Source organism: Coptis chinensis, chromosome 6 (assembly GCF_015680905.1).
Source record: "Coptis chinensis isolate HL-2020 chromosome 6, ASM1568090v1, whole genome shotgun sequence".
NCBI lineage: Eukaryota > Viridiplantae > Streptophyta > Magnoliopsida > Ranunculales > Ranunculaceae > Coptis > Coptis chinensis.
This window is the reverse complement of record NC_141461.1, coordinates 44460772-44532860: the sequence shown is the minus strand read 5'-3', so window position 1 is coordinate 44532860 and position 72089 is coordinate 44460772. Positions and strand designations below refer to the sequence as shown.

Sequence of the window (72089 nt, the reverse complement as noted above, 5' to 3'; positions counted from 1 at the left end):
AAAGATATTCAGGCGAAAGACTCTTATATCGATCAAGTTATAAAGTACCTGAGTAGGAAGACTTACTGGTTGGAGAATGGGTGTATTTTCTGGGAACAGGAATTCCCATTGGCTCACCATCAGCATCAGAGGGGCGAATGTCCCACGCATCATCCAACACACGAAGGTGGTGATCAGCCTAGCCTTCGTCACTCTGCTTCCCCTCAAAAAAGATGATTGGAGAATTCTCGTCTCTGGTCATGAGGTAATAGTACGACTGGTCTTGAATATACCGGACCTCATAAAAGTAACCGAACACCCAACAGTTTAAAGCAAACCCATATCTCTTAGCAAGAAGGGCAGAGTACATAATAGTTATGTAAAATAGGGGTGCTACTTGACCAAGAGTAAGATTGAAGTGAATCAGACACTCTCTTAGCAATGGGTGGAGGGAAAGAGTGAGTCTAGCCCTAAGCTGACCAATGGTGATGAGTGCCACCTCCTTGTAGGCTAACTTATCAGATAACCTCCCCCACTCTAGGCCGATATCTTCAGGGATGTGAAATTTCTCACGGATCAGTTCCAGCGAGGAAAGATCTCTAAAGTTTACAAGTGACCGGTTGGGATTCATGATCGAGAAAGAGAAAAAGTTTCAAGCTTTAGTTAAACCCTAACGGGAGATCAAAAGGTTCAGTATGCAGAAAAAGGTAGCGGAAGAGATAATGAAAGTTCTCTCACTATATCCTTTTTATACGAATAAGATGGACGGTTAGGATGAGCCCAAGCGGTGCGTCTTTTCGGGATGGAACTGCCATCATTACCTTTTTTCGGGAAACGGCGTGTCTGTTCGAGCCGTCTTTTCAGAGCCTTAATTAGTTGGATACGTCAGCTTCTAGCAAATAGTTTTGGAAAAGGATTCTCGCACCAAAAGCAGCGTCGCTTTAAGCGTCCACGTGCTAGCTGGTAGGAGCGGGGGCATCTGTAGGGGGATTTCCCATCACTGAACAGATGACACGTGTATGGGAAATAACCTAAGATAATAGATGTCCAGAATGAGACAAGGACCATCGGATCAGTTATGTGATTAAGTGATCTCGTGCTCAGCACGAGTATTTAGTAGATATGTACCAAGCACATGACTGACCGCCTTTAAGCATAACAGTTACCCAGTCGTTAAGAACTTATATAGACAGTTCCTGAACAGAAGGAAACTGAAGATGACGATCTTTGATGATAAGGAAGGAATCATGATGACATATCTTAGGACTTTCCTTCTAAGATATAATCTTCCCATACATGATGGGACATTATTATCAATAAGGAAACTTATCTCTCGTAAGATATGGTTTAGATTCAGACTTCCATAAGAAGAGGAATCCTAATAGGAAGGCAGAGTCCAAAGATGGAATGGAACTCACAAGCGGTGAAGACAGCCCTAACCCTAGGACTCTCGTAGCTCTTCCTATATAAACTAAGGGATTTGCTATTAGGAACTACACAAGATAGGGTTTGATTCTCCAATAGAACAAAGGAGATATGTAGGCAGCCGTTAGACGGTTCAACCCTGAACTCACCATCATCTCAGCCCTTCTCTATTTAGCAAAGGATTCCAGATCACAAGGCACAGAGGAAGATCAAGGGATACACGAAATATCCCATACATCTTTTGGCTCCAAGTTCGATCCCCACAGACGGCGCCATTAGATGTAGGGGATTTTCCGAGCATCCCACAAACTTTTGCTGATGTCTTCACACCATGTTCTAGTTCAAAGTGAATCTCCCAAAACCAATAGGAGTGTTTGATAATATGGATTGAACCAAGAAGTGGCTGCCTATGTATCCTCTTTCAGGAATCAAGTCTGTCGTAGTTCTTTATGGGGCTGAATAGCATATTGAGTGGGGAAGAAAAGATGACTAGAAGTCGGCCTCCAGAGAGCCACCTCTATATCTTGGCCATTAGGGATCCGTCCCCTATTCCCATACTGCTGCCTCCTATATATAGTGACTTATGGAAGGCCCTAGAATAAGGTTTCCTTGGCTACCAAGAAACCATCCTCCCGCTAGGGTTTCCTATTTTTTTTGTCAAGATAGGATCAACATCAGAATAGAAGTTATCACATAGAAGGAGACATAGTTGGACTAGGTTTCCATAATAAGCCTTTAGACCTAGAAGTCTGGTATAAATGGAACACCTATTCTAAACACGTCCAAGAGTCCTTATAATACTGAAATACAGCTGTACAAGGTCGTCATATAGTTCTGGACCAATTCCGCAACTGACCTGCCTAGTTCCCGAACTACTTGGCGAAACTGACTAGTCTAACTAAAGGAACTGTCCTGAACTCGTAGGAATTGACCAGAACTGTCCAAATCAGTTCTAGAGCCAATATCTTATGCTCTATTCTCTTTCTAATAATGATCATTCGGTGTAATCTCACTCCACCACGTGTCTTTAGACTACCGACGGAATATTACCCCTACACATATAATTTAAAGTATAATTGATGGGAAATCGATAACTGGATAATCTTCGATGATCCCACATAGTAAATCAAGCATAATTTAATTTTTATGTCATGTTTGCAAGGAGACTATAGATGGATCAGTAGAAGTTGGTATTACACACTACATTGGATAATTAAAAGAAAATCGGAAACTGGATTCAAATACATAACAGAGCTCAAAGAGTAATTAACGGGAAATTGGAAATTTTATGCAAATGCAATAAACTAAACTCAAAAAATAATTAACTAGAAATCGAAAACTTGATGCAATTGCATTAAACTAACGTCAGAGAATAACTAACGGAAAATTAGAAATTGGATGCAAATCCTTGAAAAATATTTAATGGGAAATTGGAAATAGTATGCAAATACATCAAACAAACCTCAAATAATAACTAATGGGAAACTGGAAACTGGATACAAATGCATTGAGCTAAACTCAAAAAATAATTAACAAAAAATCAAAAAACCGAATGCAACTGCATTGAACTAACCTCATAGAATAATTGGTGGAAAATCATAAACTAAATGCAAATGCATTGAAATAATCTCAAAGAATAGTTAATGGGAAATCAAGAACCGGATGTAATTCCAGCGAACTAACCTCAAAACATAAATGATCATAAACTAGATGCAGATGTATTGAACTAACCTTAAAGAGTTATTAATGGGAAATCGGAAATTGGATGCAAATACAATGAACTAATCTCAAAGACTAACTAACGAAACATTGAAAAAGGGATGAAACTGCATTGAACTAACCTAAATGAATAATTAACAGGAAATTATAAATTTGATGTAACTATATTGAAATAACATCAAAAAATAATTAACGGAAAATCGGAAACTTGATGCAAAAACATTAAACTAACCTCAAAGAACAATTAAGATAAAAACGGAAATTGGATGCAACTGCATTGAACTAACCTCAAAGAATAATTAACTGAAAACCAGAAACTAGATGCAACTAAAATTAAACTAAAATCAGAGATTAACTAATGCATTGAAATCAGAAATTGGATGCAAATGCATTGAAATAACCTCAAAGAATAGTTAACTGGAAATCAGAAGTCGGATGTAACTGTATCACACTGACCTCAAAGTATAAATAACTAGAAATTGTAAACTATCGAACTAACCTAGAAAAATAATTAACTGGAAATCAGAAACTGAATGCAAATGTATTGAACTAACCTCAAAGAGTAATTAACAGGAGATTGGAACCTGGATGCAAATGCAATTAACTAATCTCAAAGACTAATTAACGAAATATAAAAAACTCGATGCAACTATACTGAATTAACCTTAATGAATAACAAATGGGAAATCATAAAGTAAATGCAATTGCACTGAACTAACCTCAAATAATAATTAACGGGAAATCGAAAACTTGATGCAATTATTGCATTGAACTAACCTCAAAGAAAAATTAATGAGAAATTGGAAACTAGATGGAACGTACTACATTGAACTAACCGTAAAGAATAATTAATGGAAAATCAGAACCTTGATGGAAATGCATTGAACTAATAACCCTAAAATATGTTTGTATTATATGTAGGGGAATAAATGTCTCGACAAATATAGTTTTGTATTATAAGTGGTGTTAATCATAATTCTTTTATTATGATTGGGAATGTCTTGCTATTCAAGTAGCTTTAATATTATTTTCGCCACATTTAGCATTCTCACAAAACTTCAATCAAACTTCTATTATTAAACCTAACAACAAAAAGAAATCGATCGGTTTTATCGAAGTTTGGTGCTTTATTTTTATAGAGAGTGGTGTAAGAAATTTGAATGAGTGATTAATATAATTTTCATATCTCATAGCTATGCATAGCTAACTATGCATAGTTGCTAATATTTTTTTAGAATAATTTAATATATAGGATTGGGCTCGAAGGTAAAATTAATTGCTTTACTATGGTAACCCCCACCCCACCACCACCAAACACACGCACAGTCTAAACAATTTCACTAATTTAATTTTTGAGTCACCAATTTCCATTTGTGTAGTGTGCCCTATTATGCCACCTGTAAAATTTCTTCAATATTGCTTAGTTTAAAAAATATAAAAATTCCATTTGTGTACTAAATATTTCAATGACGAAGAACCTAAGAAAATCTTACTGATCGACTCATTATTCAATCTAATTTGATTGGTTCTGACAATTCTACAAGGCATTGGTATAGCAATGATGATGGAGTCCCCACCATTTGTTAGGTGTCGTCCTTTCATTCTTTTTCCTTGGAGGTGTATACATTGATGATGCATGTTATCGATAATTTTATTAGTATAAGTTAAATTAAGAACTTCGAATAATATCTTGAATGTAGTTTACCACTTCATATATGATTTCTTGAATATAGTTTACCACTTAATCTTGATGATTTCTTGAATGTAGTTTACCACTTAATCTTGATGATTTCTTTTTGTGTTTTCTATTAGCTTCCGTTTCTCAGGTGGAAAAATAATGCATTTTTGGCAGCTAGTTGTTCCCCATTCGTGAAGGCACTTGCTTTCCCAATTGGCATCTTCATGCATATCCAGGTACTCTCAATGTTTTAATTTACTTTGAACTTCCAGATTCGAAATAAAGCGTGAGCACAAAACATAAACAGAATACATTTTCCCAGTGTGCACTTGTCCTACTTTGAACATCTAAAAGTAAGAGCATATATATTCTGTTTGAAGGACAACTTTTAGTTCTTGTAATTATAAGGTATTTAAGCATGGCAATTTACCTACTACACTAATTTATTTTGAAGCGTATGCCTAATTCTAGTAGTTGATCGTGTTAACTATGACAAGGTCCTGGAAAGACTTTTGGTGTGATAGATAATCCAAATGCTAATTTTCTTCTCCTACTAAAAGTTAAGTTGTGTATCATTAACTTTACTTTAAAAACAAAAATAGCTAAATTTTGCTCTGTTAATTTAAGAAATATGTACTTAAGAAGCCTATAGCCTTCACAAGGTCTTTGGTTTTTGCCACGGCGTTCATGTCCTTGTTCACTGTGGTGCTCATGATACTTAAGGTACTACGCACTCTATGGAGAAGGTCATGTTAACTGCTATATTGTGTCGGATTTGAGCCCACATACTCATAAAATAAATATGTATTTAATTATGGGATATTTAGGTTTTGGTCTTATTTATAGTAGCGATAATAGGCTTTGATACATTTATAGTTGGAAATTAGACTTTAGTCTAACTTTTGATAGTCAAATGTGTTGACTGTCTTGTATTTTACTTAATATCTAGAATACCCTTACACGTGTAAGTCCAAGGAACCTGTGCTCAGTCTGCTTAAATTTTGAATACTATCTTCCCTGGATGGCTCAAAGGAATCATTTGACAGAGACGACAGTGAGGAATTTCCCTTTAACCAGTCCAATTGTTGGTAAGTGAGAATTTTAACATTAGGAGACTCCTTTCCCAGGCTTATTAATATGTGAGGCAAAGTTATCTCTTCAATTACCTCGTCTTCATACCCACCTCTGATGCTTGAGGAGCACAGTGTTTCTTGGCATTTCCAGATGACTTATCTTCAAGGTGCGGAAAAAATCGTTTCTTCTAATTAGTGAATGGCTTGAGTGCCAATCTGCAAACATGAAATATGAATGAACAGTAAGTAGTTCTCAATCTAGTTGAGTGTGATAGTAAAAGAAATGATAAGTCATATGAAGGAGAGTACTTTGTTCTATCAACGGCAGTTGCACCAGCCTAACCAGCAAGTTGACGTTTCCAGGCATATGCAACAATAGCACCATCTGGACAAACAAGGGGCATGTGCAAACCCCAAGAGTAACTTCGGGATCGTAGGGATCCATTGAGAACCCTAGATTCTTCCAACTGCCTTCTTGACAAGAAACTGCACATTAGAATAATAGAGCTCAAAATTGATGTTGTAGTAGGAGAAGTAAATTACCGAGGAAACGAAGATCTTGAAGGTGTCCACGCATGGAAGCTTCCTCGGTGAGGATGAGATTCATGGTTTTGGTGGTGGAGTGAGGACGGGTGGAGGCCACGAAGAGGGCTTCGAGAAGACGATGATCAGTGCCGATCCTGACGTCGACAATGAGACGACCAACATCGGAGAGTCTGTCCATGGCCATTGCCACCTGTTTCGGAGGCGCATCCAGTAGACCCATTCTTTATTTTTTCTCTCTCCAAACTATCAAATATATAAAAAACCTGAAATATCATTTAATCAAACGTGTGAGACGCACGTGTAAGGGTATTCTAGGTATTAAGCAAAATACAAGACATCCATTTGACTACCAAAAATTGGACTAAAGTTTAATTTCCAACTATAAATGTATGAAAGCCTAATATCGCTACTATAAATAGGACCAAAACCTAAATATCCCTTTAATTATTATACAATTTACCATTCTAACTTCTTAAATATTACTATTTCAATATTCATCTTAACTTTAGGATATACCTGATGTGGATGGAGATAAAGCTTTTGGAGTGAAAAGCTTAGCTGTTCTTATGGGCAAAGAAACTGTAAGTGACAATTATTTGTAGTTCATTAACGGTTGTGTTGAAACCATAGTTCAAGATTTTGGAATTGCCAGAATTCTGACAATTCTAAAAATCGGAATTTGAATATATTTCGCAATTCACAATTTTTTGACCTTTAAGATATAGTTCTGAATTTTACAAAAACTGAAATATAAAATGGAATTATGAGATTATGTTCGAAATCATGGACTATGGATGGAACAGAGAAACACTAGGCTTTGAGCCATTGACTATGTTTTAATTCATTTATGGAACATGCATTTCGGGTTAGCACTTATCTGATTATGTTGGCATACGGTGTTGCTGTTATGACAGGGGTCTCATCAACATTCATGTTCAACAAGCTTATAACGGTAAATAACCTTAATTTATGCTTAGTCATGTTTTGTTCAATTTTTTCCTTTGTATTCTACATGTTTCAAAGGTATTCATATTCCCAAACATATTCCTTTTCCTTCATGTGTTCATATCCGGCATCAACAAAAAAGATGAGAATGTAATTGGCTTAAGAAATAAAATTAAGGGACCAAAAAATAAATATTTAAGACTTGTTTGATTGAAAAAAAAAAAGCTTAGAAGTATGATCTGATACATATCCAAGAGTAATGGAGATCATTTCTCTTATCACAAAAATAAAATAACATACAGTTGGCATAATGTAGATAATAATGAAGACTTAAAGAGAAGACACACAAATGTATATTGGTTCGGAGCCATTACGGCTTCCTATGTCCACTGGAGAATAAATGTGTTTATTGCAATAATTTTTTGTCAATGTTGGAGGTTTCCAAATGAGCTGAAATTTTATGGAGATGATCTTTATGGTGAGGGTTTCTTAACCATAAAAAATTAGGTTTGAATTCATTTTATAGGTGAAGTTTTACCTACGTACTTATTTTAAGTTAACTTAAGTAGCTATATATATGCACAATCTTGCGATGTTGTTTCTAAAACGGTAGAGTCTTACTTATAGAAACAACTCTGTAAAGCGCAAACCAAACAGACTCGATTAGGGGGCGCACGCCCCTTGTTCATGCCCAAATGTGGGGAGCACTCCCTCACGCTCTTTCTTCTCCCACACTCTCCCTCAAGTTGGTGCGAAGATATCCAGCAAGCCTAACTTGGAGAGGATATCATGAAATTGCGATGCTGAAAGTCCCTTGGTAAAACTGTCAGCAAACTATTGGTCACTACGAACAAATAAGGTAGTAACTATGTTAGCTTGCACCTTTTTGCACACAAAGTGGCAATCAACCTCAATATGGTTAGTTCTCTCATGGAACACTGGATTAGCAACAATATGCATTGCAGCCTGATTATCACAGTAAAGTGTAGTTGGCAGATGCAGACCAAAACATAAATCCTTCAGAAGAGCTCGTAACCAAATAATTTCACTGGTGATTGAAGCCATAGCTCTATACTCAACTTCAGCACTAGAACGAGCTACCACATTCTGTTTCTTGCTCTTCCAAGTAACTATATAAGTTACCTCTGACATAGGTACAATAACCAGAGGTAGACTGTTTATCAACTGGACATCCTGCCCAATCAGCATTTGTATATGCGGTAATGGATGTATAGTATGCTTATTTTTCCGCATCCAAATACCTCTTCCTGGCGACCCTTTTAGATATTGAAGTATTTTAGAAACTGCATTCATGTGTTGAATTCTTGGAGCGTGCATAAAGCAACTAACCAAACTAACTACATAAGAAATATTTGGTTGAGTAATAGTTAAATAGATTAGTTTACCAACGTAACTAATCGCTGATATTGACCAATATCAGTGAAGGGATCACCGGTGTTGTCTAACTTAACTCCACTGTTAGTTAGAGAATTAGATGGTTTTATCCCCAATTTTTCTACTTCACGTAAAAGATCCAACACGTACTTTCTTTGATTAAGAAATATGCCCATTTTTTAATAGGCAATTTCGATCCCTAGAAAGTACTTCATAATACCCAGATCTTTGATGGAAAACTTCTTGGCAGTAGATCCTTGAGCTTAGAAATCTCGATATGGTCATTACCATTGATAACTATGTCATCAACATAAATAAGAACAACAACCAAGCCAGAACTTGCTAGATTTAACAAACAATGAAAGATCAACATCACTCCGCATAAGACCGGTCATCACTAGAACATAACTGAGCTTGGCATACAATGCTCGTGGAACCTGCTTGAGTCCATATATGGCCTTTTTTAGCTTATATACTAATCCAAGTTTAACCTCCTTCGGATGTTCAGGTGGAATGCTCATGTACACTTCTTCCTTAAGATTGCCGTGCAAAAATACATTTTAACATCCATCTGAAATAATTTCCAATCGTGATTTATGGCTAAAGATACAAGAACTCTAAATGGGTTCATCTTAGCCACTGGTGCAAACGTCTCCTTGTAGTCTTACCCATATGTTTGAGTGAATCCCCTTGTAACAAGTCAAGCTTTAGACCTCTCTAAAGAACCATCACTATTGAACTTGTTTCGGAACACCCAATGCCAATCAACTATTTTCTTTCCATAAGGTAGCATAACAATCTCCTAGGTTTCATTCTCGTCTAGAGCACGAAGTTCTTCTTGCATCGCCATTCTCCAGACTGGACTAGAATTGGCTTCTTTAAAGTTCTTGGGTTTTTGCACATCATCAACTACACTTAAGAAAGCATGATGAGACTAAGTAATATAGGCATATGTTATATACTCCTGTAGAGGATATGAAACATCATGCAAAGAATAAAAATTTCGATGGATCACTGGATAATGCCTTTCTCTATCAGATTTGTAGTAATCCTTGAGAGTTACTGGAGGTTGTCTCTCTCTTTCAGATTGTCGAGAAACCTGAGGAGCTTGAGGCTCATGCAGGGGGTGCATACCCCCGGGTTGCTCTATAGATAAGGGCCTGCGCCCCTTGTTCTGGGTAGAAACATGAAAGTTTTTTTCAGCAGTGACGTTCACTTCAGCAGGAACAATGATTTTTGCAGTAGCAGGTTCAGCCCAAATGACTTATGCAGCAAGTTCAATAGCTTCACCAATTACTGGGAAAGGTGCCAAATCTGATAAGCACTCCCCCTGGAACCGATTCCCAGGCTCAGCTGGAGCTTGAAAGAAACACTATACCAAAAAAGGATATTCCTAATGGTGCAGAACCGTTACTAAAAATATTTGTAATGGTTTATTTTTGTAACTGTTTGGGCGTTATTAATATGTTAAATTATTTACTTACAGTTTGTAACCGTTACAAATTCTTTTTAGTAACGGTTATTTAGCATTACTAAAATTAATTACTAACGGTTTTCTAAACTCAATCGCATTAAATATTTTCAACAATAGTAACGTTTTCTTTCAATTTCTAACGGTTTGTACACGTAGCTTAATGAAGATATTAGTAACGGTTATGAGAAATTAGTAACGCTTTTTCTTGTGGTATGTGTTGCTAATTGAATAATTTACAAATGGTTTTTGCACCCCATTTCTAACGTTTTTCTTACTTTATAAGTGTTACTTAATGAAGAGCTTAGTAACGCTTTTTTGCCATTACAAAACAATTTCATATTGAAAAAAAATTAATTTTCTCGTGCCACACGTTTACCACCTTCACCAATCACCTGCATAAAATGCCCCCATTTTTTTTGAAAATTCCACAAAAGTTACCAATAAACAAAAAATCTCACAAATATATCCAATCAAATACGTACTCCTTTATATTACTACAAATCACAACCAAAAAGTCATACACATAAAGAACATGCGAATTTGGAAATTTGATGCACAAGGAAATAAACATTTTAGATTTGTCAGGGAACTCATCCTCTTTTTCTTCAACTATCTAGGCCTCGACACTCCATAAATCTTGAGTCCTGAGAATAAAATAAATTAAAATATGTAAGACAGGCAAAATGAAAGAAACATCCATACCTTAATTCAGTGAATGCTAATTTCAAGTCTAATTCCAAATATTACCAAGTACCTCAAAAACTTTCCAGCCAAATGATTTTTTACAAGACAACCTATATGAGTGCATAATGCCATAATCATACTATTTAGTGTTGAAACAGTACCAAATATTCGCTAAAGTGAAAAGTCTATTACAACTAAGAACGTAAAAAAAACATCCTAGCCAGCAAGGTGTTTGACTACTGACTAGTAGTAGTCCCAGTTAACTAATGTAGTAACAACTAAACTTTTCTTATTTAAAGGACCCTAGTATAACAACAACCAATGCACCCTAAATAGCATCTTAATACCTTACTAGGCCACAACATACCAATGTGTGTAAGCCTGCATAGTACACAATGTTGGCACCTGAACAACATCATATCCCATACGATAACACTATAATAAACGACAAACAACTTCCACCCAAGTCTTGCATGTTATTTAACTTTGAAAGAAAATAGAAATAGAGGTGATCCACAAAATGCATAAACATTTGTTTATTGAAAGATAAAAAAAAGTGTTAATGTTACCCCATCAACAATTCTCTTCACTACATTAATTAGTGGTACCCAAAATTTTCTCTTAACTTTCAAGACCTAAATTAACATCAATAACCATCACTATCTCACCATAATCAACAAAACAAATAACAAAACTTTTACACACCTTTAGTAGCAGATTCCCAATGTTGAGTGAAAACTGTCCAAGGCACCGCCATCCTCCCTCCTCCTTCATCTGGGTATGGGACTAGCATTTCAAACCAATAATATTGATTATCAGCAACAAAGAAAAAGGCCCTAGTTTGAAGGATCTTTTTTATCTCAATAATATTGATATAAGCATGACATCCTCAATAAGCTAGATTACGTTTTCATGACACCCGTTTATCACAATTTTGAATTTTCCTTTTTGAAGGTAGAAATCCAATTTCCTACCAAGCAAAAGTAGCCTAAAAACCCAAAATTAGCATGCATACCTATGTTACATGGACAAGCCATTTTAAAAGACTCGAGACCAAACACAATTCAGGAATGGAGATCACACAAATTCAATACCAAATTTCATAATTTGAAGATAGAAATATAATTAAAAAATAAAAAATGAGCACAACTAGAAGCAGAAAATCTGCCCATTTTCAGAAAAGACCACCAAAGTACTGGAATTAATAGAAAAAAACATAAATATAAAAAGAAAAAATCGTACCTTTGCTGCGAACCACAATTATAATACTGAACAAAGAGAATAATATACATAACCTTCACAGTAATCGAGTAAACGAAAGAAAGAGAGAGGTTAGTTTACTGAAAAAATCGCCAAATTTAAACGGCAGTGAAGCCCTATGTAATAAAAGGAAAACAAAATGAGGATAACACAGTATTTACGCGACAATGAGAGCAGTGGAGAAACATAGTGTACTTGCGGTGGCAATAATTCAACGATATTCTAACAGATCGCAGTTCAAGCTTGCATTATTGCATGAACATATTGTTTCTAGACCACATCAAATAAAACGAAATCAACACTATTAATCAACTCCCTTATTAGAATTGTAAAAGGGAATAAATTTCAGCAGTTAAATTAAAAATAATAACCATCGAAAAAGCAATAAAGAAACCCAATAAAAGCTGAACTCAATCAAAGAAAAATTATCTCGGGCGAAAAATTCTTACTTGAAATAAGAGTTATCAAAGATTAGGGGGTTGACAGTCCAGGGCCCTTCAAAACCAGAGTGCTCCTTGTGGCACCTTCCCTATTGGATACATAACATATGTCAACAAAATTCAGGAAGTAACAAACTAATTGTTACAGCACAAGAAGCACAATTGCTTCAATCACCACAGTAGAACTAAACAAGCTAGAAAATAAGAAATGGAGATAAAAAGAGTATATTATCGACGAACCAAGGCGTGGCCACTTTGTCCCTATATTCTTTGTCAAGATTACCATGAAGAGTAGTACAACCATAACCATAGTCACCTAATTTTTCGTGCAGAATTTTGGCACTCTTCTTTGAGTTGACAAATATGATAGTGTGCCCCAACTTGTCTCCTAGTTCAAAAATCCTATCCTTAATAAGCTCTAGCTAGGCTTTTTTGTCCGGGCAGTATAACACCACATCTAGTGACAGCTCTTCTTTCTTCACAAACATTTGGTTTGTGTCACTAACATGCTTTGCTGCAAAACTTTTAACAGTTTCGTTAAAAGTAGCAGAAAACAGAAGGATCCGAAAATTGGGAAAACATAAGAGGTGATGATCAAGAACCTTAGTACTGTGAATGAATAGTTCAAGATCCAAAATAAGCATCCAAACTAAGCATGTATTGTATTTCAAAGACTCAGTAAATGAATTTATACATGCCTGAAGTTTAAATGGGTTAAAAAACCATAAAAGATATAATTATATAACAATGACCATTTACAGGACGTCCTGATATGTATAAGTTGTATAATGTAATCAGAAATCAACATGATAGAAATATATAGCGAATTTTAATTATGATAAAACAAAAAATGACCTCTGTAAATCCAAATTAAAAATTTTATATGCCTTCAAATTTTTGTATCGGGATTTCTTATGTCAAATTACTTGGACAGTAGCAATGTTTCAATGTCAACAGATTATAAATGGTAACTGGACTCCATAATAAGAATGTCCATAGCATATACCCAGTCTTATCTATTTTCAACACTATTCTCCTGCATATATATGCACAAAATGATTCCAGGTTTAGCCTAGAGTTGGTATAGATTTTCACAATACATACCTTTGGACAGCGAGTGATGCGTAATTGCTTAATAGCGCATGAGAAACTATTTGATGATAGTATAACATCTTGAGGAAAGAGATTTCTGCAGTCGCATGAATCTTCCTTGGTACAACACTTGAGTGATGTGCAATATCAGTATCTTCCTTTGAGAAAGGACTTCCCTAAACTAGACTACTAGAGAAATACTATACGTCCAATACTTACCTCATTTCCTCTTATAATTGATAAATATTTTATTGCAGAATTATGCCAACACTGGTTGCAGCGGTAATTCTCTATGAGTTCAACAGCAGTGAACTTCTTAATTCAATCCTCAACAGAAGATCCCGTTAACTGAAGTTAAAAGGAAAATCAAAAGTGAAATAAATGTCAGATACGAAAATTACCATGAAAGCAATAGAAGTCTAATTGGAACATAAAACATACTAAAGCACTAATGACCAAATCCTGAATGCACATACAATGGAATCACTACCATCCAACAATGGGGACAAAGGCAAGCTGTGAAAAAACTCATAACCCATTGAGAGTTGCAGATGCACAAATAGAAAAGATAAGACAGCAGCAGATGAACAAAGAGGCAATGAAATACGTACTCATATATGCTTTCACAATGGCTTGACTATTCAATGCTACCACACCTTGGTGAATGGTGAATATTTGGACCAAGCATCAACTTAATTGGACGATTTGAAGTACTATATCAAAATCTTTATTAAAGGACAATGGCTTTCTTTTCTTGCCCATCTAAAAGACTTTCATAGATTAAACAGTGAGGATTACTTAAAAGTAAATTTTCGGTTTAGAGTTCTCAACGGTTATGGACTTATTATATGAATGTGCCTTTTCACAGTTCAGACTTCAGACATCTCCAAGTACCCCAGGTTTTAAACACACAATAGTAGTTTGTAGGGTGCACATAACTATATAGGCCACAAACAGATGTATATATTTTTATGGAGGACCCATATAATGGTAACACCCTTTTGTTTTCCTGACCAAAACCTAACCCATACAATGTTTCTGACATACGCTACACACCTACACTATTGCTACCATTTTAAAGAGCATTCTTAACATGTATTACAAACTTGCAACCAAAAACCTTATCCTAGCAAAGGTAACTCAGATTTCTGGTCCTCTAAGGACAAAGGCTTATACTTGGCTTAATGTACTTCTTTTACATTTCTCGTTTTAATATAAATTTGATACTTTGGTAAAAGAACACATATTCAAAAGCTAACTTAGATCTAATACGAAGAAGAGAATCCTTCAAGAAGAATAAGGGCCTCATATAAATACTTATCAATCAAAAGTATAAAAACGTTCCGAACCTGAGATGAACAGTTCCTACACACTAAAGCACTGCAAAGGATTCCATCAAACGGGCCAAGTAGGTCTTGCTGCCATCTTTGCTGCTCACTTTGGCTTCCCCATTAATCGGACACAAAAAACCGCTTAATGTAGAGATGTCAGCTAGGGAACAGTAATGTGGAACATAACATTCCAAAAGTTCCTTTCTTAAGGAGGACAAAAGATGATCCAATGCTTCTGCTGCATCATAAAGTAATATGGAAAGACATATTAGAAACGATCTCATTCCTCGTTGCATTCTGTTTGTCGACCAAAAATATGTGATTATGTTTAAGAAACAACAAATATACTAGAAATCCCGATAAAGAAATGACACTTTTGAGCACAACAATGTAGGAACAATATGACAGTAACAGAAGAAGAATCTACAAACGAGTAACAATCCATAAACCAGGAAAATAAAACATATCACCACTAAAATCATGAACTCCAACACACACCAGAATTACAAAATACGCGACATATGAAAATTAAAATTAAATTTTTCCATTGATGAATACAAGATATAAAAATGAAAATCATACCTTTGGTTATAACCGAAATTAATTGCAGTTGTGGATCACATAGGCATAACAGTGTAAAAAAGGAGAAAAAGTATAAATTAGATGATGAAAATAATCAAACCCTATAAGAAGGCGAAGGAATGGAGTAGTAGCAGATGGTGGCGGCAGCACCGCGGAGGCGGAAGTGCTGATTAGTTTGAGAGAGAGAGAGAGAGAGGCGATGAAAAATATAAGAGAGATGATACTGAAAAAATATAAGTGTTGTTAGTTGTAGAGGGGAGAAGATATAAGAGCAGCGATCTTTTTATTTTTTCCCTCTCGCCCAAAATTCTAATTTGGTTTTAATTTTGGTCTTTAATTTTTTATTTTCTAATATTATCTTAACATTTACGGTTTCCCATCAAAACAAAACTTTTAAAATACGTTACAAATTAATTCTCAAATCAGGACAAATTATCGTAACACTTTATATACAATTTTAATGCCAAAAAAACGTTAGAAACATAGTTACGCTTAAAAAACATTAGGAACCAAAAAAAGTGTGCGTTACAAATATCCTTTTTTGGTGTAGTGAAAGCTTCATATTCCACAAAACGAACATCACGAGATACAACCAATTTTCTTGTCACTGGATTGTAACAGATATAGCTTTTCTGCGTGGAAGAATAACCAAAGAAGATACATCGAGTAGCCCGAGCATCAAATTTATATATCTAGATGGATTGCTTGCTGATGCACATAACATACACACTCAAAAACACGTATCTAAAGTACCTCATCCTCATTATTTTGCTTTAGATAATGAGGGTGTAAAAATACTATTCTTTTATCCTTCCAAATCTTACGAAAAGGATCTAAGGTAGGGGCTATGTTTAACTGTTGAGCCTAAATAGTATAACGTGATATTGTTCTTTGGCTACATGGTAGAACTTTTTGGCACAACATTTTGGTCACACTTTTCATTTGTTTATGATGAAATGTAGTTTTCTTGAAATGCAGTAGGATCATAGATAGTTTTAATCTGTTTATTAAACTTTCATTTTCTGAAAAAGTCCAATATTTGACTATTTGTTAAATGTCTTATTTTTCATCTACCTTCACTACTTACAGATTGTTAACAGGCTCAATTCTTGCTCATGAGATGATGTATGGGTGGTTGTGTCTTAAAGGTGTTCACCCAATTTTAATTTAGAAACATCTTTTCTTGTTATCTTAGTAACTTATTCTTCTTTTTCTATGCTAATGTTATAACTTGGATCCTTATCATTTTGAAAGTTGATGCAGGCTACCGTAATCTAATCCCTGAAGTGGAGGAAGGCACTTGTCAGGTGTTGTCTTACATGTGGCTCGAGTCAGAGGTCATGCCAGGGTCAACAAGCATGCCATCTACATCCATAGCTTCTTCTTCATCCTCATCATAAAAAAAGGGTAGAAAATCTGATCTTGAAAAGTGTAGAGAAAAAGGGATGTTTTGTTTTTCCTTTGTAAGGCGCGACCCACGTCCTAAATTTGTACTTAGTCAAATTTTGGGTCGAGCGAAAGAAAAGTTACTGGCCTTTTCTTTACAAATTTTATATCCGTGTCTTGTGGTTTGTTATCTTTTACATTATTATCTTTACTTTACATGCTTGTTAGTTGATATTGAGAAGTGTTGGGATAATACTTGGAGGGTGTTGAAGTCTTCTCTTGAAAGAATGATCAATCCTTGTATAGGATTGATCAATTTGGAGTGGATAACATTGTTTCCGTTTTATTTATTCATAACAATTGGTATCAGAGCGATATTTACGACCTTTGATTTTGAGCTTTGGTGAAGAACCACAGTTCCCGGAATTTGCGTAGACAAGGTGTTCGTTAAAATTCCTGAGTGAAACTTTTTTTGGGTTATTGTGTGTGACTTGAAAAATGGCTCCCAAGATATCAAATGCTAGGTTTGAAGTAGAGAAATTTACTGGGAAGAATAACGTTGGGATTTGGCAAGTCCAAGTAAAGGACATCCTCATCTAACAAGGTTTGCACAAAGCTTTAAAGGGGATTAAATCAAAGACGGCGAATATAAGTGATGATGATTGGGAAGAGTTCGATCCACAGGCTTGTTCATCAATCCAGTTGTGTCTTGCTAATGAGGTCATGTATAATGTGATGGGAGAAAATACCGCTGCCGATATTTGGCTCAAGCTAGAATCTATGCTTATGACCAAAAGCATGACAAACAAGATGTACCTTAAGAAGCGTCTTTATCGGTACATAATGGTGAATGGTTCAATGATGTAAGAGCACGTTAGTGAATTCCGTCGACGCCTCGTGGATTATTTGAATGTTGGCATGAAGATGGATGATGAGGATCAAGCGGCATGTTTAATATTATCTTTGCCCGAAAGCTATGAGCATCTAATGAGTACATTTATGAATAGAGAAGATGTTGATCTTGATGAAGTTCAAAGTGTGCTTCTTTCTTATGAGTTGATGAAGAAGACACGAGTTGAGAATAGCATTGATGTAGGACAAGGGCTAGTGGCAAGAGGAAGGTCGTATGAAAAAGCCTCTACAAGCAATGAGAGGTCTAGGTCCAAGTCAAAGAAGCCGTTGAAACATGTAAAGTGCTACAATTGCAATGAAAAGGGACATTACGCAAGTAATTGTCCTCACCCGAAAAAAATTGACAAGAAATATGGTAAGAAGAAAGGTAAGGCTCAAGTTGAGGCAAGTTTTGCTTCAGGCTCTGAAGGGGACGATGTGAGCCTCTGTGTCACGTTAGTGAATTCCGTCGACGCCTCGTGGATTATTTGAATGTTGGCATGAAGATGGATGATGAGGATCAAGCGGCATGTTTAATATTATCTTTGCCCGAAAGCTATGAGCATCTAATGAGTACATTTATGAATAGAGAAGATGTTGATCTTGATGAAGATCAAAGTGTGCTTCTTTCTTATGAGTTGATGAAGAAGACACGAGTTGAGAATAGCATTGATGTAGGACAAGGGCTAGTGGCAAGAGGAAGGTCGTATGAAAAAGCCTCTACAAGCAATGAGAGGTCTAGGTCCAAGTCAAAGAAGCCGTTGAAACATGTAAAGTGCTACAATTGCAATGAAAAGGGACATTACGCAAGTAATTGTCCTCACCCGAAAAAAATTGACAAGAAATATGGTAAGAAGAAAGGTAAGGCTCAAGTTGAGGCAAGTTTTGCTTCAGGCTCTGAAGGGGACGATGTGAGCCTCTGTGTGTCCACACAAGATTATATGGCCAAAAGGTGGATTCTTGATACCAGGTGTTTCTACCATATGTGCCCGAATAGAAAGTGGTTGACTTCTTATGAGAGCATTGATGGTGGTTCCGTTTTGATGGGTAATGACCATGCGTGTAAGACGGTTGGGATTATAACTATACGGGTCAAGATGCATGATGGTGTTTTGAGGACTCTAAATGATGTGAGACATGTTCCTGAGCTAAAGAATAACCTTATTTCTCTTGGTACCTTGGATTCCAAAGGCCACAAGTTTGTGGGAGAAGGTGGAGTCCTAAAAATTGTTTGTGGCTCTTTAGTTGTTATGAAGGGCCAAAGACATGGAACCTTGTATACTTTGATGGGTAGTATGGTGACTGGATATGTAGCAGTTAGTACATGTAGTGATGATTCTGAGTGCAAAAAAATATGGCATATGCATTTAGGGCATATGAGTGAATGGGGTTTGTCTGAGTTGTGCAAGCGAGGGTTCTTGAAAGACTTAAAGAAGCCAAGTATGGGGTTCTGTGAGTATTGTGTCTATGGGAAGCAGTGCAGAGTCAAGTTCAGTTCAAACAAGCACACAACAACATGCATCCTTGATTATGTTCATATGGATGTTTAGGGACCCTCCAGAGTTGCTTCAAAAGGAGCTAACCATTATTATGTCTCATTCATTGATGATCATACTCACTATGTGTGGGTGTATATGAAGAAAACGAAAGATGAAGTGTTTGAGATATTTAAAAAGTGGAAGGCAAGGGTTGAGAATCGCACAGATAGGAAGGTAAAGACTCTAAGGTCTGACAATGGTACTGAGTATACCTATGGGCCTTTTCAAGAATTTTTTGCGCAATAGGGTATTGCCAGACACTAGACAGTCAGGGGCACACCTCAGTAGAATGAGATGGCAGAGAGGATGAATAGAACCTTACTTGAAAGAGTGAGATGTTTGTTATCTAATGCTAGTTTAGGCAAAGAGTATTGGGCAGATGCAGTGTCCATGGCGTGTTACCTGTATAATAGGTCACCAGTTCCAGCTATAGATTGCAAGACGCCTTATGAGGTGTGGTCAGGTAACCTAACTGATTATAATATTTTGCAAGCAGTTTCTTGGTAATCTAAGTTACAAAAGTGTGTTTCCCTCTCCACTACAGAAGCCGAGTATATTGCAGCCAATGAGTGTTGCAAAGAGATGATATGGATGAAGAGGCTCTTCGATGAACTAGGGCTAAAGCAGAAATAGTTTGTAGTTCTATGTGACAGTCAGAGCGCCATTCATTTGAGCAAGAATCCGAGTTTTCATTCTAGATCCAAGCACATAAATGTGCATTATCATTGGATTAGAGAAGTTCTCGAAGACAAGCATTTGTGCATTGAGAAAATCCATACCGACAAGAACGGGTCGGATATGATGACCGAAGTCTTACCGAAAGGTAAGTTTGATGTTTGTTGTGCTACCACCGGAATGGTAGCAAACTCCTCGTGTTGATTTGGAAATTGCATAGAGGTATCCCCTCTCACTGTTCAGGAGGGGGAGATTGTTAGGGTTATCCCTCACATGAGGAAGAAGGAGAGAATCCGATGATGTTTGCGTAAAGAAGTTTGAGCGAGCGAACGCTCGAAACTAGTCTTGCCCAAGGAGCCTTGGAGGAAAAAGAAGATAGTTTTTTTTCTCTGCTTTTTCCGAAACAAGTCTACTGGAGTTTTCCTGCAGAATTCGAAGAGGGCGCGCACGCGCTATTGTTGGCCTGTTTGAGGGCGCGCCCGCGCTCATGTCTATTTTCGTAAGTTTCTATCTACAGTAACCGCGAATCAGTTTTTTGGGTTATAAACCAAAAACAAGGTTTTGGAAAACCTAAGCCAACACAAGAAATCACGAAAAAGAAACCCAATTTTGAGAGAGATCAAGATTGAAAGAGAGAACCTTTGCAGAGAGAAAAACTTGTAAAGAGAGAGTGATCTAGTAAGGTGAGAGACTAAAATGAGTGATTATAATAATCTTCCTTCCCACTTGATAAAAGGATTAGCTCTTGTGGAAGTAGGCACCATTGGCCGAACCACGGTATATCTTTGTGTTGTGGTATGTTTTACTATTCTTTGCATTATTATTTGTTGTTGATAGTTGTTTAGAGAGTTGGGCATGCTAGGTTGGTTGTAATGGATATTTAGAATTTGTCTGGAGTTGTAGTGTTTCATATTACAAGTTATCTATATAATAGGGATCGATTGGTATCGTTATTCCCTAACAGTGCAACCCTCGAAAATTAACAACAGAGGATAAGGCAGGTCCGACCATGCATTCGAGGTGGGATCAAATACCTCACCCAGAGACTCATCAAGACATTCTCTACTACTTGAGCCTAACACATATATCTTGCCATCGAAAGCAACCGCTACTGCACTACCTTTTCCACCAATCATTGGAGCACCCATTCTCCAACCACATTCAGGGAAGCGAATATCATATAAGTAACTTTTGAAGATGGAACATACTGAATAGGTTTAGTAACTATTAAAGGGGTTTTACATAACAGACTTTCATAACCACCTATGATATATATTTTTGAGTCTAAAACTACCAAGGCATATGAATGTGGAAAACCTAGTTTATAAAACATAGGCATCCTAGAAACACAAGTTGTTACATCGTCATCGAATGAATAGGCATTGGGATCAATTTCGTACCATAAGGAAGCATCAAAAAATTTTCTGAGACACACGTGCAAAATCAAACTTTCCTCCTCCACGTCACCGGTAGGACCCAAGTGGAAAAGTGTTGTTTCTTCAATCATCTTTCATAATACTGACTTTGGTAATGAGGAGAAGTGAACAAAAAAACAAAGACAGCTGAAAAGATAGTGACCAAGCCACCGGTCGTTACTTTGTTTCTTAAAGAAGAGTGATTTTTTGCTCCCAACGATATTTCCTCGTCCAAGGACTCCAAGCCCAATCAAGAAGCTAACAGTCTAACATGTCTATAATATTTTGAAATCCAACTACCAATAACCGCTCTTTTTTTAGACTTATTAATTTGCCCTTATCAAAATTTAAAGAGAATTTTTTTAAATATATGTTGAAAAAAACAGGAAATGATCTTTCAAATGTGTTTTTTTCATTTTCTATGTCGACTCATGAATAGAGTGATTCCCCAAAAATCTCTTTTTTATTGGAGCTCAAATGATAATTATTGAATTTTTTGATTAAATAAAAAAACTAAAAAATGAATTGTTGACCAATATTCTAAGGGTAAAATCGGAATTGCAAATCTAAAGAAATATGTTGTTAGTTGGATCTCCCATATAGTTGACATGTGTTGCTTCTTAATTCGGCTTGGAGCCCTTGGAGAGAATATTGCTGGGAGCAAAAAATCACTCCTTAAAGAAGGCCATGTGTGGTTGTGATTTGTGAACAGTGACGGGACACAGTTGTTAAGCGTTGTAAACCCAGGCCTCCGGCCCAACCCATGACAGAAAGGGCATTTTAAGATTAATTCCGTAGAGACATTCCGAAAGGAAAGATTTCCAAAAAAATTGCATGTCCCTTATAAAAGGAAATCACAAAGAATGGCTTCCGCTTAAAGGAGAGTGAAATAAAAACCAGTGCCGACTCGTCCATAAGGCGAGTTAAGCTGCCGTCTAAGGCCTCTCTTTTGAAAAGGCCTCAAAACTTCATTAATACCTTTATGCTTGTTACAAAATTCCTTCATCTTGTTGTGTGAAATTAAGAAAAAGAGAAAACAGTACATCAACCAATACAAAGTGTGTGCGGGAAAAAATAGGGAAAGTTATGTGCCGCTACTAAATTTAGGAGAAAAAAATGGGGAAAGTTGAGTAGAATATCCAGTAGTCTACCAATATGCATCTACACGTTTATAACAAATCCCATGGCATCTAAGACAACATTTAAAATTTTGTGAGTTTATCCTTACTGAATCAGAATTCTTGCTTGAGAAAAGGAATGAAATAAATGAGACTAAAGAGTAAATATACTCCACGTTCTCCTATCTTCAACTTCTATATGCCTCTTGTAATACTTTTGACCCCTTCAATTCTTCGTACATGAAGATGGTGCTATACTCCTATATGGTATTGTGGTGCTATATTTTTCTTCATTAAAGATTAAAGATGGTGCTATATTCTTCCTTTAATCTCTTATCATATTACGCTTTTAGCGATCGTCATCTTAGTTTTTATTTTTTTGTTACCAATATGCTGCTAGATGAATTGATGTTGTCTTTTCAATTGATCCTAGAGCCGAAAGGTTAGATGAAAAAGCCTCACATCCTTTTTTTGCTTGATAAAAGCCTCACATTTGATTTTCGCCTAATGCTTCAATTAGCAATCCCGTCAAAGGAAATTAGAGTATGAAGAAAAGAAGAGATAAATGGGTTCGATATGGTGGGATCGCTCGATGAGAGGAGAGAGAGTGTGTGTGTGAGGAAGCCGAAGAATAATGGGTCCGGGGTTTTTCTTGAATTTGTGAAAAGAGAAGGAAGTTATCGTCTTTAGGGCTGGCAATGGGTTGGATCGGTCCGGATATAGGCAAATCCAAAACCGATCCGCATTTCAACAATACAGACCCAGAACTGGACCCGACCCGAACGGATATTTGAGTTAGAGAATCAGAACCGAACCAAAATTTTTTTTTTGATTCCGGATCCGATCCGTTCCGAACCAATAAGCTCAATTTCAACTCGGCGAACCAAGTTTTTAATAATTGAATCCTAATTTTCGTTATATAAATATTAAATAATTTTTTTTTGCTAAACACAAAAACAAGATATACAAATAAAAAAGGCATAATGAATGATTTGAAATCCAAATTTGTAATAGAAACCATCTTTTTATTATGTAAAAAAATATCGTAATATTACATATGTATTTTGCATATTTTATTTTGGAACTTTAAATATTGCAATATTGTATAAGGTAATAGAAATATATGGTGGAGGAAAATTAGAAAGAATAAGACTAAAAATTTTAATTGGATTAGGCCCATAACGGTTCGGTACATACTTAATCCAAAACCAATCCAATAAGAGTCCGGTTCTGATTTTCAAGACCCAGAACCGGTCCAATATGCTAACTACCTGTCCCAGACCCGCTTTTATTGGTTCGGACCGGATCGGGTATCGGTTCTTATCCGACCCATTGCCAGCCCTAATCGTCTTACACCCTCCCTTCTTCTCTTTGTTATATGGGGAGGAGATCTGGGCATAGAGAAAGATATTATTGAAAGATCTGGACGGTGGGAGAAAGGCTGTTTTTTTTTCGGGAGAATTAAGATAGGACGTGAGAATTAGGGTGTGCATGGGTACCCAATTACCCGAACTGGAATCGGAATCTGAACCGGAACCATTTATAGCGGGTCTGGGTCCTAAAATATTAAATCCATTTAAAATGGGTCTTTAAGAACCGACCCAATAAAAAATCGAAATTGTTAGAACCGAATAGTAAAAAACCGATAAATACCCGAACCGAAACCGGAAACGATTAGTTTGATTTTGATATAATAGAATTTAGTATTATATTACACTAGATAAAGACAAACCCAAACATTATTATTATATATAGTCTATATTTGTTAAGTGTAAAATTATACTAAATATATATAACATTTAGCATAATAGTGAATATGTGTTATTAAATGCATATTTTATAATATTACATTAAATATGTGTATTATAAATATTAATAATAATGTTTACGTGTCTACGTCTACACGTATAGTCGTATACTATGAATTAACTAATGCATGAACGTGTACGTGCTTAATATATTACATGTATATATATTAGATAACGAATACGTGCAATGCTAACTAACAATTTCAATTGTGGTACATGTGGTATTTATTTTATATATGACGCATTACATATAGTATAATATACATATGTTCGATTTAAAATATACACATGAATATAATGCATGAGATTGTATATAAAATTTTTAGATAACTTTCAAATATTATTATTGAATTTAGGACCATTACTTCTTATGAGAGGACAAAAATATCGATGACAAGTGTTATAGTCGTCGTAAAGACGTAAACCAACTTTTATATCGGTTATATAACTAAAAATAATAATTTTAGCAATAAAAATATATAACCCGATAAGGAACCGAAACTGGAATCGGAACCGACTTAATTAATGGGTATGGATCCGGGTTTTCAAAATATAAGAAAAAACCCAAAAGAACCGAATCTAATAGGAACCGCTAAAAATAGACCCAAAACTGAAACCGATAAAAACCGACCCATAAACACCCCTACTGAGAATATATATATTCATTTACTTGTTAGCATGTTAAGAATTGACCGGGTAGATTACTGGATTGATGATGGTATTGATTTTTTCCAACTTCATACGAATGTGCATCATACTCTGCAATTTATAATGAACATTATTCTAAGAAGCAAGTGACACATTTATTAAATTTTACCAAAAAAAAAAGTGGCACATTTATTAAATTTTAAATAATCCATTCTTAAATGATAAATGAAAAACAGCCCATGCTGCGAATAATATGAGCAAAGATAACAACATTTGTAAACAAAAAATAATTGGATTATTTTATGTTAAGCGAATGCCACGCTTTTGCAATGAGACTGGTTTTGAAAGTTGACTTCCCATTGTATTGAGATCTCCATTGTAGTTGTTTATTTCTATGGTGTTAGTGCCTTAAGGTTTTCTATCTAATATACATATATCTTATTATATATGTTTTCGAGATCGTTAGATGTAGATCGAGGGTATAGCAAAATACTGAGTCTTCTCGCGTTGAACAAAATATATTAACGAGAGGATTTAATTCTTCTTGCAGCACGTACAGGATAAATAATGGCCAAATGTGTCCCTTTTGTAGCAATATAGCTTTTGAAATTCAAGTTTGCAACAACTACAATAAGGAGCATAAGTTTCTCTGGTTATGGGTTCTATCTTTGTCCAAACCTCTGTTGCGGTTAGTAAGAATTCTCAGCAAGGTACAATATTCACTTCAGTATTTTGGCTTCATTCCTTTTGAGTGTGTTTTTGTTACTGTTTAAAACGAGTTATGAACTTATGGTCAATGTAATATTATTTTCTAATGATTTTTTTTGGCGTTCTATAGTGTTTTTTTTTTGGCTTTCTATAGTGTTTGCTCCAGACTTTAAGGGTAAGTCCAATGGTGGCAAAACACCAAATATCATGGAAATTCTGATCCAATGGTGCGTCAAAACGCTAACCCGTTGTGGGAGACATATATTGTCATCAATATATTCGCGACACGTGTCATTGTCATTGATCATATCTTGAGATCATTACAATTAGTCATCTCAAGAGTCATGGTTACAAAATGAACATGAATACATGCATTAAATATCATCAATGAATGGAGCACCAAAAATAGATCTCATTCAGTTCATGGAGCACCAAAGGGGGAGAGAATTCTATATATTTCCTCTCCACTCTCTAAAAAAAAATGGGAGAGAATTCTATGCTTCTTCTCCACTCTCCATCTTCTCCATCGATCATAGAATCCAAACAAGGAACTACGTTCGACTTTATTCCAATTCGTCAGCGAACTGGATACGTAGGCAGTTCGATCCTTCGAACTCAATCACAACATATCAACATCATTCTACCCAAATTTCCTACACACGTAAGGTTCGCCCAAAAAGAACATTTACATTAGCGCCGTCTGTGGATCGAATAACTTAAAAATTCATCTACTCAAATTAAAGTTCTATTGCTACTTTCGATTTTCAAGCCCGCGAAGCATGGTAATGGCTGTTCCGAAGAGAATAATAAAAAAGCTCACTCGCCTATGGAGTCAATCAATACATGCATAAAAGATAAGTTTTCATTCCCATTATGAAAACATTCTGTTTGTTTGTTTTTTTCTTTTTGACATAAGTTACATGAACAACTAAAGCTTCAGTTCCTTTTTGAGCTTTATTGTTTCTGATATGATCAACATAGTATTCAATACTCAGCAAGGTTCTTCTTCATCAGTAATATTAACAACAATTTAAGCATCATTAGATTATTTAATTTACGCCGGATACATTGGAAGCAGCCTAAAGACCCTCAATTTATTAGTTGCGGCCATCTCCTGGTCCATACACAATAGGATGAGCGCTAAAAACTCGTACCGCTTAATACTATTGCATAATTCCTTATTTTATGCGACCTGATCATAAACAATATTACGATCGATCTCTGACTAAACTTGGCATGCAGCGGCTTATATTGACTTTTGATCTTATTCCGTAAATCATTTAAGAACACTTAAACTGCTACTGGTTTACATGTCATTGGTGGTTCACGAACCCAAAATATTGCCTTGTTGCCTACAAGTCATTCCTAGCATCGTGCAGGTCAGCAACCTTATCAGTTCCTAAGGTGGATCTTAAGCGACCGGAGCAGCTACAGTATTTACATGGCGATGAATCCAATCCTAAGAACGCATTCCAGCCATTGCTGGACTACGTGCCACAGGGATCGATCTCAGATTTCAATCAATTTAACCTCAACATTATCAACATATTGAAACAGGTCATTCAGTTCTCTACCCATTACAGTTCGATACTTTGCAACTCGATCCTTGGCAGATCGCTCAAGTATACTCCAAGGGCTACCAAAGTTTCCCTCTCACATACAGTCCGCTTACAATATGAATTAGGATATAGCTATATATACATGTGTAGAGAAAACGGGATTTTTTTTTTCTCTTCCACGTTTAAAGCGACTTGGCCGGAGTAAAGCGCTGTGCTCAAAGATTCTAGTGTTTTAGCTTATTCCTGCCAAGTCTGTTTTTCGTGGGCCTCGCTACAGTAACCGCGAAATTTGTTTTTTGGTATAAAAACAAAATCAAGGTTTTGGAAAACTTAATCTGAACTTTTCCAAAACCAAGAAAGAGGGAGATTATAAGAGAGCAATTATTTGTGAGTTGAGTGTTCATTCTTTGTGAATGAATTGAGAGACTTGTAATCTGTTACTCTAGACATCCAGTAAAGCTTGGAACTCGCAGTGTGGAAGTAGGCAAATTGCCAAACCACGATATATCTCCTCTTGTGGGTTGTTCTTCCTTTACATTAATTGTTTTACTTTATATGCTTATTATTTGATATTGAGAAGTGTTGGGATATTACTTAGAGGGTGTTGAAGTCTTGTCTATTGAGAATGATCGATCCTTGTATTGGATTGATCTGTTTGTTGTGGGTAACGTTGTTTCCGCAGTTATTTATTCACAACAATTGGTATCAGAGCGTAGGTATACGACCTAGGATTTTGAGTTTAGTGCTCGGATTTTGTGTAGACATGGTGTTCGATTAAATTCCGAAGTGAATTTTTTTTCGGGTTATTGTGTGTAACTTGAAAGATGGCTCCCAAAATGTCAAATGCAAAGTTTGAAGTAGAGAAGTTTAATGGGAAGAATAACTTTAGGATTTAGGAAGTCCAAGTAAAGGACATCCTCATCCAACAAGGTTTGCACAAGGCTTTAAAGGGGATTAAATCTAAGGCGGCGGATATGAGTAATGATGATTGGGAAGAGTTTGATCTTCAGGCTTGTTCATCAATCCGGTTATGTCTTGCTAATGAGGTCATGTATAGTGTGATGGGAGAAAATACCGCTGTTGGTATTTGGCTCAAACTAGAGTCTATGTATATGACCAAGAGCATGACGAACAAGATGTACCTTAAGAAACGTCTTTATCGGTACATGATGGTCGATGGTTCAACGATGCAAGAGCACGTTAGTGAGTTCCGTCGACGTCTAGCGGATTATTTGAATGTTGGTATAAAGATGGATGATGAGGATTAAGCGGCATGATTAATATTCTCCTTGCCAGAAAGCTATGAGCATCTAATGACTACATTCATGAACAGAGAAGTCGTCGATCTTGATGAAGTTCAGAGTGCACTTCTTTCTTATGAGTTGATGAAGAAGACACGTGTAGAGAATAACATTGATGCAGGTCAGGGGCTAGTGGCAAGTGAAAATTCGTATGAACAGAATTATTCAAGTAATGAGAATTCTAGGTCCAAGTCAAAGAAGCCTTTAAAACATGTACAATGCTACAATTGCAATGAAAAAAAGACATTACGCAAGTAATTGTCCCCACCAAGAAAGAGAACAAGAGAGATGGTCGGAAGAAAGGTAAGGCAAAATCGAGGCAAATTATGCTTCAGCTCAAGAGGATGAGTTCACTACGGTGTCCACACAAGACTATATATGACCGAAAGGTGGATTCTTGATTCGGATGTTCCTATCATATGTGTCCGAATAGAAAGTGGTTTACTTCTTATGAGAGCATTGATGGTGGTTCCGTTTTAATGGGTAATGACGCGTTGCTTGTAAAGCGCGGTAGGAATTGGAACTATACGGGTCAAGATGTATGATGGTGTAGTGAGGACTTTAACCGATGTGAGACATGTTCCCCGAGCTAAAGAAAAGTCTTATTTCTCTTGGTACCTTGGATTCCAAAGGCCACAAGTTTGTGAAGGTGGAGTCCTAAATATTGTTAATGGCTCTTTAGTTGTTATGAAGGGGTCAAAAACATGGAACCTTGTATACTCGATAGGTAGTACGGTGATAGGCGATGTAGCAGTAGGTGCATGTAGTAATGATTCTGAGTGCACTAAGATATGACATAAGCGTTTAGGGCATATGAGTGAAAAGGGTTTGTCTGAGTTATGCAAGCGAGAGTTCTTGAAGAACTTGAAGAAGCCAAGTATGGGGTTATGTGAGCATTGGCCTATGGGAAGCAAATCAGAAGAGTCAAGTTCAAGTCAAGCAAGCACACGACAACAGGCATCCTTGACTATGTGCATACGGATGTTTGGGGACCCTCCAGGGTGGCTTCTAAGGGAGGTAACCGCTATTATGTCTCATTCATTGATGATCATACTCGCTATGTGTGGGTGTATATGATGAAATCGAAAGATGAAGTGTTTGAGACATTTAAGAAGTGGAAGGCAAGGGTTGAGAATTGCACAGATAGGAAGGTAAAGACATTATGGTCTGACAATGGTACTGAGTATACCTATGGACCTTTCTAAGAGTTCAATGCGCTGAGGCGAAATGGAATTGCCGTGCATTAATCGATCGAGCAAGCACACGCCACGAGAATGGAATGGCGTAGATGAGATGAATAGAACTTTGCTTGAAAGAGCAAGATGTTTGTTGTCTAATGCCGTCTATGCAAAGAGTATTAGGCGAATCACGTCCATGGCGTGTTACTGCATACAATAGGTCACCGCATTACCTATAGATTGTAGGACACTTTATGAGGTATGGTCAGGTAACCCAGCTGATTATAGTATTTTGTGAGTGTTTGGATCGACAGCTTACTACCATGTGAGGGAAAGGAAACTAGATCCTAAAGCTAAGAAGGCCATATTCTTAGGCTTCGCAAAATGGGATAAAGGGATATAGATTGTGGTGTCTAGAAGACCACAAGTTCCTGGTCAGCAGAGATGTTACCTTTGATAAGACTTCCGTGTTATCTTTCAGTAAGCAGTAAGGCGTAATGGTGAGAAGTCTATAAAGTTCAAGCTTACCGAGCTTGAGTTGTCCGATGCAGCAGATGACCGGTTAGATCATGATGAGGTACCAAATCATGGAACCACACGACAGAAAGAAGAAGAGCAAGAGCATCCGCGAACTTGTAGTGGCTGACCCTGGCCACGAGACAAGTTAAAGAAGTGCACAAGTATGGGCACGAAGCCGGTGAAACACTATGGTCGTGGATTTAGTGGCATATGACCGAATATCGAAGATGATGAGCCAGATAGCTTAAGGAAGCCGTTAGAGATGCTCATTATTACAGAGATTGGTTGGTAGCTATGCAAGCAGAGATGGAATCTCTTGATAAAAATCACACATGGGACCTAGTTTTATTGCCAAAGGGCAAAAGGACTATCGGCAGTAAATGGGTGTTTAGAAAGAAAGAGGTCCTTCCTGAGTCTGATAGGTTTGGGTACAAGGCAAGAGTGGTAGCAAATGGTTTTTCACAGAAGGAAGGAGTCGACTACAATGAGGTATTTTCCCCGGTGGTTAAACATACATCCATTCGTGTGTTATTGAGTTTAGTTGCTCACTTCAACTTGGAGTTAGAGGAACTTGATGTGAAAATTGCTTTCTTGCATGGGGACTTAGAAGAAGAGATCTATATGAGACAACCTGAAGGGTTTGTCGTTGCTGAGAAAGAAGATCATGTATGCAAATTGAATCGGTCATTGTACGGGTTAAAGCAATCGCCCAGGCAATGGTATAAAAAAGCTTTGACACGCTCATGATGCAACATGAGTACACCCGGCAAGTATGATTGTTGTGTTTTACTTTTCGTGAGCTTCGTGGTAATGACTTCATTTATCTCCCTCTTTATGTGGATGACATGCTTATTGCTTCCAAAAGCATGGTGGAGATAGACAAGTTGAAATCTCAACTTTGCTCTGAGTTTGAGATGAAAGACTTAGGTGGAGCCAAGAAGATACTGGGCATGGAGATTGATAGAGATAGGCAGAATCGACGGATAGTTGTATCTCAGAAGAAATACCTTCATAAAGTACTTTCATGTTTTGGTATGGAGAATGCAAAGTCGGTTTCTACGCCTTTGGCTGGGCATTTTAGGCTTTCAGCTAAGTTCTCTCCTAGTTCGGTGGAGGAACAAAAGCATATGGCACATGTCCTTTATGCAAGTGTCGTGGGCAGTTTGATGTATGCTATGTTGTGCACACGCCCAGACATTTCACAGGTAGTTAGTGTTGTAAGCAGGTATATGGCAAATCCTGGGAAGCATCATTGGGAGGCAGTGAAATGGGTACTAAGGTACTTGAAGGGTACCTTGGATGTGGGATTAGGTTATGGTGGAGGCACTTGTTATGTCAGTGGGTTTGTGGATTTTGATTATGCAGACGATCTAGATAGACGACGATCGACTACTGGTTATGTGTTTATGATGCATGGTGCATCGATTAGTTGGAGGTCTATGTTACAGGCTACAGTTGCTCTATCTACTACTGAGGCAGAGTATATGGCAGTGGCAGAGGTAGTGAAAGAGACACTATAGCTTCGAGGTCTTCTAGATGATATGGGTATTGAGTAGAATAGTGTTGCTTTGTATTATGATAGTCAGAGTGCTATTCATTTGGCGAAGAACTAGGTTCATCATGCTCGAACCAAGCATATTGATGTCCATTATCACTTTATACGGGATGTCGTTGAGGATGGTGATGTAGCACTTGAGAAAGTGGACACCCATGACAATCCAACTGATATGCTGACGAAAGTTGTCACCGGAGTTAAGTTCCAACACTATTTGGACTTGCTCCAAATCCTACATGTTTGAAAGAGCCCTTTGTGGGCATGGCCCTTCGAGGCAGTTGACTGCGAGTCTTCCTTGCTGGATGTGTTCTTACTGGATGTGTTCTTGTTGGATGTGTTCGGCTTGGTTTTATGTGTTAAAACCTCACCGAGGTGGAGAATGTAGAGAAAACGGGATTTTTTTTTTCTCTTCCACGTTTAAAGGCGACTTGCCGTAGTAGCGCACTACACGCCATTCCAGTGTTTTAGGCGACTGCGAGTAAGGCGCCTCAAGGCCAAGTCTGTTTTTCGTGGGCCTCGCTACAGTAACCGCGAAATTTGTGTTTTGGTATAAAAACAAAATCAAGGTTTTGGAAAACTTAATCTGAACTTTTCCAAAACCAAGAAAGAGAGAGATTATAAGAGAACAATTCTTTGTGAGTTGAGTGTTCATTCTTTGTGAATGAATTGAGAGACTTGTAATCTATTACTCCGGACATCCAGTAAAGCTTGGAACTCGCAGTGTGGAAGTAGGCAAATTGCCGAACCACGATATATCTCGTCTTGTGGGTTGTTCTTCCTTTACATTAATTGTTTTACTTTATATGCTTGTTATTTGATATTGAGAAGTGTTGAGATATTGCTTAGAGGGTGTTGAAGTCTTGTCTATTGAGAAGGATCGATCCTTGTATTGGATTGATCCGTTTGTTGTGGGTAACGTTGTTTCTGCAGTTATTTATTCACAACAACATGCTTAGCTCAAACCACTGACCTCTCATTTTATTGAGCATGCATATCTACAGGGACCCTATATATGAACCTGCAGAGTCCATTGGCTATGTTGGATTCACTTGGGCAGAATAATATCACGCGGTGACCAAGCCACTTATCTCTTTTTCAAGAGAATGCAATTTTTATCTCAAATTTCTAGATTAATATTCCTACTACTGTTTTATATATGCATTGGTATTTCAAGGCTATGCATTCTAAAAGGTGGAGGAAGGGCTGGAGAAAAAGATAATACACGTCTGAACTCGAACTTGAATCCTACGACTCCCAGTCACTAAATGAGAATACTGCAACAGTTACTTGCATCATTTTCAAGTATTAATAGTGCACTTAGCAAACGAAATAATTTGTTATTCCTTTGTCTGACTTTCAAACTTTTCAAGTTACAATAGGAGGAATCACCGACCAGCCATGGATACAGTAGAAACTCATAAATTTAAATGCTTCTAGACAACTGGGGCTAGCTACCTTGTTCATCTCTTCTTCTTCTCCACTTGATTCTTGGGTTGGTTTCGGATTCTGTTGGAAATGCTTACATATCTACAGTAGTTGGCGATCCAGGAATGCAAAGAGACGATCTTTGTGTAGCAATTGAGTCTTGGAATCAATGCAATGAGGTTGGTGATGAAACTCCTGGCATGGGTAGCTCAAGGGTTGCTGACTGCTTCGACGTTTACAAAAGTTAAACACAAGAGTTCTATTAGGTGGGATGACTTAAGAATGGCGACCTGACACCCCCTATTGTGACTCAAAGCTCCCTCCTGGGCAGTTCGCCTATACTATGAATTGGTCCTACCATAACATTACAGCGCGCAGATGTACTTCAGTATAACAACGCAAGTTTCAAACTTCCGAATCAACACTACCCAGACATTGCAAATTGTTGAATAAAGAGGCTACACAATTCTAAACAGCTAGGTCGTAACATGCATGAATTGCTTGTTTGGAGCAAGCTTTGACGGCATGATCCATACACTTGCATTCTTGAAAGTGTGTCACCATAGACCAATATGTTGGAGGTCGATCAAATTCTCAATCTGTTGTAGCTCGCTTGGATTGAAAAACGGAGACTCATTCTAGCTTTCTAGCAAATTGATTTATTACAGAGTAATACAGTTCAGAGATGGCGTTGGTCAAAATCTGACAAGGGCTACCACTCATCCAAATCTCGCTCCTTGTCAGGTCGTCTTACAACAAGAACTAGGGGCTAGCTAGACACGGAACTGGGGCCCACAACAGCCATACGCACAATTCGATCTAGTGAAAGTCAATCAAGCTCCAATGCATACTGGGGGCTAGCCACAACCATCTCCAGATTGGGGCTTATTATTGCCATCTAAACATGTTCAATTATGTTATTATGCTCCATGCATCTCCAAAATTACTACTGTTAGTTCGTACTAACTCTTTGTTACTAGCTTGCATTTTTTACAAGTCAATCAAGCTCCAAAACTGGGGCTAACTATAGTCATGCCAATTCAAGGATAGCTATTAACTGCATCTCCAAAACAAAATGCTCACTCGAGCTCAGAGGCTACATAGCTCATCAATTCTCGCTAATTGAGGACCTACACTTCTAGGATCAATTCAGTGCAGAATGCTATCTAAGAGCACTAAAAGGTCCCTTGACCTACTGGAGCATAACACTTACATAAGCGCTAAATGGTCCCTAGACCTATGCTCACTCAAGCTCAGAGGCTACATAACCCATCAATTCTCGCTACTTGAGGACCTACACTTATAGGATCAATTCAGTGTAGAACGCTCTCTAAGAGCACTAAAAGGTCCTTTGACCTACTGGAGCAGAACGCTTACATAAGCACTTAATGGTCCCTGGACCTAAGCTCACTCGAGCAGAATGCTTCCATAAGTGCTAAAAGGTCCCTTGACTTCTTGGAGCAGAATGCTTACATAAGCGCTAAAAGGTCCGTTGACCTACGCTCACTCGAGCAGAATGCTTCCATATGCGCTAAAAGGTCCCTTGACCTATTGGAGCAAAACACTTACATAAGTGCTAAAATGTCCCTTGACCTACATTCACTCGAGCAGAATGCTTACATAAGCGCTAAAAGGTCCCTTGACCTACGCTCACTCGAAACGCTTCCATAAGCGCTAAACGGTCCCTTGACCTACTGGAGCAGAACGTTTACATAAGCGCTATATGGTCCTTGGACCTACGCGCACTCGAGCATAAGACTTAAGCACTAAAGGTCCTAGACCTATGCTCACTAGAGCAGAACGCTCACACACCCTCCAACACGCTCACTGTTCCACTTGGATAGGTGTCAAATTATTTCTCTCGTCAGATCGTTCTTAAGAAACCACGACCTAACGAGAGGGGGCTGTGTGGGGGACATATATTGTCATCAATATATTCGCAACACGTGTCATTGCCATTGATCATATCTTAAGACTAACTTATTGGATAATTACAATTAGTCATCTCAAGAGTTATGAGTTACCAAATGGTTACAAAATGAACATGAATGCATGCATTAAATATCATCAATGAATGGAGCACCGAAAGTGGACCTCATTCAATTCATGGAGCACCAAATGGGGGAGGGAATTCTATATATTTCCTCTCCACTCTCTAAAAAAAAAGGGGAGAGAATTCTATGCTTCTTCTCCACTCTCCATCTTCTCCATCAATCATTCGATCATAGAATCCAAACAAGGAACTACGTTCGACTTGATTCCAGTTTGTCAGTGAACTGGATACGTAGGCTGTTCAATCCTTCGAACTCAGTCACCACATCATTCTACCCAAATTTCCTACACACGTAAGGTTCGCCCAAAAAGAACCTTTACACCCGCCAACGCTATCGATATAAGTTTACCTATTTATAGCGCCAGTTTTATCGAGATAGCGTCAAGTCTACACGCCAGTATGAGTGGCGGGTAGAAGAAATCTAAGCCACACGCCACACTATGTGGCGGCTAGATATTTTTTTAAAATCTTTTTTCCCACACGCCTTTGAGAATGGCGGCTGGAGAGTGGAGAGTCCAAAAAAAAAATCCTTCCTATACATGCCATTAGTACTGGCAGCTGGAGTGTGGAGAGTCCAAAAAAAAATCCTTCCTATACGCCATTGATACACTGGCGGCTGTAAAAAAAATAATTGGTTTTGGAAACGCTAGCCTGCTAACATTATCCTACCAAACTATTGTGGTTTAGTGGGATAGCACCAAACCATTGGGATAGGGCACCAAACTTTTGAGTTCCTGATTGACTAAGGCGAGAATACGAGTACCAACCAGGTTCTGATCCCAATTACATTTGACAAAGTGCAAGAAGGTTTCATGACAAGACCACGCTTTAAAAAACCTGAAAGGAATGTTCTTAGGCTTAGGCACCACTATAGTATAGTATTGCTGAGTAGTGGAGAATTGAATGATCTAAACAAAATCTGCAAAGGACCTTGTATCTCCAACTAGGAAACTTATCCATCCATCCTACATCACATAATGCTCTATCCAATTTACATATGACCTTGCCACCATCATGTCAATTGTTACACTAAGTGTATTAAATTCCATTGTAGTCGCATTCAGAGAGATGATGTTGACGTACAAGAGTTCATTGTTGAGATAAACTCATTCATTGCCCTACTAATTTGTGTGTGCGTGGGGGAGATATTTTTCGAAGACTTCATTGCAAATCAGACCATAGTTCCCTCCTGTGACCCAGGTGGCCAGGTAGCTTCTTGCATGAACAAAAGTGAAAAGAGACCTATCATACCAAAAGGAGATGTGTTGGTTAGACCGTTCGTTAGACATGCCAGCTAGGGTTACAGTCATTCCCCACTTCCAGAACTCCAGAAGACCCATATATTTCCTTTTCTACTTCCACATTCATTGTGCAAAAAGTGGGCAGTCAAATCATTCAATCCCAAAAGAGAAACACAACTACTATTAGCTTTCCGATCGATTAGGTTCAGCTATACAAACAAACCAGTAGTAAAATGGCTTTGCAATTCTTTTAACCTTGCTACATACTGCCTTATTTTTTGTAGTACCTTGATCTTATATTCCAATAGAAAATCTTCATTTAGAACAATTTGGATTGGAATTAAATTATGGCGTAGACCTTGTGTTGGGAGGTGGTGCCTGGGGTTGGACCTTACCCTTGCCCTTGTTAGGTCTCTTATTGGTGACTGGAGTGAAGCCTCCTCCAGGATCTTCGCACACGTCAGCCCATTTCGTAGAAATCTGCCCGCCTACGAAATTACTAGAGCTTGACCACAACCAGCACTAGCGTATGGTACTTGAGCATGCACCGGTAGTGTAATAACTACATTTGCATCAGTTACTGCATCTTAACTTAGGATTTGTGGGTTTGGGATTACCTCTTCATTAGCACTTTGCTCTAAAATTGGCAATTCAATCCGGAAGTCCGGTACTTGATTAGTGTAGAAAGTTATTTTTAATCAATATTGGGTAATAGTCAGTTATTATGTTATTCTCCTTAGAATAGATATTTTTAATTAGATTTCATCTTGTTTTGCCTTCTTAAATTACAGGTGGTATAGGAAGAAAAATAAGGCCATCAACACAAATACGAGGTATAAATTTGTCTCATATTTCACCTCATATATGTTAATTTTAGGTTTTCCAGTAATATTTCATTAACCCGCTTTATCAGCATATGTGTTTCCTTTAGTAAAAATGTGACTGTTGGATCGTTGGGAACAAATTATATAGGGAAGAGAAGAACAAAGATTATCAATTGGGTATGAATCTAAAATTGTTAATGTTAGAACTTACTGATAAATTAGAGAGAGAGATTGATTTGAGAGAATATTTACTTGATGTATTTCTAGGTCTCATACAATAGTTTATATAGAGATTACAAGTTCCTAAGATTGATATCAATCCTTACTATATACGTGAACGGAAAAATAGAAACAAATAATAAAAGATCTGTACAAATGAAGCTATTTCTAATACTACTCCTCAAGTTGGAGAGTAAATGTCAAGAACACCTAACTTGCGAATTAACCTGAGGAAGGTGTCCTTGCCGAGAGGTTTAGTGAAGGTGTCAGCAACTTGAGCTGACGAAGGAACAAACTGAGGGGAGAGTAACTTGGCATGTATCTTGTCTCGTAAGAAATGACAGTCTAATTCGATGTGCTTCGTTCGTTCATGGAAAACTGGATTCTGAGAGATATGGAGGGCGACCTGATTGTCGTAGAACATGGTCATCGGAAAGGGGTGACAAATGCCTAAGTCATGCAGAAGATACTTCAACCATTGAAGTTCACATGCAAGAGTAGCCATGGATCGATATTCGGCTTCAGCAGAAGAACGGGATATAATGCTCTATTTCTTTGTTTTCTAGGAGATAGGGCTAGAACCAAGAAAAGTGTAATAACCACTAGTAGAGGGATGAGTGACAGGGAAGCCAGCCCAATCAGAGTAACAGAAGCTACAGATGTGTAAAGATCTAGTAGTGGATAAGAGAATCCCTTTGTTGATCGAACCTTTAGGGTAGCGGAGTATACGATGAGCAGCATCGAGATGTGGAGTCTGTGGGGTTTGCATGAAACGACTGAGACAATTAACAGAATAAGTGATATCTGGTCGTGTAACTGTGAGATATAGGAGACTCCCAATCAAGCGATGATAGACAGTAGGATCCTTAAGTAACGTGCCATCATTGGTATTAAGGTTGATGTTTTGTTCCATAGGGAACTCATAAATATGACCACCAGTGGTACCACAATCAGACGGAATGTCCAAAAGACATTTGTGTTGTATAAGAAATAATCCTTCTTTGGACCCAAGAAATATTTAAGACGTCCCAAGTCCTTGATATAGAACTTTTCTTCTAAAAATTGCTTCAAGTTTTGAATGAGAGATGGATTGTTGCCTGTGATCAGAATGTCGTCCATATAAACAAGAACAAATGTAGAATTAGAACCACGAATATTAGTGAACAAAGAATAATCAGACTTAGACTGAGTGAAGTCGACATTGACAAGAGTGGTAGATAGTTTGGCAAACCATTGCCAAGAAGCCTGCTTGAGTCCATATAAGGACTTATTGAGGCTACAGATCTTGTGCTCCCCCTGTTTGGCGAAGCCAGGAGGTAAGGTCATGTAGACAGTTTCATCTAAATCACCTTGGAGAAAGGCATTGTGGACATCCAGCTGATAAAGGGACCAATGTCTGATAGCAACAATGGAGAGAAGTAATCGAATAGTGACTAATTTAGCAACAGGTGCAAAAGTGTCATGATAGCCTTGTCCTTCAATCTGATTGTAACCCTTGGTAACAAGACGAGCATTGTAACGCTCAATAGAGCCATCTACATGATATTGAATCTTGAAAACCCATTTACAACCAATAAGCTTAAGATGAGGGGATAACAGAACAAGAGTCCATGGTTATTCTGTTCTAAAGCTGCAATTTCAGCAGCCATAGCAGCTCTCCATTCTAGGATTTTACAGCTTGAGAAAAAGATATAGGAACAACTGAAGAAGATACTTTAGACAAAAAAACTTTATGACAAGTAGAAAAATTAGTGTCAGAAACATAGGAAGCCATAGGATATGGAGTGGAAGACCGTGTTATCTTAGAGCCCGATTGGATGAGGTTGGCTGAACGAGGGACTGTAGGTGCCTTGGTGAGAGTAGCGCAGTGATAATCTTTGATGAGAAATGGTGGGGGGTTTCGCACTCTAGTAGATCGAGGTGAGGTAGGAGGGTTGAGTTGTGGTGACTGAGGGAGTTCCAAAATTGCAGGTGATAGAGCTGACTGAGGTGGAAGAGTGTCAGGAGGGAGGGTGCGTGCGTGCTTGATTACTAGAGCTACAGGAGAGGATGAAATGTCGAAAGTTTCATTGTCTGGGATGGGTAAGGGATAAACTGGAAGATGTTATGGTGGGGAAGATAAATGTTGATAGGGGAATACATTCTAATGGAAAATCACGTCACAGGAAGTATAAATTTTTTTGGAAGATAAATCATAAATGCGATAGCCTTTCGGAGCATAAGGATAACCAATGAAGATGCTAGGTTTCCCACGGTGATCAAACTTATTTTTAATGGAAGTGTTGTGAGCAAAATATAAACAACCAAAAACACGAAGATGGGCAAGAGTGGGAGATGCTGTAAACAAAAGCTCATGAGGGGATTTGCCATTTAACAAGGGGCTAGGAATTTTGTTAATGAGATAGCCTGCGGTGAGAATGCATTCACCCCAGAAGGATAACGGGAGATGAGCTTGAAAACGTAATGCTTGTGCAACGTTGAGTAAGTGACGATGTTTTCTTTCAACAACAGCGTTTTGTTGGGGAGTAGCAACGCAACTACATTGGTGGATAACCCCATGTTTGGAAAAAAAATTGTTGCATGTTATGGGATATAAATTCGGATTCATTGTCGGATCGAAGGACTTGGATTTCATGAAAATGGTCATCAATGTTGCTATGGCCAGATATGAGTGAATGTATTGTAGAATGAAATTGAGTGTGAACCATGGCAACAAAAGATTGTAAATGCATGATAGTTTCAGATTTGACAGTCATAAGATAAATCCATGTAGCACGACTAAAATCATCGACAATAGTTAAGAAAAAATGAGCATTGGAATATGATGGTAAATGAAAAAGACCCCAAATATCACAATGAATCATTTGAAAAGGTTTAATAGTTTTTATGGAACTATGAGAAAAAGATAAACGTGTTTGCTTAGCTTGAGGACATACATTGCAAGTAGCATTATTAGAACTAGAAATGAAAGGAAACTGCTTAGCTAAAATTTACAAAGGAGTGAAAGAGAGATGTCCTAAGCGATAAAGCCATAAATTATTGGTGGTGGAGTTGTGGGATGAGCAAACGGAAGCTAGTTGGAGATGGTAGAGTCCCCCATCAAGCCGTCCCAATCCAATCTTCTTCTTCGGTAACTAGTCCTGAAAAAGGCAAGAATAATTAGTGAACATGACAGAGAGAGGGTAAGACTTGACTAGTTCACTAATGGAAAGCACATTAAAATGAAAAGTGGGAACAAATAGAACGTTGTCAAGACGTAATAGAGGAGAGAGAATAATACTACCAACATGAGTAATTAAATGGTCTATTCCATCCGGAAGTTTAAGAGTAGAATGTGTTAAACAAGTATGATAATGAGAAAACAAATGTAATGATGAACAAACATGATTGGTAGCACCAGAGTCAATGATCCATATGGATTTAGAAAAACACGAGAGAGAAATACTTATCAGGTTTGCTTGTGAAGTGGTGCTACCTAAATAAAGCAAACTAAGAAGTTGGTTGTATTATTCTGTGGAGAAAACAGGAGAATTGGAGTCCGTAGCAACCGAATTGGCTTGAGTAGGTTTGGGGGGATAACCGTGCAGTTTGTAGCATGTACCAATATGATGTCCAACTCGGTTACAGTGATTGCAAAATGGACGAGCGTGTGCGTGCTCTGTTTGCCCTGGATCGGAGGGTACGCGTGCTCTAGGCTGTTGTGAACCAGTGTTGTGTTACGGAGGTTTAGACGGGCCTGATTTCAAAGAAGAAACCCAATTGGGCTTTTGAAAGTGGAACTCAGGGCAGCAACATCTGGAGCAGATGGAAGAGAGAGTGCATGAATCTCTTGTTGCTTCTCTTCTTGTCGGATTAAAGAATAAATCTTGGACATACGAGGAAAAGGATCCATCAAGAGAATTTGACTGCGAATGGATTGAAAACGAGCATCTAGGCCTTGCTTGAATTTCATAAAACGACTGTCTTCAATCTCTTCGGCAAAAATAGATGCATGACCACAAGTACAAGCAGACATAGTAGACAAAGAACTTAATTCATCCCATAAAGATTTAAGCAAAGTGAAGTAAACAGATAACGGATGATTGTCTTGTTTGAGAAGAGTGATGGAATCCTTCAGTTGAAAGACCTTGGGTGCATTTGTGAAAAATGGTCACCTAGATCTTTCCAGATTTTGGATGCAGAGTCGGCATAGAGGATGCTTCCACAGATATTTAGAGTAATAGAATTAAGAATCCATGAAGCAACGAGGTCATCACATCGCGACCACTTGGATTTTTCTTTGGGAGTAGTGGGAGGTGTGACAGAGCCATCGACAAAACCAAACTTATTCTTTGCTCGAAGGGCTCTAGAGATAGACCGTAACCAAGTCGGATAATTATCACCGGATAACAGAGGAGAGACAAGAATAGCCATGGGACTATCTGAGTGGTGTACAAAGAAAGGATCATCGGAACCTGGAGGAGAGTCATTATTGGTGTTTGAGGCGGCGGCCATTGAGAATTAAGAGGAGGCGGAAACTTAGAGCGGTTAGGGTTAGGGTTTGGATCGAAATTAGGCTAATACCATGATAAATTAGAGAGAGAGAGATTGATTTGAGAGAATATTTACTTGATGTATTTCTAGGTCTCATACAATGGTTTATATAGAGATTACAAGTTCCTAAGATTGATATCAATCCTTACTATATACGTGAATAGGAAAATAGAAACAAATAATAAAATATATGTACAAACGAAGCTATTTCTAATACTTACAATGAGTAGTAATTGAAGAAGAACTGCGAGAATGCGCTGGAGTCCAGACGATACTAAACAAATTTTAAACTTGAAACTTTGACTTCAAATCTTGAAATAGCAGCAGTGATTCAATGAATAGATAAACTTAAAAATCAAAAAATAAAATAAATAAATAAATAAAGTTGCGCCGAGGTCAAAACAACATTAATTGTTTATTTAGGGGTCATTTGTTTTTCTGAGCCTTTGAACTCTGAATGGTGAATGGCCCACCTTCTGAACGCTGAACTCAGAAAAACATGTCTGTTTTCTGTTGGAATGACCCGACTCTGAATGTTGAATACAAATTATTTGGATATTTTTAACCTTGCAATCTATTTCGAACACTAACTTGAAAACAAAAGAGTAAATGGATTTGAAATAGTTTCCTTTGTTTATTCAACATTTTAACGTCTAAAATACACATAGTAATATAAGATAAAAAAAACAAAGAGATAGGCATAAATAATAGTTCAATAACCATAAGGTCATCCATAAATAATAAGTTCAATAACGACCTTTATGTAATCTACATCAAGCATGTTCGAATATGTTGAACTAATTTAACTAGTAGAGAAATTGATCTTTGCTGGGAAAAAAATGACTTACCTAGAGCGCAGCCAACCAAAAGTACGTAGGAGAAGATGCATTGTGAAAGAGTTACGAGAAGATGAGTTGTGAAAGAGTTATGGAAGGGTAGGGGTGTAAACCTAACTTTAGCATCCCTTTTTCCAGCATTTAGTAAGGAAGTAAATGTGGAATGCTGAAATGGGTTTTGTATATTTGAATGTTGAAGACCCATAAAAAAACAAACAACTATGTTGAATGCTAAAAACTAAGTTTTCAGCGGTGCTTAAGGCTGAAAAAAACAAACAAACAACCACTTAGTTACCAATTAACTTAGGGTCTTTTGCATTTTGGTCTTACTATTAATAGCGAATTTAGGGTATAGTCTACAATTAATTGTTTATTGCATACTTTGGTCCCAAATTGACAGAGGTCCATCTATACTTTCTTAATACCCAAATTACCCAAACACGTGTACTGCACGTGAAACTAATCAACGACCATCACTTAACTGGTATTTTGCAGTTTGGTCCTAGTGATAGTAGTGATATTAGGGTTTGGTCCACAATTAATCGTTTATTGCATTTTGACCTCGTCAATCCATCTAAAATTTAATAATACCTAAAATCATTAGTCATCATTTAATCATTTGATTTTAATCAATGGCTCGTCTTACACCATATGTATCTCAACTAACCGAGTCCCAAACTTACATTTTATATTCTTCATATTTTACCACCACAACCACCACCACCTTTTCCTCCACCACTCAATTATCACTCTCATTCATCACCATTCCACAATCATCGTCATCTAGCTAGCTTTCTCAACTTTATACAAAGATCAAAATCATTTATCCTATTGAACTTAAAACACTATAGGACTACAAAAATTAATTTTGAATTTAAAAAAAAAAAAGATTGGGTATTTGAAATTTCAGCTTAAACTCCCCTAATAAATGAGACAAAAATCTTAACAACCCTTATCTTAACCCGAAATCCAAAAAAAATTAAGTATCAAAGATCAGCAACAAACTTGAATGTTCAAAGATTGCCGACAAACTTGAAAATATGATCATAAAGTGAAAATGTAAAAAATGGGGTTTTGATTGGTAGTTGATTGTGTTAATGGAGGTCATTGCTTTTAGATAGTGGTGGTGGTGGCGATTCAGATTGTTATGGAGGGTAGAGGTGGTGGTGGAGCGGTGTTCAAGAAAAAAATGTTAATTGTTTAAAACTGTTGGATTGAATGAATGAGATGATGTCATGTGTAGTTTTTAGTAATTGGTCCCACTTTTAATAGCAAATATTTGCAGTTTGGTCCTCAAATAAGTCACGTGTACGACATGTACAAGGTATTATGGGCATTTTAGAAAATATATGGATGAAATAGACGTGGGCTGTTCGGTCAACTCACAGTCAACACACTTTAACGCAATTTGGGACCAAAGTGCAATAAACGATTAATTGTGGACCAAACTCTAAATTCACTATTAATAGCAGGACCAAAATGCAAAAGACCTATTAACTTTCCATTAACACCAGACAAGCTTGCATTCCATGATTCATAACCAAAAGAGTTACTTCAGTTGCCATTAACGGGGGGACAAACTTGAATTTCATGATTCAAAACCAAAAAAGTTACTTCATAATTTTCTTTGACTCTTTCATTATTATTGAATGAACCAATTCAAACACAATTTGTATATTTTGATGGTTTTACGTAGTTATTTCCTCAAATTGTTTCTATTAAATTGAATTTTTCATGTGTAGGTCTTAGTCTTAGATTTCCAGACCAGAAGAAAGAAACGCATAATATCACAATAAGATGTCTTCTAAAACATTTTGCATTTTTGCCGCGTAAGCTTGGAGAGATCAACCACCATAAATGAGCTGAGGTTTTATGATTAATACGTACTATTTTTTTTTTTTTGTTTCAATATCTTTTTTTGATGAAAGGTTTTTTGTATGTTTGATATAGTATTTTTTCCTCAAGGGTGCATAAATGGTCCACAATTTTGCAATTGTTACAGAGTCACAAATCTTGTTGACACAATTTTGGATACGAAACATATAGCTAATTTTGAAGAGGAGATTCTTCTTCTGATTATCTGTGGTGCATCGATCCTTTAGGTTTTCGTTCCTTGTTACTCTCATTCTTATGTTGCCACCAATTCTTAGTTTAATGACTTCAATATGTCCTTGACATACTCCAAACCACTGATTCAAACCTTTTTTTTGGTTTTTGTCAATCGTTCTAAAATTTTAGCTATCCTACCTCTGGTAATTTTTAGATGGGAGAACAAACTTTGCTCATGGCTATCCCAGCTTTGCTGTATTAGTGGGAGTTCTATTCCGAGGAAAACCAGTAGCTGCTTCTATGGTATTTAGAGTTCCCTATTTCAATAAAAATGATTTTAAACTGGAACTCAATATTCAGTAAAGCCTGAAAACTATAGAAGTAAAAAGCAAAACATATATTTACTATGACTCACAGAGGAGTGGAATTCTCTTATATCAGATGTAACACAATTTTGGATACGAAACATATAGCTAATTTTGAAGAGCAGTACGAATTGGGAGATCAATTGGGATGGGGGCAGTTTGGTATTATAAGATCATGCTCTGATAAGTTGACTGGAGAGGTTTTGGCATGTAAGTCTATAGCCAAGGAGAGATTGGTCACTGCAGAAGATCTTCGTAGTATCAAGCTTGAGATAGAAATAATGGCAAGGTTGTCTTGCTACCCGAATGTTGTTGATATCAAGGCGGTTTATGACGATGAGAATTATGTACACTTAGTGATGGAGCTTTCTGCTGGTGGAGAACTTTTTCATCGATTAGAGAAACATGGTAGATTCTCAGAGTCTGAAGCCAGAGTTCTTTTCAAGCATCTCATGCTGGTGGTTATGTATTGCCATGACAATGGCGTTGTTCATAGAGATTTAAAGCCAGAAAACATTTAATTGGTGACAAAGGCCTCATCGTCACGCATTAAATTGGCGGATTTTGGTCTTGCAACATATATCAAGCCAGGTATTTTCTTTTGACTAATTTCATTGCTCTTTATAGTTTCCAATTATCAGTGTATTAGTAGTGGGGGTGCAAACAATTTTGTTTTTTCTGAACAGGGCAAAGTCTCCAGGGGACTGTTGGAAATCCATTTTATATAGCCCCTGAGGTATTAGTTGGGGGCTACAACGAAGCTGCTGTTGTCTGGAGTGTTGGGGTTATTCTTTACATTCTTCTCAGTGGGATGCCACCATTTTGGGGGAAGACTAAGTCGAGGATTTTCAATTCTGTCAGGGCTTCCAATTTGTAGTTTTCATCTGATCCGTGGGATCATATATCTGTATCCGCCAGGGACTTGATCACTGGAATGCTCTGTACTGATCCCACCCAACGTCTCATTGCTTCAAAAGTTTTAGGTATGTCATGTCTTAACTGTTTATTACGATGTAGTATCTGTTATAGTTGATTCATATCTTAGATTATGGAATTCTACTTTGGATTCCAAGAGAATTGAACTTGCTTATCTGTATTTAGTTTTTCACCTCTTGCACGAAGTAATCAAATGAATATCTATCTGTAAGAACTTCACTTGGACTATACTGAATTAGTGATTCTTTGATTGACCTTTATTTTGGTATCTTACCTCCTATGTGTTAGGCCATTACCTTTGTGCTGAAGTATTAGTTATGCATCCGATTGACTTTTGACCCCATGTTTTCTTTTGGACCTTTCTACCCCAAGACCTTATCCATGTTAGCGTTTTCTTCGTTCGTTGATCTGCGCTTGTGGTATCTTTGTTCTTGTTTCCAAGAGATGGAATTTATGTTCTTTTGTTTGTATGTTTTATTAAAAGTCATTAATTTCAGTATTTTGACTGTGACAAACTGTTTAGTTTTGTAACCATGGTGTGCTATATTGAAATGCGTATGTTTAGTTTAGTACTTACCAAAAATTTAATATGCAGAATTAAAGGGTAAGAATGTGTTATGTAGACCTTTGTAGCATCAGAATTTGTGAAATAAATATGTTTTTTGGTCTACATGCATCACTTTTAATTTCATAATAATATATAACAATGTTTTTAAATAGTACATATGAATCAGTTTGAACTTCTAAAAGTATATACGACAGATTTTAGGCGAGAAAACAATATACAAAAAAAAGTTAATATGGAATATGTAATAAAATATACTTGACATGATGCTCTGAAAGTTGGATAAACTTTTCCATTAACAGTTTTAATATCTTCATAAGACAAAGGACCTTTGACGATATTTAGCAACAGCCGCAGATAAAATCTCTCTCCTGACGTAAGATGTGCGTAGTAGACACGTCCAATTTTCTTCCCATTTTTTCTTGGCTTCCACTTCCTTTCCTTTTTATCCCATATGAATTTAGTAGGAAAATCGACATACGTAAGACCCCTAGCTAATTCAGGATACTCAACATTTGCTTTAAACCACTCTGTGAACTTGGTTTATGATGAAGATTTCCTCTTTACTACATCTCTTGCATCATCTCTCTCACTATAATAAACCAAATGCTCACCTTCAAGATGGAATGGTAACCTTTCAACGCCTGGTCTTCTGTACTGAATATCAAATTTCAATAGTCCCCAAACCGCTTCAGAAGCATATAAGAATCGGCAGTCTAAGAAATTTGCACCTTCATCAACGTCTTTTACTATTTGATGAGTACTATCTTTGTCTGTAACCATGTTTTCAACAATAATTGCAGTAGCCCTATCCCTTCCCTTGTTAATGTATTTGAAAAGGTATTTGATTGATCTTCCCTTGTTGCAGTGTTCCACATTAATATGAGCTTGGTACTTAACTATCAAATCAACATTGTGTGGAACAACCCATCTGTTATCAACTTCTATATTCTTCTTCATTCCCTTTTGATTGTTATTCCGCCTCCTGTAAACTGTGAAGTTATTGTCGTCAATAGTTGTTTCTTCACTAAACGGTCTTGGATAGAACTTAGTACACTTTTTCTCATTCATGCAAAGTTTTCTATTCTACATGGCCCATGTATCATGAATTCTAGCACTGAATCATAGGCAATTTTGTCACCAATTGGGTCAGGTAACTCTGCTGATATGAGCTTGTTGATTAGTGAAGGAGTAGTAGGCTTCGAAGTGTTGTCCAGAAAAAGTAAAATGTGAGCGTGTGGTAAACCTCTCTTTTGGAATTCAATAGTGTATAATGCTGCAAAACATTAACAAAACCCTTATTTAATAATATTTTCATAAAATATTATGACTTTTTAAATTATTTAAAACAGTATAGTGTATAGGTTACCTATCCAACCCTTCCCAAATTTCTTGCGCTTTTGTAAATCAGTCATCAATTCGTGCAATTTCATCTCAAAAACTCTTGCAACAATATTGGGAAAGTCTTCTGGTTTATAACCAGGAAATATCATGTCAATACATCTTTGGATTTCTAGCCATTTAGGGTTGCATGTAAAAGTAATGAAGATATCTGGGGAACCTGTGTGCCTGCATATTGCAATAGCATCTTGATAGTTCTGTACCATGTACCGTAGACCACCTATGAAAGATGAAGGAAGAACTAACTGTTTGCCTACAGTACCAGGCCTCGTGTCACCAACAACAACTGCATCTACTAATCCTTGATACAATTCTGCCCGAATCGTTTGTTGATTATTTCGAACCGAATCTATTATATTTTGTTCAACAGCTATATAAGCATCTACACAAAGTTGCTGTCTCAATTTTTTCCCACGAACTATAGTCTGGCCTTCATTGCGTCTGAGTTGTAATCTAAAAGCATAGTATTCTCTCATGCTAATATTTTTTCTTTTTCCAACTACTGCATTGTTTCTATATAGAATGTCAAGTCTATATCCATCTTCAGCATGGGGGAACAAAAGTGGATACTGCATTGCCATGAAACTTGGTAGCAATTCGTTAATTCTCTTCAAGCCAAATCCTTTCTTGTCCACAATAACATCTCTGTGCTCGTTAAATTCATCACCATTGCCAAAGATTAGACCAGCTATCTCTTTTGATGATGGCAAATTATAAAGTCTTCCATCTTTTTGTCTTCTATTAATCAATTGTATGCTGACGTCGGCCACATGACATTCTTTAAATCTATCCCTTGCTATTCTAGAAGTCTTAGTGAGTTCGTTGGTAACATTCAACATATTTATCAATCCTTGAACAATGCTAGAATCTGAAGCATATTTTGGATTCCTCTTAACAATTTTCTTACTAAGAGAGTTCAACCTGTGGGTGACTTCATTTTCAGTATCATGTTTGTACAACTGTGCAAACCTTGGACGTACTCCTTCAGCTGGAAGCAATGTTCCAATTTTGTGGTGATTTTTCCCTTTTATTTTATAAACAAAGCCTTTCCATCATTAACTGAGTTTTGAACTTGTCCACCAGTAGATGTGAACGCGAATATTGAGTTGTAAATGCTGATGTTTTCCATGTAATTTAACGATTTTGACCTTCCATTGCAATCCAAAAGATTCTTCAAAAATTCTGGAGTATCTTTTAGAAGAGGCAATTGAACTTTTCCATTCTGACAACATATGGAGAATTTAGGATTATTAGGTTTTTTGCTCTTATCATTCCTTTCTTCGTACCAGACAATAGCTCCACAGTGAGAACATATGGATGTTGGACGTCTAAAATCCAAAGGCTCAAACTTGCAAGGCAAAAAGTTAATTAAAATTAAAGAATTTAATTATAATAAGAATATAAAACATTGCTGTAAGAAAATTACTTTTATGTGAGACATCTATCCACGTGAAATGGAAACTTCAGTTTCATTGTCCACTTCAATGTCGAAATCTGATCCACTCATTTGTGATAGGTAATCATCATCACTTTCATTGTCAATGTAATTATCGTTTCCAATGCTCTTCAAATTCAAAGATCTCTTTTAGTTTAGCTCTATTTATTTTAGCTTCTTCTTCACTTGTTCGGGCATAGATCTTGTTTAAAAAAATAATAATATATCATTTAATAAAGTATTTGATGCTATAAGAACAATAAATTGAATACATAAGAAGAAAATATTTACCAAAACATTTCATTCTACTAAGGCGATTAGATTTATAACTTCTCTTACGTGTTTTCCTCCTCTGTTTTCTTTTTTGGTAGGGGTAGACTTTGTAGTTGTTGTTTTTCTAACTGATACTTGATGCTGACCTGCAATTTAAGAGTAATATTAGTATGATGAATATATAAAGTACTTGTTAGAATCATTGTAAGTTAAGACATACTTTCTTGTGAAGGAACAATGTCACCAGAAGTTTCTTCTATATTATTAGGCTTGGTCTTCTTTGGAGAAATTTGAATCTCTACTTGAATTTCATCCGAATATTTCTCTGCGTTAATAAGTGCTTTTCTTTTCAACTTAACACGCATGTTGCGAAACCAAGTAACTATGTTTTTTTTTGAAACATTACCGTGTTGATTTAGTTTAGCTTTCAAATTGTTAATTATCTCTTTATTTGGACTTCCATTGAATTGATCAAATACTTGATGCAGTTTTTCAATTTGGATTGCTGTTAGTGTCCATCGCTTTCTGCTGGATAAATTCTCGTCAACTGAAATCATGTAGAATAGAATACTGCTGGAAGACTGGAAAGAAAAGGAGTCAGTTAAAGCACCCAAATGTGTTGTGTTGGACCAAATTTTAGTTGAACACTGTAAAACTCGATGTTAATTGGAGGTGTCAGTGTGGATAAATCTGGAATTGGTGGATTTGGGCGATTAGTGATGGTCTTTGGTCAGTGGTGAAGCAATAGAATCAACAAAACAGCAAAAATCGCAGCCAACATCTTAACGATGACATTATCACCAAAGTTCTTCTAGGAGTTCCAAATAATTCACTAAGTGAGTTGAGGCGCGACGTTATGCAAGCAATGGTTTAACATGATATCCGATCCTTATTTCATACTCCAACACAGCCTTAGTTCTGGATATGGTGTGAATGTGTAATCATCCAAGAACGCCTACAATACCAGCAGCAGGTTCACAAATATTTCATCAACATAAAAGATTGGAAGATTTTGAAAGAGAAACTAAGAAATCTCAAAGGGATGATTCTTGCTTCTTGTAATGGTCTACTACTCTTACAGATTGACAATGATAATTATGTTATTTTTTTTTGTGAAGAATTATGTTATTAATCCTACAACAGAGCAAAAAGTGAAGCTTCTGCCATGCAGTAATCAATCTTTTGTAAGAAATTCCTGGGGGTTTGTGATGAATTTGAAAGGGAAAGCGGAAGTAAAGGCTTTTCCTTTGCCATGCACGAGGTCGAAGCATGAGAAAACATTTTGATTAAGTGTGTTTGTATTTCTTATGTACCAAAAAATATGTACTAACAGTAAAAAAAAATACTAACCTTTAGTGGAAAGAATTTGGAGTCCTTTCAAAGATGGTGTACCAGGGAAAACCTTGATCGGGGAAAAAAAAAACTTCCTTGTAGAAGGAAGTGGAAGGAATTCGTAAACCTTTCAATGATGGTGTGTGCTTCGTGAATATTGATGTGTTTTCTTAGAATTTCTTTCTGTATATTGGCGTATGCTTTCAATAGGTTTTTGTTGAATGCTTCATCAATATTGATGTCTTTATATATATTTTAATATGACAGCAGTTGTATAGCATAAGAATTCTATTGTTGATCCATTAACTAATTCGTATCCATATCTATTAACTAATCCATATCCATATCCAATAACTAATACATATCAATTAACTAATCCATTATAGCACTATAGCACGGAATAAGTTGTGCATTTTTATGGATCACAACAAAGCAAAATTATGCATTTTTTTATCGAACTTGTTCACGGGATACTCTAATGGCAACTATAGACGATTGTATTACACGTATATTTTCTGAATTGCTTCTTGCATTTTTGTATGTTCCTTTGGTGTTTCTGTTGTGCTAGGACATTATACATTCGTTATGTTATTGTTAGTTTCTCACCACGGTCTCATGGCTGGATTCTGAAAAAGGATTCTTTGTGATCTATCACCTGCATTAGGTACATATAACTTGTGATTTTGTGAATGATTCGAGCGAACAAAACGTTTCATAATCAAGGGAATAGACCATTGAGATGTTGGAGTAAACCATGATAATTCCTATTATCAGTAAATTTGACTGGCTAACACGGAGTGTTTTTTTTCTGAGTTAATATCTGAAATACTGACTTCTCTGATGATCCTGATTGTAGCAGCTCATTTGATCATATCAATAATAAATCGGTAATAGTTCTCCTATATGAAACAACAACAAAACCGCAACAATCACATAGTAATTTAACATTCGAAAGATGTATGAAATTATGAAAACATAATCACATAGTTCTCCCACATAAACTTCAAATCAATTTTGGTGTCCACGTATACAGCCGCAGCAACAGGTTCGACGATATCCACTAGGACTTTTGGCGCTTTTACCTTTCCTCCATACGCTAAGATCTCGCAAGCTTGTTCTTCTTTTTTAATTGCTAAAGAAAATTCATTAACCTACCAAAACAATATACAAACCCGAATATCAGAGCATGATCAAACCAAATATTTAAAGTTTAAAACCAACATAATATTCTTAGCTTGTGTACGTTTGCATCAAGAGAAGGGGCATTGTACCTAACAAAATGAAAAAGGCCATGTCGGACTGCAACGCGAGCAAGCTTTTCAGTGTTAATATTGGAAGCACGAAGAAGTCAGAGTTGGCCCGGATTAAGATCAGGGTATGTGATATATACGAAATTTGCAAAAGCAAGCCCCAAAGCAGCATCACCAACGAACTCTAAACGTTGGTAAGAATGTAAGATGGCGATGAGTCAGCAAAAGAAGAGTGAGTTAATGCTTTTGCCAATAGTGACTTGTCAGATAACCTGTAATTCAGAATTTCCTCAAATGCTTCAATTGACAACATGAAGTTGTCATCTTTTGTCATATCACAACCTGTAAATCAAATCAATAAGAAACAACATATTAAGCCCAAAAAACAGAAGGAACCGAAAAGAAAAATATGTTAAATGTTTGTTATTTTTCCAAGTTGAATCTAAATGTTCAAGAAATAATTCCTTATGTTGTGTCTAATGTTATGCTAATAGTTTACTGTAGTTTTTGGTTTCGTAATCTTAATAAGATATTATTTGAATTGGCATCATATTTTGTTGGACAAATTAAGGTTGGGTCGAAAACTTAAGATCAACTCAGCCAAGTGATGTTGTGCCTAATCCAAGAATCTCACTAAAACTCATAAATGCGAAGAAGTCAGGAACCAATTCCTAAGAGTATGCAGCTTGCACTCCCCTCCTAGGCATATATATAACTCCTAAGCCTATTTTGAACGTTTATACTTTGTACTCCTACCCCCTCATCTCAGATTCCTGGCTCCTTCCTTGATTTGTTTTACTTTTTTACATTCAGATCTTATAATTTTTTAACAGTTCAAATGAGACCACCCATGAGCGATATGATTGGAAGAATTTTCCAACATTGTGACGCAAACGAATATAGACTATACACTATAGACATCTATAAATGAAAATTGGGCCACATGGCAAATCAGTGTTCCTCTTTGGTTTATTTTAAATGCAGACCAGCCGCTTCTATGTCTTTCACCAGTCAACGAAAGTTGGTGTATTCAGATTGGAGGGAAGAAAACTTTAAGGTGTACTTTGTTCTTTCCACGCACCTTTACATTCTCTTTTACCTAAACCCAGGTTGGATGTGTTTGACAATTAGCCCGAATTAGCCCGGTGAAAAAATATAAACACATATCATTCTTAATGACCATTCTCGACAGAAAACTTCACACAGTGAATGAAATTAAACTTAACAAACAAAAAGGATGAAGGATTTTACCTCAAACCCATAGCTTAGCGTGTGCAAATCAAAAACTCATAAAAGAAAGACTGTTAAAAAAACAAAACATTGTAGTTTGGTAGTGAAATTAATTTACTTAGGACTTAAGTAATGGTTATAAGAACAAAATATATGAGATAAACTAACCTCAGCTAATTCTTTATGACTATTGGCCTGCCATAGCTAATTCCTTGATTTGTTTTACTTTTTACATTCAGATCCTATAATTTTTTAACAGTTCAAATGAGACCACCCATGAGCGATATGATTGGAAGAATTTTCCAACATAGTGACGCAAATGAATATAGACTATACACTATAGACATCTATAAATTAAAATTGGGCCACATGGCAAATCAGTGTTCCTCTTTGGTTTATTTTAAATGCAGACCAGCCACTTCTATGTCTTTCACCAGTCAACGAAAGTTGGTGTATTCAGATTGGAGGGAAGAAAACTTTAAGGTGTACTTTGTTCTTTCACAGCACCTTTACAATCTCTTTTACCTAAACCCAGTTGATAGTTGACAATTAGCCTGAATTAGGCTGGTGAAAAAATATAAACACATATCATTCATAACGACCATTCTCGATAGAAAACTTCACACAGTGAATGAAATTAAACTTAATAAACAAAAAGGATGAAGGATTTTCCCTCAAACCCATAGCTTAGCGTGTGCAAATCAAAAACTCATAAAACAAAGACTGTTGAAAAAACAAAGCATTGCAGTTTGGTAGTGAAATTAATTTACTTGGGACTTAAGTAATGGTTATAAGAACAAAATATATGAGATAAACTAACCTCATCTAATTCTTTCTGACTATTGGCCTGCCATAGTTAGGTCCATATGCACGACCCTCTTTCTCAACTCCTCAAGAAAGGGAATTCTTGAGGTTGCAAAGAAGATACCGCAATTCCAAATTCAAGATGTGCCTGCAAATTTCCTACTTGATGAACGAGTGCAGTGGACTTAATCCTCTTATTCATCTGAAAGAGATACCTAGTCTCGAGCAAAGGAAATAGATAAGATGAACTAACTTGAAGTATCTCCATCTTCATATTTGTCTGTCCTAGTTGAGTCGACTGAAGGTGCAACTGTCTACCAGTTCATTAGTTCATCAACTTTCAAAGAAGATGTCATAATTACAAAAATTGTGGTTGTGTGCGTGTGCGTGTGCGTTTTCTTCTCCATCTTTCTCGTAATCCCCCTGTCCCTGTCGATGTGGACACCCTCAATGACCTCTAAAAGGGACTGCTATTAAGTCCTAAGTGAATACCATAAAGTCACATTGATGGGTAACAACATAGACTTCACTGCTGCAACCTGATTTCTTTTGCTTGCTTTCCCCAATGCCTGGCATATAGCCATATGTGTTATATACATAAATGATTACCCCTTCCTTTAGGTTTCTTATCACATTGTAAATTGTGATGCTTGCAAAGACAGCGTGCATTTCACCCCTTCTAGCGCTGGACGCCTGATTAGATGATTCTAAAACGCAATCACTTTTGGCCACGCCAGGATCATATCACTTTTGGCCACGCCAGGATCATATCAAAAGGTTTGAAAAACATAAATCTCTTCATATACCAAAATGAGTTGAAGTGTTGAACAATTATACTGATAATAACTTTAACTAATGTTAGATACCCTCTGCCGATCTCTTTACCACTATGTGATTGTGTTTTACTTGATGCTGGCTGTGTTTCATCACTGTCCGTGTCCCTCCTTATCTTTTTTGAATTAGGATTTCCTCCATGGCTGAACTCTTATACATACATCAATCTCCTTAGACTCTGAACTTTTCTCCTTCTGTGAAGATGCATCTCAAACTCGTATTGGTTTGGTTTACTCTGTCCTTTGTGTTCTCTTCTTCTCTTTCTTTATCCGATACATGAGCTTCTTGTGCAACTGCAAAGACAAATTCTTCTGTCTTTTCAGTGTTTCCTTGTTTCTATTCTCTCCTTCCATATACAACACCATCAAATTTGTTCTGAACTCCGTTGCTGAAAGCAAATTCTCCCACCTTTTTAGTGTTTCCATCCTTCTCTTTTCTCCTCCCATATACAACACCATCAAATTTCTTCGTCTTTTGAGTGTTTCCTTCTCTCTATTCTCTCCTTCCAGAAATCCACTACCCAAACTCACACAAACATTACCCAGGTCCTAAAAACACATATCGAAGAAGAAAAAGTAACAATTAACTTGAGATCAAATTGAAACTCAATATATAACAAATTTAACCTAAAAAAAATACCTTCATCACCAGAGAAATTGTACGTGTTAATAAACTGAACCCTTTTTCGTTTAGTCATTCATCGACTGGAGAAACTGTATGGATTCAACCAGGGGCGGATCTAGGATTTTAGATAGGGGGGGGGGGCTGCCATGGAGTTAACCTTTAAAGATTTTTTTAGGAACCAATACCAATAAACTAGCATTGATAAACAAAAGAATTATCGCTTTTATTACCTTACCCAAAATGGACAAAATAGTGTTTTCACTATAGACCTAGACAAATATAACAAAGAAATGTGCAAGAATAACATAGCACATTAGCATCACACTAGTGAAGTTTTGACCTGCGTGGATTCTTATCAAATACATCTATTATTACATCCAAATCAACTTCTTTAGCAAATTCCCGTTCAATGTAAATAGTCATGCAATCTGCAAGAAATTCATCCCCCATCTTGTTACGAAGTCGTGTTTTGAGCAATTTCATAGCTGAGAATGCTCGTTCTGTAGTTGCCGTGGAAACAGGAAGTGTCAAGACAAGACGAATCAATCTATCAATCAAATAATAGATATTGATCTTTCTTGTTTCAACTAGTCTTTGACATAATTCGGAGATGGTAGACAACTTCTGAAAAAGAGGATGCTTGAGCACATCAAGTTTGTAATGTTGCAGTTGACTTCTCAAAAGATGTATCTCTTGTTTCGTGAAGTCTCCACAATAAAACTTTTCTGCGAGTTTGCAAATGTCATCAATGCTGAAGGACTTAAAAGCATCTTTCGGATCCAAAGGAACTAAGATAAAGAAGCTCTATTGTTTCTTACGGAAATCTGTTATTTAATTCCACCAACCGGTAATCTATTACAAAGATAAATAACTTCGGCGCGGTAGTGGTGCTCAACCTGTAATGTAATCTTCTGGCGGCAAGAACGACCTGTACCCGCCATGTGTCGAGCACCCATATCAGGCATATCAATGTCATGTTTTTTGCAAAACAAAATCACATCACTAAGGAAAGCGTCCCAAGAAGATCCTCTTAATTCTTGAAGAAGTGCTTTCGTACTGGAGACTAAGCTGATAGCATTTAAAATGTCTTGGGACTTTTCTTGCAGGGCTTTACACAAGACATTAGTAATTCCCATAGTCTTATGCAATAAATGAAAAAGAAAGACAAACTCAAAACTTTTCATTGCAAGAATAGCACCTTTAGCTTCTCCACGCATATAGTTGCTTGACCCGTTCTTCATGACGCTTTCAAGAACTATACAAATTGAATCAAACATCTCTTTCAGACTACAAACCGAAGCAAAATGAGAACTCCATCTAGTATCTCCTGCTCGTTGCAAAGTAGAAACTTGATTAGCTCCTTTTCCAGTAACAAGTTCACCACTAGCTACCAGCATATCAATTTCATTTTTCCGAGTATCTTCCAACTCTGCTTTCGCGGCAGAGCAACATGAAGATTAACAATAGAAGCCAACTTGGAAAAAAATAACCAAACATCAGAAACATCTTTAGAAGCCGCAACTAGAGCAAGTTGTAGACGATGTGCAAAGCAATGCACATAATATGCATATGGACACTCCTTCAGAAACAATGCCTGTAATCCATTCCATTGACCACGCATATTGCTAGCACCATCATAACCTTGACCTCTCATATTTATAATATGCAAATTATGGCGAGCAAGGATATTGCATATAGCTTCTTTCAAAGTTAAAGCACAAGTGTCTTTAACACTAACAATACCAAGAAAATACTCTCTAACAAAACCACCTCTATCAACAAATCTTAGGACAATCGCCATTTGCTCCTTGTTTGAATTATCTTGTGCTTCATCAACAAGGACACAAAATTTTGCATCACCAATTTCCTCACAAATTCTCTCTCTCACTTTATCGGCATAGATATGCAAAAGTGTCTTTTGAATTGAATGTGAGGTATATGTGGCATTTCTCGGAGCATCTTTTAATAATTCTGCAACCTTGTCATTCAACATCGCTGCAAATCCCAACACTTCCTTGAAATTTCCACCATTTTTTGACTTTTTGGACTCGTCATGGCCTCTAAAAGAAATCCCTTGTAGTGCAAGAAATTGAATACACTGAAGAATAGCTTTGACTAGCAAACGGTTCTTAACAACCTCTTCTTTAGATAATGTATTTAACATATTATCTATATGTCGAGAAGGATTCATGAAATTTTCACAAGCTATCATCGCCGACCTATGAGGTGAGCATGGACTTCCTTCATGTTGCAAAAAGGAACACTTCTTTCCATTATTAATCTTCTTCCAACATTTAAAACCTTCAACAGTGAATCGCGGGACGCCGGATTTGTTTCAAATATAAAACATGGAAAACAATAAGCTCTATCCGTAATGGAGTGAGTACTCTAGCCAAGGAAATAGTGTGAACCAAGAGGAGTTGAACCGGCGAGTTTGCTTTCCGAATATGGTGGATGGATACTCTTTCTCACTGAGTTCAAGTAACCAACGCCCCTTTCCAAGAAAAGCTCGTCGAACATCATCTTGTTGATTAACCGGGTAATTATATATTGGAGTACGTTTACCCGGATCACGTTCAAATAAAGATGTGGAGTCAACTTCTTCAACACTAACTCTTTGGGCTTGAGGAGAAGGTTCAACTTGCTCAATTTCAACAACTTGAACTTGTGAAGGAGGTTGGCCATCTCTATCAAGTCTTGAAATATCAAGACTAGATGATGTAGAAGTTACATCATTTTCCGGGGTGACATCTTTGGGTTTAAAGAAGGAAAACATGGTTTTCATTTTCTTACGAGCTTGATGTTCAGACATTCTTACCTAAGATAAATCATAATAATTTCATAATCAATAGTTTGCTCTATACTAAAAACAAAAAAAAAATATCACAATAATAACTACAATAATATTCAACTAATTAAATAAGACAAAAAATTAAATGACAATCTAATACTCCAATATAAACTATAAGTTAACAAGGCAATAAGTCAAATAGAGAACACATTAGTATTTGAAAATTGAAAAACAATAACGAAATAAAAAATATAGGCATAATACAAAACAATTTACCTTAGTCCTTAGCTAATGAATAGTCGAATATGAAATAAAATGATAAATAGATTAGGCTGAATTGGAACTGCCCATTTGGAAGAAGATAATAATATAGAACAAAATTTTCTTTTTGTGAATAGTACCGTCTCAGACGAAAGTGTGCGACACAAAGTAACGAACTTTCTTTTTTTTGGTTGACCTTTCGGTTTTTTGTTCGGTTTTACTTTTTGGAGAATCTCTAATTGTAAATTGTGAGAAACTGGAATAGACAGATAGTGACTTGTGGGCGTGGGCCTCTATTATGAGTTGTGATTTCTTTTTTTTCTTTGTTTTCGCTAATAGGAAGTTGGGAAGTGGGAACAGCAAACAAACAGGACGGTCAAACTGGAATTGTGTGTGTTTGTCACTTGTGGGCCTATGGGCTAGACGGCTAGTATTCCTACTACTATTTTTTTTTTGGGAGAAGTTTGGGGGGGGGGGGCTACAGCCCCTGTCAGCCAACCTTTACATCCGCCCCTGGATTCAACTACACTAAAGCAAAACCTTTTTTTTGTTTTGCCTTTCAAAATATGATAAACATTAAGGATTGAGAAGAGATAGAAATCAATTTTTAGAGAAAGGAGAAGGAATATGTGAATTGCCATCTTTTCTCGTAATATGTTATTAGTCGGGTGCGGAATTGATTGGCAAAGGTCTATTGAGTTCGACAATTTTCCGTTTTTTTTTTTTTTTTTTTTTTTTTTTTTTTTTTTGGGGTTTACCTCTTCTCGTTAGTAGAGAAAGGCCGGCACAAAAAAAGTAGATTAATTTTTTGGCTCCTGATTTCACGTAATTAGCTTTCCCTATTTTATCGTAATTAGCTTTGGCCACGTGGATACTCTCAAAACTCTCCCTCAATTGATGAGGGGACCGTCATAGTCAGGGATGTCAAATTTTCTTACTTCCCACAAATGCAATTGAAGCTCTCCTACATAATTTTCACCTGTAATTAATTTATGGTTTTTTATTTTCTTAACAATATGGGAATGAAGTTTAATAATATAACCAGTTCTAACTGTAAAATGTTATGGTAGGTCAGTTGTCTTGCGCAATAACATCCATGAACCCCTTTATTTGGTTGGCCTAAACAGTATTAGGCTCTTATTATATTTCGTTAGTTAATTATCATACCTCATTCTTGGCATCCCGAATTCCAACACTTTTATGTGTCTTCCCTCTATGAGGTATCTCAAATTCGCGGGTTGATTTGAAACCTTAATTATTGGGAGATTACTTGCGCAGTGTCCCTTTTACCTAGCCTTACTAATTTTCATCCACCCATCTGGTTGGATAGATGTGGGCGGCATGAGGGCAAGGGTGTAGATATTCCACTTAATCCTGTAATTTATTCATCTTTTTAAAATTTATGTGTTTATTCTAGGCATCTATGTGTGTGCGTGTGCGTGCATGCATGAGTGCGTGTCGATAAGGCTGTGGGGCTGTGGCTGTCGGTTTGCAGTTAATTACAACTTGTAAAGCACTTAAACATTTATGTTCAGAAAGGCCTATATAACTTTGTATAACGCTAGGGTAGTCCATTACCCAGTTCAGCAGCTCTCGATAAGCAATACCTTAGAATTTGCAATAAACTTTTGACAATAAGAAAGAGCCCAATACCTTAAAACTCCTATAACCAAAATCCACCGAGCATATGCTCCTATGTTGCACGGGTACGACTGAGACACGGCAGGGACACTCCAGAGACACGACATTTTCAGTTAAAATGCGGAGTGTCCGACACGGTACGACTTCAATTTTGAAGTACCTAGGCAACACAAAATTATGCTCTTATTGCACACAAACAAATGCAGAATAAACCACTTGCTATGTTAAGATTTCCTTCCCTTTGTCTTATGTAGAGGTTCAACCATCTCTCAAGAACAAATTTAAGTTTTTCCATGAATATCTAAATTTTATCGACGTCCTGCTATTGGCATCAAATATATTTCAAATAAAAAACAAATATGTATGTATAAGACATTTTATCCTATGTTTCATTACAACTCTTTGACTATATAATTTGTAATGGCTGAGTCTGCCCAATATGATCTATCTGAATCTATACAATCGATTGTAATTCTTCTTTTTGTATGTTTCAACACAATCATCATGGGAGTAACACCGTGACACTGCAATACATTATAGGATGCTAATCACACTACATGAAATTAAGGATGTCAATTTGGATGATTAGACCGAAGCGAGATAAAAATTCACATGCGCCGTCGCAGGAGATGAATCCACGAGGAAGTTATAAATTTAGTTTAACCGGTGAAAACACGAAGATATCAATAGATGCCACGCGTCAGTCTATATAGTCAATCTGAGTTTTAACCGGTCCAAAATTAGAGTTACCGGTTATCAAAAAATTGGTTGAAGTGTAAGAGACCAAGTGCAAGTTAGAACCAACTAAAAATGTCGATCCGCGATTAACGATTGTTTAAGTTGTCCATTTCCCAAAAAGAAAACAAAAAACGTAAAGGGGATTTATCTAAAAAAAAAAATCCAATTGTCATAAAAAGTTGATCCTTATTAGATCAATGTTCAACTTAATACCTTCTCAATATGAGTAATGAATATACATGCAATTTATTTTTAACATTTCAAAGAGTTATGCAAGACATTTTTTGGGTATCTCACGACTAATAAAGGTAAATCTTTGAGCATTTGCGGGTCCATCATTTATTTTTCGTTTCATGTCATTTTTCAATATACAGTTTAATTTCTATCTACGATGGAATTCCCTAAAACAACAAAACTTCAAAACACCCTAACTATCCAACAGGAAGTCAAAACCATACCTTAATAAGTTTCTTAGACAAATGAGAAAAAAGACCATACCTACCTCGACTGTTTGCTTTATTCTCTCCTATACACAGACCACTTCAATAAGTTGGTATCGTATTCTGCACTTCCTCAACTCTGAAGTTGAGAAACCATCTGTTCGTTGCCACCTCTCAATATATTGCTATGAATCAGCATGAGTACCTAGGTGTAAGACATTTCAATATCTCCATAAATGGTGCCTTCATATTAAGATAGTGATTTGATCAAAAATAAAATGGAAAAAAAAGAAGCAAGCGTCAAATCATCCCTGTAATAATGTTGTACGTCCAACATAGTAGATGCTATATACGCTCTCGTAAGAGTAATGTAAAATTAACCCATCATAGAGAACTTTGAGCACCAATTTTTTTTAAAAATAAAATAAAATAAAATCTCTACACCACCATCTTTATATATATAAAGATATCCCCTAATTAGAGAAATCAACCATCCACTGGATGGGATAAACCCCAATTATTTATAGTAATGAGCTAAGAAAAAAAATTGTAAAAGCAAGGAAGAACTCATCAAGTTTGTAAGAGGATGCAAGAACTTACAATAATGAATCCGTATATATGTTGGTGTTAGCTTTGAAAAAATGAACAATGACTAACATAAAACATTCAGGCCAGATTTTACAACGCAAACCCAATTCAAACCACATTTCAAACTCTAAACACTTGAAGATGCACTTCACTTTCTAACTTGTACTATCAAAACCTACAATACAATGGCACAACAATCTAAGATTATAAAACCAAACAAACATGCCAAGCACTCACACAATGTAATATACAATTTAAAATTAGTACACATGACATTTAATATTTAAAATGACGACAGAGATGTGATATACCTTGGGTATAACCTTCCTTTTCTTGAGCACTCACACAGTGTAATATACAATTTAAAATTAGTACACATGACATTTAATATTTAAAATGACGATTGAGATGTGATATACCTTGGGTATAACCTTCCTTTTCTTGTCAAGCTTCTCCTTCTTAACCTTAACACGCTCCGCCTCGGCAAGAAGTGTCATCCTCCTAGCAGTCTTAGCATACGGGTTCACATGTATGCACGTGGCAGAGACTGTTGGAAAGCAGAAGAGATCCTCAAGGGGCAACAGAAAGCTAAATTGAAACCAGACCTTGTATCTTACAACTCTGTGATCAAAGGACCAATGCAGGAGGCCGTCTTCAATTCATTATTAATTGGTCTAACAATAGACTGAACCTCATCGGAATTAATAATTCTCGACAAATCATCATTAACCATCTTAGACCTTGGTAAAACATACCCCTTCTTCTTCTCGGAAGCATTATCAAACGACCCATAAATCTAGTTTTGTAACTATGAAAATGACTCAGCGTGTGAATGAGTGAGAGGAGAAGTAAGAGGTTTTGGGGTTTTCAATGAGTTAGCGGAGAAGAAAGAGGAACTGGGGTTTTCGTTTTAATTTTGATTGACTCTTCTTAGTTTTCGCAGACGTAGAAGAAAGAGGTTCTGGGATTTTTGATTTAATTTCGTGCGATCCTCCTGATTTATCGTAATTAGTCTAGACACGTCGACACTCTAGCTATGCTCTCTCAATTGAGGAGGGGAGAGCTATAATATATATATGGGTGGGTTCCGTATACAATAACTTTTGTACAATGGTTTTTACAACAGATCTGCACTTGACAACATGCTAGATCTAACGGTTCATAAAGAAGTGAGTTGGCAGCTATTATTAGTGTTTAAGTTGTTAAAAGACATGGCTTGAGCCAAGCTGAATAAAAAGAAAAGTAACCCACGTATTACACCCCATTCCTTCTCTTCGTCAGGAAAAAAAAATCTTTTTCTCAACTCTTTTTCTCTTGTTAATTCAATTAGATACCATTATACCAATAAAAAAACAATTAAACAAGAGTGCCTTTCTCTTGTTTCGTTCTATTTTCTCTCTTTTAGTGTTTCGGCGAATGCACGTGAAACAAGGATTTGGGGATATAGTTAATGGATAGTGTTGGCTTCTAGTGTGAGAAAGTATGCCGTATACAATGGTTTCCATACCAACGTTGTGCCAAGTTGCCAACAAAAATTTAATGCAACATACTACAAATGAGGTCGTAGATGATAACTAAAACAATAGTCAAACGTAATACTTCCAACATAACCTTTCATATTAATTGAAGCAAATGACAATTTGTCAAACACATTCTGCCCATACAAAAATTGGCATAATCTCACCACCAAAAATACAAAATTTTAAGAAAAACAACACCCCAAATTTACAAGAGCTTTAGATTCTTATGTTAAATATAAACAGTCGCAAGGTTTTAAGCTCATCAACCCTTAAATGTAAATTTACAAGTTCTCTATCTTGAGCAGCAACCAAATTCATCTTTGATTGTAATGTTTTGCTCTGAAGGAGGCAATGAAAGAGATTGCTCCAAATACACGTCTACTTTACTATAATGGAAAACAAGGCAAGCTAAAAACAATTCAAATTACTTGACAACTGCAGTTACAAGATAGATAAAAATGATTTAACGACCTGGAGCATTCATTTTAGAAACTTGCCACTAGAAATTACAAGAAAAAAATCTCCCATTGATGTGCGTAGCTGCTTCAACTTTGAATTTTTTTTTGAAGGATTTTGAGGACAATTGCGACTATCATGATCAGCATATGAGTTACAATAATGACACTTTCTTTTATTCTTACTTCCTGCTGCTTCTATAGGATGCACATATCTACCATGTTTTCCTCTTGCACCATCTTTATTTATACCTTTAGTTTGTGATACATTAGGATCTAAAATCGGTTGAGGTGAAGAACGGTCATCCCCTGAATCACATGGAGCACTTGATTTGCTTGAAACATCTTCCTCAACAACTTTATCAGGAATGATTTCTGAAATTTTTGTACCAAGTTCTCTTAAACCATCCAAGAACACTTTGTAGCTTACCGGAGTTTGGGAGGCGACACACGCCCATTTAGTGGCTTCTTGGCACAAGTAACTAAGGTTCATAGCATCAACTTGTTCTTGGAAAAGAGACCCTTCCTTGTCACCCCTCCTAAATCGGTTAGCCCCTTTCAACCATCTTTCATTAATGAAACATTTTGGAATTTCATAGACATCAAGTTTGGATAACACCTTAAGTATGTGGGCACAGGGTATTCCAACAAACTCATAAAAATGACACTCACAAACTCTTTCACACATCTGTTGATTCCATTTCACAATCCAATGCTCACCTTCTTCATTGGTCTTACTACGGATGAATTTCACATCATATGTCATTAACTCACCAGATACCATGCTAGCTTTATATAACTCACCATTAAAGAACTGAGTCCTAAACTTTTCAAACATTTTTCTTGTATATATCTTCGCCCCATGTTTTGAAATGAAGCTTCTCCTAGTGATAATGTGATTCTTCTATTCAGACTCAAAATCCTCATTTCTCTCTTTTACTTCCATAGTCTTCAAGGCTTGTTCATACTTTTGAACAAAATCCATTAAATTGGTCGTACGGTTGATATGGTCTTTAAAGAAACCGTTGACTCCCTCACTACGACCAATAGTGTTCAAACCAGAGAAAGTAGTTCGATTGTACATAGGTACCCACGCCTCACGATCTTCATATAATCCTGTGAGCCAAGAATTTTCATTTAACTCATACTTTTCAATCAATGTGTCCCACCTTCTCTTGAAATCCTCAATTCTGATAGTAAATCATAGACATTCTTTCACTGCTCTTTTGAAACTTGACTTTTTATAGTACAGGTGGCCTAACTTTTCTCCAAACTTCTTTTTGATATACCAATAGCATAACCTATGGCGTGTAGTTGGGAAAACTTTAGGAACTACAACTCTCATAGCTAGATCTGAGTTAGTAATTAATGAAACTGGATCCCTTCCCCCCATTGCATTTTTCCTAGTCTGAAATAGCCATACAAAACTTTCTTCCATCTCATCCTGTAATAATCCACATCCAAATTGGATTGTTTGAAAGTGGTGATTCACACCGGTGAATGGTGCAAACGGCATATTATACTTGTTAGTCTTGTAAGTGGTATCAAACGATACTACATCTCCAAACTGTTCATATGACATACGTGACCTAGCATCAACCCAAAAAAAATTGACGGCTCTCCTTTCTGTATCACATTGCATCGCAGAGTAAAACTGAGGATTCTCAACTTGTCTTCTTTGAAAGTGGTTAAAGACCCACTGAGCATCCCCAATATCAATTTTTTGCCTTATGTCACTAAGATGATTCCAACATCTACGGTCATTGAAACCAATCACATCACCTCCAAAAATATCTTTGACTTTGTTTATTTGTAGGTTTGCATCACGAAAACGTTCCACCATTCCCTTCACTGCGTCAGGCATGTTTCGGTTTGACTTGAGGAGCACTCTTTTTGAGGGTGAGACAAAGGTGTGATTGTGTTCATCACAAAATTGGCCAACCTCCCACTTCATTGTAATTCGACCAAGCTTCACATACATTTGAGCTTTGCATTCCCCTCTCTGGGTTGACGTTTTCAAACGCTGTTTATCCACATCTTCATTTATTTTTTTCTTGTGAGACCCAAAATGCGAGCAAGCAAAAGAGATATTTGTCACTCTATCACAATGCTTCCAGCCTTTGTTAGATGATCTCGTAACGGTAGAAAAACCTTTGCTTACAGCATACCTCTCGTAATACATTTTAGCTTCATCACTTGAACAAAAAATCATCCCTACATAGGGTGTCTCTATGCCATCATGGGATCTTTTACTTTCTTCTACTCCAACATAGTGCCTTGTAAACTCAAACTCGTCCATCTGTGACTCTTCCATTTATCACAGCACCTATAAAAAAATTGATATATATATATATATATATATATATATATATATATATATATATATATATATCATTCATATGTATTCATGGTCATGGATGATAAGAAAGTGATCAACAAAACATAAAATATTGATGAACTTTCGACAAGAATTACAGAAACAGTTAAAAAGAATGAGTACATAGATACAAACAACAAAACAAAGTTACTATTTCTCAGCTTTTTTAGGTGTTTCGAGAAAAGCATACATTTTTTGTCGTTGAACTCTGTATATATTGTCGTCGAAATCCTTGTTAAGTTGTTGGTCACAATGCCCATCCACTTCACAGGGGAGATAATAAGTTCAAGAGGGGGGAGATAAATATGGTTTGTTAAGATTGTTATTAATAGTACGTTTAATCCATATGAGATAAGAAAGGGAAAAAAATAAGAGATTACTGGAATAGTACGTTTAACTCGGCCTTCCTTTGTTATTTTCCGGCGAAGATCAGAGTGAAAGGAGAAAGAAAAATTAATGGGGTGTAATACGTGGGTTACTTTTCTTTTTATTCGGCTTGGCTCAAGCCATGTCTTTTAACAACTTAAACACTAATAATAGCTGCCAACTCACTTCTTTATGAACCGTTAGATCTAGCATGTTGTCTGGTGCAGATCTGTTGTAAAAACCATTATGCAAAAGTTATTGTATACGGATATATATATATATATATATTTATTTATTTTATTTATTTATTTATTTTTTCTGGCCCCAGACACCCTGAACCTGCACAAATGACACTCCTGGTTTCCTAGAAGCAAATATCTTAACTTATCCATTTCCCAGTGCCATTTCATACAATTTGATAGGTAAATGATGGCAAATAAACACAAACAAAAAGCTGAAAAAAAGTACAATATTCATTGAGCCATATATATATCACTTCAAAAGAATTTTGTCTTGTTTATATGAATTTACGACAAGCATAAAAACGGTATTGTTATTGACAACCCAGGAAAGAGGTAAAAGACTAGCGCACAAGGAAGAAGCTTGACACATTCACAAGCTTATGAGAACAGAGTTTGATATTTTTCACCATGTCTTACTATTATTACTTCATTTACTTTTAGGGGGTTGGGGGAAGGGTCAAAATGGACTTATCGTTCTAGTACCATTCTGAGATATCCAAAAAGTTTACATATGACTACAATGGCTTATCAAAGGACACTGGTATTTCCTTTACTGGATATTTTGATAACAGTTTTACAAAATGACAAAATCACATCAATATAGTAACATTTATTTATATTTCGTATATATAAATAAGACAAATTAGGATGGGATATCCTACAAAACATTGTAGGAAAAAATAAAACACAAAAGAATGCCAAAAAAAAATAGAAGCGCTACAAAAGACTCTCAAGAGGTAGTGTCAACTGAAAAAAGATCTTGTAGAATTGGATAAAGGAGTCTTGCATGAGAAGCCACTAACAGACTAACAGAACAAAATTTTCACTTTTCAGTCATTATTTATGTAAAGCTGGTTAGATTATCTCGTAAATTTGACACCTCCTAGTCTGATCAGTATTATTAATAAGAGGAAAAAAACTTTAAGCTCCTCGTCCCATCTTTATCTACATCACTCAAAGGGAAGATAGAAACAAGCAATAAACTAATCATTTCCAGACCTTGCTATGGTATGATCTTGCCAAGTTGTAGAACGAGTGTGACTTCTGAAGACCAAGCTCGCTTACTGCTAGTGCGGTATCGTTGAGTCTCTCAACCGCATGATGTTGACCCGTGAAAAAGAAGTTAGTTAAATAAATTAATGCCACTACATAGTATGGGTATATCTCAAAAGCTGCTTTCATTTTCTCCATTCCCTTTTGAATTTCATCACCTACCAAAAATGTGATATACCATGAGAACTTTTACAAAGAAAGTATTCCGGTCTAGTAAAAATAAAAAAGGATATATACATACCTTCATTTGTTTGCAAATTCATCAATCCAAGTGCCACAAGGGCCTCCACATTATCGGGGTCTAACTACAAAAAGAAAATTTGAAAACAAGGCGCTGTTAATTGAAAATTTGGTGATAAAGATCTATTCACATACATGTACAACTCAACTATATTAACAATTTACGTCACTTGCCTGAAGAACACGCTGAAAGGCCTGGCGAGTTTTATCAATCTGACCAAGCTTGTAGCGACAAAGACCTATTCCAAACCTTACAGCTCCAGGACAACTAGGATACACCTTCAATGCCCTCTTAAGAAAGTTCACACAAAACCACGTCAACTAAGGTTTTCCCATACTAGAGGAGGTGTCAGGTTAGTTGCATAATAGGTGAAGGAGGACACCTTGTTCAGCTCTAAAGAATCTGAGTAGCGTCCCCGACTAAACTGTACACATGCCTACAATAAATATATGAAACTATGAAAACAACTTACATCAAAATATCAGAAAAAAAACAACAACAATTAAGTATACAAAATTCCCTCCATATAAGACACATTCACGAAATATGTCTAGAATAAAATAATAGGAAAATAACATGGTAGCCGTCAAATAATTTGGTTCTTAGCCGCATAATTGGTGAATATTATCAAATCAGTTAAAATCTGGGTTTATTTCTCCCTCATACTTCTAAATACAAACGAATACTTGGAATCTGTGAGGAGGAAATCTGCAGGGGACTTACTCTTCTATCACATGCCCAAAAATGGTGCTTGCAAAACTTAAATGCCTATTTATCCCCTTAAAAAATGGAAAACAAAAAGGGCTAATCAATTCATGCACTTGACCCAGAAGAGCAGGAACATTATCCTTATTTCCATCCAGTACGATTTTAAATGCATCGGATGCCTGTTCCAAGTCACCCTTCGCTAGTAAAAGCTATATTGTGTACATAAAGTGATTGTTATTATTATTTTTCATTTCTTTCCTTTATTCAAAAGTAGTAGTACAAAGTAAGGATGGATAAAATAATTATAGCTGCATTTTATGCCTTGCTTGAGTACAAATCAACAATCCTATACCATTTATATCCCATTAGAAGCCACATCCTCACTAGTTAACTGCTTCCAAACCAAACATCAAGGAACTCAAATGAATCCTATTATTTGGGGTTCTAAGTGACATCATCATTAAATCAGTTTACTTTATCAATTCAACAAATCAATGTAAGTGATGCTTATTGAGTTACTATGGCTCTCAATGTAAATATAAATTTGGCATAAGTTGATGCAAGAGACTACGGTGACCAGGCTTGTAAATATAAATTCAGAGCATAAGTTGATTAACAACACCTTTGCCAACCCAAATAGAAGGCTCGTGAATGTCGATCTTGGATGCTTTGTTATAGCACTTTGTTGCAAAAATAAAATGGTCATCCATTTTCCCACCCTTGCTCTCACACTTTACAAGGTAACTATGATAGGCCCTAAGAGCATTTAGAATGGCTATCCAGTCATATTTTACATCAGCATAGTACTCATCAATTTCTGAAAAATACAGAAGATAGTGGGTTTAGAATGGCCCGTAACTCATGTTACTAATTTGATAGGTAAGAAGAAATACATTACCAGCACTTGATCCTTCCTCCAAAATTTGTTGGAATTGTTCAACATATCCTTGTTTGAAGTATTCCCTCTATATCATTACCCATAAGAAACGGGTTAACAAAAACAACTTTATCAATCAAAACAGTAAAAATAAAACAGTCAATTGTTAAAAAAAAGTAGTAAAGATAGAATCTTTTACCGCAATGATGAGCCAGAGATCAAGAAAAGCTTGTTCAGCTTTAAGAATATCAAGAATATCATTAGCATCAAGAGGTAGTTGATTTAAAACTACTCTTACTTCTTCATCTGAATGTTGTACTGGTATATAAACATAACCCATTCTTGATTACTAGTTTACAAAACCCTAGAATTTTTCTCTGCTCTCGTTTTGAAGAAAGCATTGATTAAATTGGTAAAAAAAGCAAGCTTTTTCAATCGCTTAAATTGATTTTTAAATTGGTACTTAAAAACATGTTCCAAATTGAAATTGAGATCGAGAGAGTCCCACCTCACTAACTTGTGGTTTTAGACGATAGAAAATCGGAGAAGATGAGAAAAACCCAAAATATTTTCAGGAGTTAGGGTTCTTACAGTGAGAGTGTGTGTGGGCAGAGAGAGATCGAGGAGTCTGGAGAGTGTAGCGGTGGCGAGAGAGAGAGAGGAGAGAAAGTAAAGTTATGTTTTATATTTCAAGTTTTTAATTTGTAACGCTTCTCACACAATTTGTAAGCATTAGAAAATAATTCTTGAAATTCACCGAAATTAAGTAACGCTTTACAACATTGATAACGCTTATATAGCGTTGGCAACTTGCTATCGGTAAATAACCATTACAAAGCAAAAAAAAGTTTGTGTTGGAAATATCCTATTATAGTGTAGTGAAGGTCAACCATTAAGCCCTTCCCTTAGTAAAAGTAAAAAGGGACATTAATAATAGTATACTTTAATTGTTTAAGAAATAGATTTTAAAGGTAGAAAAATTCAGAATCTCATTTCAATGTAACTAAGAACTGATTTACGTCATACCTGAGAAAAATAAGATGACAGAATAGAGCAATGGCATGTCTACACGCCAAGTCTCCAACCGCATCCGATGGCGAGAAACTTAAAAGGACCTTTCTATCTTTGCATGAGAATAAGACCAGAAATAATAAACTTATAAAATCACTCCTAGAAATTAAAATTAGTAAACTCAAAGAAAGAAACGTAATAATAACTTGCACGGTGCATAACAACTCAAAGAGAGAAGTCCAGGAGTGCACTTGAATGAAAGAGAAAGGAATTGAAAGGGGTAAAATTAGTAAACTCAGAGAAGGAAATGTAAGAATAACTTGCACGGTGCACATCAACTCAAAGAGAGAAGTTCAGGAGTGCACCTGAATGAAAGAGAAAGGAATTGAAAGGGGGGTGTAAAATTAGTAAACTCAGAGAAGGAAACGTAAGAACAACCTGCACGTACGGTGCATAGCAACTCAGAGAGAAGTCCAGGAGTGCACCTGAATGAAAGAGAAAGGAATTGAAAGGGGGGGGGGGTGTAGAACATAAGTGATGCAAAAAACATACAAAACGCTAAATTGTTGGGAGACATATTACAAATCCACGCACATCTTCAGTATGAACACAAAGAGATACATGTGTTG

General features: G+C 36.5%; 3 protein-coding genes, 1 long non-coding RNA gene and 2 pseudogenes across 4 annotated transcripts; 2 read left to right on the top strand and 4 right to left on the bottom strand.

Annotated features, from left to right (window-relative positions):
• The first annotated feature begins 25537 nt into the window (after nt 1–25537).
• Nucleotides 25538–44898, top strand: LOC147493156 (uncharacterized). Its single transcript, XR_015197856.1, has 3 exons — nt 25538–25812; nt 37433–37474; nt 44796–44898. It is a non-coding gene; the product is annotated as an uncharacterized LOC147493156 (long non-coding RNA).
• A 461-nt stretch (nt 44899–45359) lies between these two features.
• On the top strand, nt 45360–46600 carry LOC147493155 (calcium-dependent protein kinase 26 pseudogene; annotated as a pseudogene).
• Nucleotides 46601–47511: 911 nt separating this feature from the next.
• On the bottom strand, nt 47512–48039 carry LOC147493154 (uncharacterized). Its single transcript, XM_086567762.1, has one exon. The coding sequence runs from the start codon at nt 48037–48039 to the stop codon at nt 47512–47514; it is 528 nt and encodes a 175-aa protein (XP_086423888.1).
• On the bottom strand, nt 48036–50442 carry LOC147493153 (uncharacterized). The gene is made up of 5 exons (XM_086567761.1): nt 50298–50442; nt 50144–50223; nt 49518–49717; nt 48338–49290; nt 48036–48244 (listed from the first exon to the last, which is right to left on the bottom strand). Exons 1-5 carry the CDS (start codon nt 50440–50442, stop codon nt 48036–48038), a joined length of 1587 nt encoding a protein of 528 aa, XP_086423887.1.
• A 5818-nt stretch (nt 50443–56260) lies between these two features.
• LOC147493152 (uncharacterized) lies at nt 56261–59117 on the bottom strand (annotated as a pseudogene).
• A 6372-nt stretch (nt 59118–65489) lies between these two features.
• LOC147493151 (protein FAR1-RELATED SEQUENCE 5-like) lies at nt 65490–66899 on the bottom strand. Its single transcript, XM_086567760.1, has 2 exons — nt 65819–66899; nt 65490–65701 (listed from the first exon to the last, which is right to left on the bottom strand). Exons 1-2 carry the CDS (start codon nt 66897–66899, stop codon nt 65490–65492), a joined length of 1293 nt encoding a protein of 430 aa, XP_086423886.1.
• Nucleotides 66900–72089: the final 5190 nt, after the last annotated feature.

What these genes read in the sequence shown, in the direction of transcription:
- LOC147493154 (XM_086567762.1), bottom strand. Translation starts at nt 48,039, where the DNA reads ATGAATGAGAAAAAGTGTACTAAGTTCTATCCAAGACCGTTTAGTGAA.
- LOC147493153 (XM_086567761.1), bottom strand. Translation starts at nt 50,442, where the DNA reads ATGCGTGTTAAGTTGAAAAGAAAAGCACTTATTAACGCAGAGAAATAT. An exon ending in CATTGTTCCTTCACAAGAAA is followed by an intron (nt 50,224 to 50,297) that starts GTATGTCTTAAC and finishes CTTAAATTGCAG; the next exon opens with GTCAGCATCAAGTATCAGTT. An exon ending in ATTTGGGAAGGGTTGGATAG is followed by an intron (nt 48,245 to 48,337) that starts GTAACCTATACA and finishes AATGTTTTGCAG; the next exon opens with CATTATACACTATTGAATTC.
- LOC147493151 (XM_086567760.1), bottom strand. Translation starts at nt 66,899, where the DNA reads ATGGAAGAGTCACAGATGGACGAGTTTGAGTTTACAAGGCACTATGTT. An exon ending in CCTGTACTATAAAAAGTCAA is followed by an intron (nt 65,702 to 65,818) that starts GTTTCAAAAGAG and finishes CTTGGCTCACAG; the next exon opens with GATTATATGAAGATCGTGAG.